This window comes from Oncorhynchus keta, chromosome 15 (genome assembly GCF_023373465.1).
Source record: "Oncorhynchus keta strain PuntledgeMale-10-30-2019 chromosome 15, Oket_V2, whole genome shotgun sequence".
NCBI classification, from domain to species: Eukaryota; Metazoa; Chordata; class Actinopteri; order Salmoniformes; family Salmonidae; genus Oncorhynchus; species Oncorhynchus keta.
Genome location: NC_068435.1, coordinates 35587196 through 35659284, shown reverse-complemented (window position 1 = coordinate 35659284; position 72089 = coordinate 35587196). Strand labels below are relative to the sequence as shown.

At 43.8% G+C, this 72089-nt stretch overlaps 3 protein-coding genes across 3 annotated transcripts; 1 reads left to right on the top strand and 2 right to left on the bottom strand.

Annotated features, from left to right (window-relative positions):
- Positions 1 to 16719: 16719 nt before the first annotated feature.
- Positions 16720 to 34310, bottom strand: LOC118394853 (angiopoietin-related protein 1-like). The gene is made up of 5 exons (XM_035788448.2): positions 34087 to 34310; positions 21688 to 22554; positions 18306 to 18499; positions 17481 to 17751; positions 16720 to 17367 (listed from the first exon to the last, which is right to left on the bottom strand). Exons 2-5 carry the CDS (start codon positions 22487 to 22489, stop codon positions 17180 to 17182), a joined length of 1455 nt encoding a protein of 484 aa, XP_035644341.1. The 5' UTR covers positions 22490 to 22554; positions 34087 to 34310; the 3' UTR covers positions 16720 to 17179.
- Positions 34311 to 40958: 6648 nt separating this feature from the next.
- Positions 40959 to 60063, top strand: LOC118394852 (transcriptional adapter 1-like). The gene is made up of 8 exons (XM_052463935.1): positions 40959 to 41043; positions 43559 to 43650; positions 51272 to 51337; positions 51429 to 51526; positions 51646 to 51858; positions 52066 to 52216; positions 58762 to 58906; positions 59120 to 60063. The coding sequence occupies exons 1-6, from the start codon at positions 40970 to 40972 to the stop codon at positions 52177 to 52179; spliced, it is 657 nt and encodes a 218-aa protein (XP_052319895.1). The 5' UTR covers positions 40959 to 40969; the 3' UTR covers positions 52180 to 52216; positions 58762 to 58906; positions 59120 to 60063.
- A 3582-nt stretch (positions 60064 to 63645) lies between these two features.
- LOC118394851 (transcription factor Jun-like) lies at positions 63646 to 65551 on the bottom strand. Its single transcript, XM_035788447.2, has one exon. The coding sequence runs from the start codon at positions 65129 to 65131 to the stop codon at positions 64181 to 64183; it is 951 nt and encodes a 316-aa protein (XP_035644340.1). The 5' UTR covers positions 65132 to 65551; the 3' UTR covers positions 63646 to 64180.
- Between the last annotated feature and the right edge of the window lie 6538 nt (positions 65552 to 72089).

The window sequence follows — 72089 nt, the reverse complement described above, 5'->3', positions numbered from 1 at the left end:
TATCCAACAGACACTGGGAGACAAATTCACCTTTCAGCAGGACAGTAACCTAAAACACAAGGCCAAGATACACATGAGTTGCTTACCAAGACGACATTGAATGTTCCTTAGTGGCTTAGTTACAGTTTTGACTTAAATTGAAAATTGCTGTCGAGCAATGATCAACCAACTTGAGCTTGAAGATTTATGTGTAAAGCTCTTAACGACTTACCCAGAAAGATTCACAGCTGTAATAGCTGTTTCTCAGCATGAGGCAATGTTTTGTAATATACAATAAGTCACCTCACTTTTAAGTCGTACTTCCCAGACCGAACGTCACAGTAGCCAGCAGCCCCAAAAACACCAGCCCACTCCTCCCCTCCTCGAAGGCCTTGGCTGCCCCTTCAGTCACCCTCTTCCTTCCAGAAACATCCAGAGACACCAGCAGTGGGAGAACCCCAGAACTCCCTCCAGAAGCAGCCTAACCACCTCATCCCCCTCCATTTCTTAGTCATCCTCTGCGGTGGACATTCCAGAGGCAAAGCAGTCATCAGAGAGATCCAGGTGCCTGAGGGCGTGGAGCTGGTTGAGGATGGAGATCACCCTGGCAAGGGAAATGTCCAGCTGCCTCAGCTCGTACAGGGATCAGTCAGGGATCTCAGGCTGACTCTGCACTCCGGGTTGGAGACCAGGCCTGATAGGATGTGGGCACCAATGAGGGACCCAAGAAGCATCCAGCTCCTGCAGCCGGTGAGGGCAGAGGACCAGGCAGAAGGCCTCTTCAAAGAGGGGGTTGGAGCGGATACACCCTCGGCGCAGACAGTTGTTCACAACTGCGGAAGTGGCAGACCATTCAGTCGTTGTAAGGTAAAGCTGAAATGTGGATGAGAACATCGATGACCAGGATGCAGACCTAGCTTTAAGCAGCAAGGCCTATTTCTAAAAATGACCTAAAAGCAACATATTGAATAGAAATGAGCTTTTTTAAACCCATAGAATGTTTGTTAACTATTACATTTATTTAATTCCATTTGTGTGTCTGTTGGATGTTCTCTGGTGCCCTCCCTCCCTCCCTCCTACTCACCCTGGGCATCCATCTTGTGCAGTATCTGATCAACCATTTCCTGTGGGAGCGGTGGGGCCCAGCTGAGCCTCCGGGACACATCTGGTTGCATGCTGCAGAAGGAGTCCAGGCTGAGACACACCTGGGCCAGACAAAGCTCCGACAGGGCCAGGAGACAGAACTCCTCAGCCTGCAGGCAGACACACAGCTGGCTTTGGTTCTGCAGTGCATGACATTGCAGCTGATGCAACCACATTTGACATGAATGTACACTTGGTATGTGTCATTTCATTACAGCAGGGACATGAGCATTTTATGCTCAGGCAGCCTGAATTTGCCACTCTATATTTTAAGTATTTGGAATAAACCTTTTCCTTTATTGATGATACAAAACTTGTACAACTGGTAAGCAATGTACATTAGCGGGCGGCATCGCGCGGTGACACACTGCTTCCCATTAATTTTCAATGTGAGGAGCGGGAGGCAGTGAAAAAGCATTTTCAGCATTTACCAACTTTATGCAAATCACAAGGGACGAACGCTGGGCGATAATATCGAGTGCTCCCCATGATGATGATGTTCTGAGACCCAACACTGGAGACTTTCTTCAGCAAAGATGGCTGACGAAAATACTAGGATTGAAGCAAATGTAAGTAATTATAACATCACAACGAATCATCCAAAAAATGTACAGTTGAGAGATGTTAGTTAATGTAAAGACAAATGATTATGCATAGTTATTTTGTCATAAAGTGTCATGGTTTTCATATGGTGAAGGAGAGTCGGACCAAACTGCAACGTGTCGATTGCGATTCATGTTTATTTAAAACAAACGTAAACAAGAATCAATACAAAAACTCAACGTAATGAAAACCGAAACAGCCTAAACTGGTGCAAACTAACACAGACTAAGGACGTCAAGACACTAAGGACAATCACCCACCATACAACCAAAGAATATGGCTGCCTAAATATGGTTCCCAATCAGAGACAACGATAAACACCTGCCTCTGATTGAGAACCACTTCAGACAGCCATAGACTCTCCTAGAACACCCCACTAAGCTACAATCCCACTAAACTACACACCACATACAAAAACTCATGTCACACCCTGGCCTGACCAAATACATGAAGAAAAACACAAAATACTTCGACCAGGGCGTGACATAAAGTTAATTTAGCAAGCTAGCTGACTAGCTTTATGGGCGTTTTGACATGAGTAGGACATTTTAATTAGTGTGTTTAATATTTTAGGGACTCCTGAGAACCCTCAAACCAGGCTGTCATCTTGTGAAACAGTGGATTTAACGAATCTAGCTAGCTAAAGCATTTACTGCAAATTTGAATGTACAATTTTGTAAGCTTGCCTTGCCAATATTTGCCATGCAATGCAGCTAACTAACTCTTCTTGCTTATTATATAGTGGAGGATAAAAAAATCATTGTATGCCTATGCATGTGTAGCTAGCTATCTGTGTATGTACTGTTTAAAACGTTTGGTATAAATATTATGTCACGTTCTGACCTTTATTTTCTGTGTTTTGTGTTTAGTTAGTATGGTCAGGGCGTGAGTTGGGTGGGCAGTCTATGTTTGTTTGTCTAGGTTTTGGGAATTTCTATGTTTCGGCCTAGTATGGTTCTCAATCAGAGGCAGGTGTCATTAGTTGTCTCTGATTGAGAATCATACTTAGGTGGCCTGGGTTTCACTGTGTGTTTGTGGGTGATTGTTTCCTGTCTCTGTGTATGCACCAGATAGGACTGTAATTTGAGTTTTCACGTTTTCTTGTTTTGTTAGTTTGTTCATGTGTACCTTAAAGCATTAAAGAAGTACCATGGAAAATTACCACGCCGCGTATTGGTCCTCTGATCCGTTTCGCCTCTCCTCTTCGGAGGAAGAGGAGGAAACTCGTTACAGAATCACCCACCACAATCGGACCAAGCGGCGTGGTAAAGGACAGCGACGACAGCAGCAGCAGCAACAACAACAGCGGCCAGCATCAGAGCTGAATCTGGACTACACAACTTGGGAGGAGATAGATAGGTGGGCGGTCGACCCAGGGAGAGTGCCGGAGCCCGCCTGGGATTCGATGGAGCAATGCAAGGAAGGTTACAGGAGAATGAGGTTGGCTGGGGAAAATCGCAGCCCCAAAGCAGAGCTGGAGGCAGCGAAAGCTGATCGGCGGCAATATGAGGAGCCAGCACGGCAGTGCGACAGGACGAGAGGCAGCCCCAAATTTTTTTTTTGGGGGGCACACGAGGTGTGGTACTAAGCCAGGTAGCAGACCTGAGCTCACTCCTCGTGCTTATTATGAGCAGCGCATTACTGGTCAGGCACCGTGTTATGCGGTTGAGCGCACGGTGTCGCCAGTGCGTGTCCATAGCCCGGTGCGCTATAGGGCAGCCCCGAGAGTGCCATGCGAGTGTGGGCATTGAGCCAGGGCGTATGGTGCCTGCTCAGCGGGTCTGGTCGCCGGTACGCAGTCTTGGTCCAGGTTATCCTGCGCCGGCTCTGCGTGCTGTGTCTTACCGGGCAACTGTGGGAGTGGAGCCTAGGGGAGAGGTGCGTGTAGTAAGCACTAGATCTCCCGTGCTTACCCACAGCCCGGTTCAACCTGTGCCTGCACTTTGAGGGTCCGGGCTCGAGTAGTTGTCCAGCCTGGGGAAGTGGTGCCAAGGTTGCGCACCAGAGCTCCAGTGCTCCCCACAGCCCGGTCTTTCAGGCTCCTCCTAACACCAAGCCTCCTGAAAGTCTCCCCAGCCTGGTAGTTCCTGTGGCAGCCCCACGCACCAGGCTGTCTCTCAGTCTCCTCCCTGCAGGTGCTCCCGCCTGTCCGGCGCCGCTGCCGGAGCATTCCGCCTGTCCGGCGCCGCTGCCGGAGCCTCCCGCCTGTCCGGCGCCGCTGCCGGAGCCTCCCGCCTGTCCGGAGCCTCCCGCCTGTCCGGCGCCGCTGCCGGAGCGTTCCGCCTGTCCGGCGCCGCTGCCGGAGCCTCCCGCCTGTCCGGCGCCGCTGCCGGAGCCTCCCGCCTGTCCGGCGCCGCTGCCGGGAGCCTCCCGCCTGTCCGGGAGCCTCCCGCCTGTCCGGGCGCCGCTGCCGGAGCCTCCCGCCTGTCCGGCACCGCTGCTGGAGCGTCCCGCCTGTCCGGCGCCGCTGCCTCCTGTAGCAGCTCCACGCACCAGGCTGTCTCTCTGTCTCCTCTCTGCAGGTGCTCCCGCCTGTCCGGCGCCGCTGCCGGAGCCTCCCGCCTGTCCGGGCGCCGCTGCCGGAGCCTCCCGCCTGTCCGGAGCCTCCCGCCTGTCCGGCGCCGCTGCCGGAGCCTCCCGCCTGTCCGGCGCCGCTGCCGGAGCTCTCGCCTGTCCGGCGCCGCTGCCGGAGCCTCCCGCCTGTCCGGCGCTGCTGCCGGAGCCTCCCGCCTGTCCGGCGCCGCTGCCGGAGCGTCCCGCCTGTCCGGCGCCGCTGCTGGAGCGTCCCGCCTGTCTGGCGCCGCTGCCGGAGCGTCCCGCCTGTCTGGCGCCGCTGCCGGAGCGTCCCGCCTGTCTGGCGCCGCTGCCGGAGCGTCCCTCCTGTCCGGCGCCGCTGCCGGAGCCTCCCGCCTGTCCGGGCGCCGCTGCCGGAGCGTCCCGCCTGTCCGGCGCCGCTGCCGGAGCCCCTCAGCCCAGAGGCGCCAGAGCCCCTCAGCCCAGAGGCGCCAGAGCCCCTCAGCCCAGAGGCGCCAGAGCCCCTCAGCCCAGAGGCGCCAGAGCCCCTGTCCCTCTGTCCAGAGCCCCTGTCCTCTGTCCAGAGCCCCTGTCCCTCTGTCCAGAGCCCCTGCCCCTCTGTCCCGAGCTGCCCCTCTGTCCAGTGGGGTCATTGAGAGGGGTTGCCATGGTGAGAAAGCCACGGAGGCGGAAAATAAGGCGGACAAAGACAAGGGTGAAGTGGGGTCCGCGTCCCGCGCCAGAACCGCCAGCGGACAGACGCCCACCCAGACCCTCCCCTATAGGTCAAGGTTTTGCGGCCGGAGTCCGCACCTTTGGGGGGGGGTACTGTCACGTTCTGACCTTTATTTTCTGTGTTTTGTGTTTAGTTAGTATGGTCAGGGCGTGAGTTGGGTGGGCAGTCTATGTTTGTTTGTCTAGGTTTTGGGAATTTCTATGTTTCGGCCTAGTATGGTTCTCAATCAGAGGCAGGTGTCATTAGTTGTCTCTGATTGAGAATCATACTTAGGTGGCCTGGGTTTCACTGTGTGTTTGTGGGTGATTGTTTCCTGTCTCTGTGTATGCACCAGATAGGACTGTAATTTGAGTTTTCACGTTTTCTTGTTTTGTTAGTCTGTTCATGTGTACCTTAAAGCATTAAAGAAGTACCATGGAAAATTACCACGCCGCGTATTGGTCCTCTGAGTTTCGCCTCTCCTCTTCGGAGGAAGAGGAGGAAACTCGTTACATATTAGTTCAGAGCAGTGGTTTTAAATATTTACACCAGTTAATCATGAATCCCAAGAAATTGCAGAAAATGACTGTTACATGTCGATATTATAATGTTAATATTAGCTAGCTAGCTTTGAACCTAGCTATGAACCTCAGCTATCATAGCCAGTAGTATTGACTTCAAGACACTCTAAATGGCATCAATGAAGCCTCTGGATTAAGTAGAATATAATATAAGTTTAAGTTGTGTGTATATTAGTTATTACCAAGCATGAGTTTCCCACATTGTAGCCTGTACATTGAATATATTCACTGTTTATGTACAGTACTCTACCTTGACAAATGTTAGACATTGTTTTTCAGTCATATCCAATTGCAGGAGTATCATACTCCAGTCTTTAAATGATACTGTGTCTGCATGCATGTATTACAATTATACACTTCATTGTTTACCAATCCTGGTCTTGGGACATCAGTAGATGAGAACACATTATTCAACTAGTTAGAGGCTGATTTGTAATTCAGGACCAGAATTCTGTTAACTGTACACACACTACACCTCCTTTGCATCATGTAAATACTCTAAAACGGGTTCATCTCACCATCTCATTTCCTCCATCTGAGGACACAGGATATGTGTATTATTTCAACAAATGAGACTTAATTTCAACCAGTAGAGAATGTGAAAAGCTTTATTGAAAGTGAATTATCCAAGTGTTATAAATATATAATACATGCATTATAAATATTATAGAGTTTTAAACATGTATTTTTCCATTTATAAACACACCCTATGTGTTCTAATAAAATCAACTACATGCATTGAGCTTGTCTGATGCTTTAAATTCATGGTTTGATGCCTCATGAGGGCGCCAGAGATCTAGAAAACCAGAAGAAAAAAAACCTAACCCAACAATTTTCCTCCCACTCCTGCTGGCTTTCGCAGATTCTGCCATTACTCTCCTGAAGTTGATGGTAACAGGCTACACGTGGAGTCGGCAACCTTTCTCATGTGGAATGCCAATTTAACTTACAATTTCTACCGATCTGTGTGCCAGTTATGGTTTTCATATGCAAATGTTTGTGAGACAATTTAATTTATAATAACGTCTTCAGATCTCAATCAGTGTCATGTGGTTAATCAAAATTCTATGCAAATCTAAATGAAAATTAAACAAACCCAAAAAGTTACTTCTATTGCCATTGCCAACTATGTAAATAGCCTTTAATAAAGCCAACAAATAAAAACATTGCATAAGTAAATATTATATAAATCACATTGGCTGCACATGGCCTGTCTGCAATGAACTTGAAACACTATCAACTTGGGTCAGACCCGAAGCTAGTGTAGCAACTCTCATATGGCTCATTGACAAAGGACACAGTGCTCTTCTCTTTCAAGGTTTATTCAGCAAGTACATACTGTACACAACACTGTGTAAACTTCAGAACCGCAAACCCACCAAGCAATCTCCATCAAAGTTGAATAATTCTTTTCTCTCTCTCTCTCTCTCTCTGTACCTCTCTCTGTACTCTCTTTGTACTTCCTCAGAAACTCACATATCTGCCTCTCATTGGCCTCACCGGTTACCTGGAACACAAACACAAGAACATTATCCCTCACTCACTCCTCTGAACAGATCTGATAGGACTGGATAGGTCATTGGTGTAAGCAATATGGCTGAAACCAGGTAGAGCTACTGCTTTACATCTTCACAGGTCCACCAAGGCAATCAATGACAGCAGAAAGCATGAGACAATGTTTTGTAATATACAATAAGTCACCCCACTTTTAAGTCGTCCTTCCCAGACCGAACGTCACAGTAGCCAGCAGCCCCAAAAACACCAGCCCACTCCTCCCCTCCTCGAAGGCCTTGGCCGCCCCTTCAGTCACCCTCTTCCTTCCAGAAACATCCAGAGACACCAGCAGTGGGAGAACCCCAGAACTCCCTCCAGAAGCAGCCTAACCGCCTCATCCCCCTCCATTTCTTAGTCATCCTCTGCGGTGGACATTCCAGAGGCAAAGCAGTCATCAGAGAGATCCAGGTGCCTGAGGGTGTGGAGCTGGTTGAGGATGGAGATCACCCTGGCAAGGGAAATGTCCAGCTGCCTCAGCTCGTACAGGGATCAGTCAGGGATCTCAGTTTAACCCGGCACCACAGCAGGGTACTCAGCTCAGTGACGAGGGTGCTGGAGTTGTCCAGGCCCTCTAGCTGTGGGAGAGTACAGAGGTCCTCCAGGAAGGGGTCTGTGAGGTCTGTGTACATACTGTACACAACACTGTGTAAACTTCAGAACTGCAAACCCACCAAGCAATCTCCATCAAAGTTGAATAATTATTTGGCTGGATCTGTAATCATTTTAGAAAAGTTAAAATGCATATTCATAATATACAGTACCAGTCAAAAGTTTGGACACACCTTCTCATTCAATGCTTTTTCTTTATTTTTACTTTTTTCTACATTGTAGAATAATGAAAGCATCAAAACTATGAAATAACACATATGGAATCATGTAGTAACCAAAAAGTGTTAAAGCAAAATATATAAAGCAAAAAGATACTGCTATTTGGTAAAAGACCAAGTCCATATTATGAAACTGGCTCTCAGGAATGGAAGACCCAGAGTTACCTCTGCTGCAGAGGATAAGTTCAATAGTTTCCAGCCTCAGAAATTGCAGCCCAAATAAAGGCTCCGCAGAGTTCAAGTAACAGACACATCACAACATCAACTGTTCAGAGGAGACTGTGAATGAGGCCTTCATGGTCAAATTGCTGCAAAGAAACCACTACTAAAGGACACCACTAACAAGGAGACTTACTTGGGCCAAGAAACACAAGCAATGGACATTAGACCAGTGGAAATCTGTACTTCAAAACATACTTGCAGATGAGAGATTGCATGATTAAACCTTGTCTTTTTAAATTCTAACCCAAAGTCAGTCATCATAGTCATCAGGGGGTGAAATACAACACTGACCTTGGATCATTAACTCTGGGACTACTACATCTCCATTTCAATGTAAAGCATCTCTTTAATAATACTTCCTGTTGAACCGACCAAGTGACCTCTCACCTCTGATCATGCTGCGCACTCCTTTTCAGGCAGTTCAGAAGCGGTTCACTGACACAGCTGATATAACCTAGAGGATTTAGGGGGAAGGGGGAGAGGGAAGAAGTGAGGGAGGGAGACTGTTATTGTGAAAATATGATAGTTAAAGAGACAGTGTTTAACAGGAATCTGTGTGTGGCCTCACGTAGTGTCCACACTGAGTGGCTGCAGAGTACTTTATACTGAAAAACATGCAGACACACGAGGACAAACAATATAGCGTAGTTATATAAATAATGTCTCACTAGTCTTACTATTCTCCATGGTCGGTCCTCTTGCCTATTCTTTGAAGGTGGAAGGAGCCACAGTTGTAAACCTGAGCCTGCTTACTGCACAACACAATCAGATTGATACACAAGTGTGTAGGTGTGAGTTGTAGGGTGTTTAATTGTTCATGACATTTTCCAATATGACTCTTAAAAGAGCCTGTTTTGTTTATGTTTATGTGCTGACATCACTCTTACCTGAACAGCAAGAAATTAAAGGGAGAGAAACTGGGAATTGAAAAACTGCAGTTGCCAAAGCTAAGTAAATGGAAGAATATTGCAATATGGGTGGCTTTTAAGAGCCTTTGATTGTGTATAGTGTACGGCACAAGGTGTTACCAGGGAAGAAGTAGGAGGTGAAGATCTCCTGCACCTTGCTGCGTTGTTTGCCCCCATCCATCATGCAGAGCAGCATACCTCTCCTCTGGCACATGGCAGAGAGCTGCAGGTCCCCTTCTGGTCCTTGTCAGCTGGGGATATGAACTTGCAACCTTTTGGTTACTAGTCCAACACTCTAACCACTAGGCTACCCTGCAAGGGATCTGTAGGAACATGGAAGACAATGTCATTATTAGACTTTTGCATCACCAGGTCATTGTGGATTATTGAAGTATAATATATCTTATAACAAATCATGAGAACATTGGATAGATAGATGCATGTGACAACAGCAGGATCACATCAAGGATGTCATCCCAAATGAATACATAAATGCCAGTTGAAGCTTGATGAGTTGATCATTTGAATCAGCTGTGCAGTGCTTGGGCAAAAACTAAAATGTGCCTCTTTAGGACCCCAGGACTAAGAACCACTGCACTTCATTGAGACCTTTTCATCTGCAGACAGGCTTTCACAGCTCTTTGTATCTGAGGATAGAAAACATCACAAGAAACACAAGAAACAGGCTTCATTATACTCATATTAGACAGCACTAAATATTATGTTACTATTATCTATGTCCTCTTCTTTCTAGGGACTGGAACTACACAAAAGTACCTGCCCTATCCGGAATAGCCTGCACTCTCCCTTCTTTGACAGCTGGAGCTGCTATCCTTTCATTCTCTTCCATGGCTGTTAGCTAGCTACAAATGCATTTGGAGTTTGTCTTTAATTTACAATGATACATGTATCAAGGTAGCTTATATGAAGTTAGGTGGCTGGGGATATTTAAATCACTTAGCTAGCTATCTATACAGTATGTGAAGTTGGCTAGCTAGCTATGTTAGCAGCTCATTTGCATTAGCTACAGTGCAGGCTAACACTAGCTAATAATACATATTTGTTTTTACATTATCAAAATATATTTACTTCATTGAATAGGTTCTCCAATCCAGGGGGTCTGCCGGTCACTGGGATGACAACCCAACTTGGAATGGGGGGGGGTAGTGGTTGGAATAGTAGAGTACAATTGTAGGTTTACTTAGTAGAAATGCAAATATTATGGTACAGCTACACTCCCGTTCAAAAGTTTGGATCACTCAGAAATGTCCTTGTTTTTTAAACAAAAGCATGTTTCTTTCCCATTAAAATAACATCCAATTGATCAGAAATAAAGTGAAGAAAAGTGTTAATGTTGTAAATGACTATTGTAGCTGGAAACAGCTGAAATGTATTTTTTTAATGGAATATCTACATAGGCGTACAGAGGTCCATTATCAGCAACCATCACTCCTGTGTTCCAATGGCACGTCGTGTTGGATTCACGTCGTGAATCCAAGTTCATAATTTTAAAAGGCTAATTGATCATTAGAAAACCCTTTTGCAATTATGTTAGCACAGCTGAAAACTGTTGTTCTGATTAAAGAAGCAATACAACTGGCCTTCTTCAGAGTAGTTGAGTATCTGGAGCATTAGCATTTGTGGGTTTGATTACAGGCTCAAAATGGCCAGAAACAAAGCACTTTCTTCTCAAACTCTACAGTCTATTCTTGTTCTGAGAAATGAAGGCTATTCCATGCGAGAAATTAACAAGAAACTGAAGATCTCGTACAACGCTGTGTACTACTCCCTTCATAGAACAGCGCAAACTGTCTCTAACCAGAATAGAAAGAGGAGTGGGAGGCCCCGGTGCACAACTGAGCAAGAGGACATGTATTAGTGTCTAGTTTGAGAAACAGACGCCTCACAAATCCTCAACTGGCAGTTTCCCTAAATAGTTCCCGCAAACCACCAGTCTCAACGTCAATAGTGAAGAGGTGACTCCGGGATGCTGGTCTTGGAGCAGTGGCTTCTTCCTTGCTGAGCGGCCTTTCAGGTTATGTCGATATAGGACTTGTTTACTGTGGATATAGATACTTTTGTACCTGTATCCTCCAGCACATGGAAGAAGCAGTGGCTTCTTCCATGTATAACTCTGTGTTGGTGTCTGTGTCACACTGCTTTGCTTTATCTTGGCCAGGTCGCAGTTGGGTACAAATCTGTTGTTCTGCCCCTGAACAGGCAGTTAACCCACTGTTCCTAGGCCGTCATTGAAAATAAGATTTTTTTTCTTAACTGACTTGCCTAGTTAAATAAAGGTTAAAAATAATAATATATATATTTTTTAAATAATTAGAACTTGTTCTCAACTAGCCTACCTGGTTAAATAAAGGTGAAATAAAAAATAAAAAAAATAAAAAAGGTCCTTTGCTGTTGTTCTAGGATTGAGTTGCACTTTTCGCACCAAAGTACATTAATCTCTAGGAGACAGAACGCGTCTCCTTCCTGAGCGGTATGACGGCTGCGAGGTCCCATGGTGTTTATACTTGCATACTATTGTTTGTACCGATGAATGTGGTACTTTCAGGTGTTTGGAAATTGCTCCCAGGGATGAACCAGACTTGTGGATGAACCAGAGTTGTACAATATTTTTTCTGAGGTCTTAGCTGATTTCTTTAGATTTTCCCATGATGTCAAGCAAAGATGCACTGAGTTTGAAGGTAGGTTTTGAAATACATCCACAGGTACACCTCCAATTGACTCAAATGACGTCAATTAGTCTATCAGAAGCTTTTAAAGCCATGACATCATTTTCGGGAATTTTCAAAGCTGTTTAAGGGCACAGTCAACTTAGTGTATGTAAACTTCTGACCCACTGGAATTGTGATACAGTGACTTATAAGTGAAATAATCTGTCTGTAAACAATTGTTGGAAAATGACTTGTGTCATGCACAAAGTAGATGTCCCAATTGACTTGCCAAAATGTGCATTCGATAATAGAATGCAGAATTATTTATTCATTGGGATCTAGTGCCATTTGCTCAGTAGCCTATCTGATTTAGGCCTATGTAATGTTTTTGAAGAAGTCAAGTAACTAGTTTTGCCACAAGGAGGGGCCACTGGCTTCAGGGAAAATATTATCGGTAGGCGACTGTTTATACATTCTTCATGACCATTACTTCAGCTGTTTGGACTTAACTAGGCCATAAAAACAGCTGAGCAATAAGCAGGAGGGCAGTATTGGCTCTATTACCAGGGGCCAGACAGACATACAGGCATCTTGCCCCAAATATGATTCTTATTATGTCACACAGTAAGGAGTCACATTAGGGGCAAGCAGACACATAGGCCACTACCAAGTGACAAAGCTGTCTGCCCAACTGAATCAAGATCAAACGTCTGTTTATACTATTGATGTTCTCCGGGTTTCATGGTTTGGGGAATAACATTTTGTAAAATATATATGAAAATGTGTTGTTTCATCTATCGTCATCTACAAATGCATGCCATGCTCTGGATGTTGAGGGAGCAAACATAATATATTTGTTTAAGTATAGGGACTGTGGAAAGCTCTTGCTGACAACTGATATGCCTTGAAGGACAGCTAATACACGTCTAATAGACTAAATACCTTCTAAACGGCAGCTTGGCTTGGCTTGAAAACTTGGCTTGAAGAGAAGAGTAAACGCTCTTTTCATGGCTCAAGGCTCTCTTTTATTTGTTGTCTTTGGATATGTTTTCTGTGCTTGGATTTGCTCTTGTGTGCTGTTAAAATAAATTTAATTGAGCCTTGGCAAAGGCTCCTGTGTTTCACGTCTCACTGAAATATCATACCACGTTTTAAAGTTATTTGAGTGAGAGGCAAACTCCTCCAGGCAGCTGCCTTTAAATGAAACTTCCCAGCTCTCACTGGATGACTATGAATCTAAAATCTGTATGTCTTAGTGGAGGAGTTGCTCAGTCCAGACTCCATACAGAAATGAGCTCTGTTAGCTAATTGGTTATATTTTTATACAGGGATATTTTCTGTCAATCGGTATGGTTTTGCATCCCAGCTCAATATCATTAGCTGTTTGTGGGTGTGCTGCCTGTGACAAGTTTGAGAACCACTGGGCCGGGATGGATCCTTAATGGATCTCTATGGAGATTCCCAACTGTCCCCGGGAACCTGTTGTTTGAAGGTTCCACAATTATTTCCCAAACATCTTCGAGCTTAGCACTGTCATGGTGTTCAAAGACTCTGATGGCGCTGATGGTTTCACAGAAGACCACCAGCCGTCTCCAGAGCCTGGCTGTCACCAGTCCCTGAGTGTGGTCTCCTCACAGGGCCAAGGATCTCACCTTTTCCCTTCAGGCTCCTGACAGCAGTGGCTCTCTGGCAGAGGGTGGCAGGTGTGTGGCTAACTGGCTATGTAAAGTTTGAGGGTTTATGGTGCAGACAGAGTGACGGGAAGACTCAGGGTGGATGTGTTTTACAAACGGTGGACGTGAGCACACACACACACACACACACACACACACACACACACACACACACACAAAGAAAGTGTACAGTACAGTGTAAAGCTGTGGAATCTGAACATGTTAACAGCTGCAGAAAGAGCTCAATGTGGTTGGTCCATCTCTCTCCGCCAGCCTCATTCATACACACACACACCTTTAGGAGAGGCCCCAGCGCCATCCAATGCAAATATTAGAGAGCCTGTAAAAAAATGCACAGTACCTCAGGCCTCCAGTGGAAATCTCTTTCTCTCTTCCCCACTGAACCATACCACTGCACAAGGCACACACAGAGACTCAAGCAATGAGAGACCCATGCAAATCAGTTGAGGGAGAGAAGGTCTCAGAATGTAGATCACGGTAATGCTCAATCTGCTGAAATACATATAGAACTGAACTGTTCTCACATAAAGAGATTAACCTTGGATGACCTCTCTTAGTCGTCCATTCCCTTGTTGTCTTAACCTCATGAGGCATTTATAAGACATGTTCTTCAAGAATCAATGGGTATATCATTCATTTTCAAAAATGGATGTAGAATATAAGGGGCGGGGTAATCTAGTGGTTAAGAGTGTTGGGCCAGTAACGCAAAAGTTGCTGGTTCGAATCCCTGAGCTGACAATTCTGTCAATGTGCCCTTGAGCCAGGCACTTACTCCTAATTGTTCCTGTAAGTGACTCTGGATAAGAGCGTCTAGTAAATGTAAAACATTGTCGTAATAGTTTGTGAGTAAGCATTGTTGTGGCAGAATTGGGGTGAGCTGTTTTAACTTCTCAAGGGTTATGTTCTGCTCTGTGTTGGACTGTGATATTATGCATTTCATAGACTCCTGTTATCTCTGCACCCTAACACAAGGCCATTGTGTTCTGGAACTGTTGCTTGTATAAAATAACTGTTGTGTAAACAATACGATTGTATTATCACCTCCCACTATATAAGGGACATTGAAGGGGTTAAACCAAGCCCTCATACCTTAAAGGGTTAATAAATGTTTTATGATAAACTGTAAGGTCTCTCTCTTTAGGAGACCTCTGTGTGTGTGTGTGTGTGTGTGTGTGTGTGTGTGTGTGTGTGTGTGTGTGTGTGTGTGTGTGTGTGTGTGTGTGTGTGTGTGTGTGTGTAAACACCTGTTTTGAGTGTTGTGCCCTCCAGACACTATCAGAAGGTGGTGCCTGGGCCCCGCCGTTGGCTATCTGAGGTTCTGAGAATACGACTGGTTTCCTGAGAACACAAGGCTGCCGCAGGCCTAATAAAAACAGCCACCTGTCAGAAGATGCTTAGACTCGTTCACCTTGTTATGACCCCATACTTGTGATGAAAGGTCAAGTTTCGGTCAAACCCACTTCTGAGCTTTTAATTGCTGACAAGATGTTTGCTACTGTCAGGGGGAGGTTAGATGTATTAAAATGTTGTTGCCAGGGAAACTCACACAAGTAGGACTGGGGAGGCTATATGAGTTACAGGATGTCTCAGACACTTTGCAGAACCTGGGGAGAGCTATCATATACTGTACTCTATACCAACTTCTGCCTACAATTGTATTACTAAAGGAGACGTTTAATACTTAAACAAAGAGTCTGTGTTTCCATTCTACTACCAATACACAGTTGAAGTTGGAAGTTTACATACACCTTAGCCAAATACATTCAAACTCCGTTTTTCACAATTTAATCCTAGTAAAAATGCCCTGTTTTAGGTCAATTAGGATCAACACTTTATTTTAAGAATGTGAAATGTCAGAATAATAGTAGAGAGAATAACTTATTTCAGCTTTTATTTATTTCATCACATTCCCAATGGGTCAGAAGTTTACATACACTCAATTAGTATTTGGTAGCATTGCCTTTACATTGTTTAACTTACACTTAGGTTGGAGAATTTAAGTTTATGTAAACTTCCGACTTCAACTGTATATAAGTTTGATAATTATATAGATCTGATCATCTGTTGAAGAAATTGACCAACAACATGTAACCAGTTATTCTACCTTTCAGGTCCTTCCCTGACTGAGATCAGAGAGGGATCTACCTTCCAGGTCCTTCCCTGACTGAGATCAGAGAGGGATCTACCTTCCAGCTCCTTCCCTGACTGAGATCAGAGAGGGATCTACCTTCCAGCTCCTTCCCTGACTGAGATGAGAGAGGGATCTACCTTCCAGCTCCTTCCCTGACTGAGATCAGAGAGGGATCTACCTTCCAGCTCCTTCCCTGACTGAGATCAGAGAGGGATCTACCTTCCAGCTCCTTCCCTGACTGAGATCAGAGAGGGATCTACCTTCCAGCTGCTTGCATTAAAAGATTCACTATTATACTTTCAATTGTTCTCTGCCTTAATCTTTGTATTCCACAACAGCATGTTTAATTGGCTCTGAGTTTTTGGACATCTGTAAACATTGTCCATAAAACAACACAAAGAGCCTGTTTGGTTCATTCTGACTGGTTTACATTCAAGTCTGGTGACTTAAACTTGAATATTACCCTTCATCTTGTGTCCATGTGTGACAAATATACAGCAAAGCTCATTATAATCATATGTTTTGTTGAAGTTTACGGATGTCTCTTTCCCATTGACTTTAATGTGTGATACAGTATGTCTTTTTGTAGTGTGCCGTGTGCTGCAGACCCATCAGTCAGAGGAACCCGCTGGTCTCTCCTTTGGGGTCAGTTTCCCTCCAGATCTAGCCAGTTCTACCGGTGATTACGGACCACAGGGAGTCATGACTTTTGCAATGACAAATATATATTTTTAAACATACAGCCCAAGCACTTTTGTACGGAAAGAATGTACATTTCTCTGTATTTAAAAGGAGAAAAAAAAAGGATCACTTTAAAATGTGGACAGAATCCATCCCAGTCCCCCCCTCTCTTCCCCTGTCTCTTTCCCTCTCCCCTCTCTCCATTCTTCCCTTCACTCTATTCTGTGGCTTTCAGCCATGTGTTTCTCGTTGTCTGTTCCGATACTTCATACTAACTCTCTGCTTCGTGTGCATTTTTTAAGTCTCTGAAAACCACACAAAACAAACCGTAATTCCTTTCCTTTTTTTCCCCTCTTGTTTTGCCTCTGGCTCGTATTGAGATTTAATCAACTGCAAAATGAGAAAAACATTCACACAGGCTACAGTACATAAGTCAGCTGTGAGAGCACAATAATTGGTGCATGATCCACAAATATGGACAGTGAATCGACAACCCAATGTTTTCTATAGGATCATTTACAGCTTCTCCCTGGTTTATTTCAAATACATGAAAAAACATCTCAAGGGCTGAAAATGGTAAAGCATCTCAAGATGAAGAAGTTGAAACAAAGTAGATTGAATGCTTACATAAGATGTTATTGTGACGTGTTAAGATATTTACACGCCTCTAAAATAGGCAAGCTTTTACCTCTAGCAACATACACAGATTTCAATTCCATACCATATGGTCAGTTGTTCTGCTCTCCATGGTAACTGAACGGTCTAGCACTCCTTGGCTCTAAGTCTAGTGCTGACAGTAAGGCCCAGACATTAGTAGTATACTTTAATACTTTACCATCCCACAATGAGGTCAGACAATGTTTGTACTCAATCTCTGTGAGTGAGTAGGTCTGAGATAGTCAATAGTGTACATGTGTTGGTTGAGGGATAGGATGGTCATGTCTCTCCCTCTGTAGTCTCAGTCTATAGGTCTAATCATCATGCGGACTCCCTTCATAGAGTAGAATCCTCCGCCGTAGTCTGCCCAGAAAATTCCGTCCTGGAACTTGCTGCGGTAGACACCGCCAGTGTACCAAACACCATTCAGATTGGCCTGGCCACAGGAGTTGTACCACCAGCCTCCCTTAAGGAAGTGGGCACAGTTACCTGCATAGAGATAATGTAAATAGCCCATTTGTTTGTCTCATATGCTTTCTTTAGGGCCTACTGTATATCTTATGCATTTAGCCAACAGTATATGAATTGATTGATTGACCCACCTGAGAAGGCATCCTTGTCTCTGTCCAGTGTGGTGAACTGCTTGCCGTTGTGGCTGCTGAGTGAGTCGCCAGCGTTTCCCTGGTAGGTGCCCAACCTCAGGCGGTAGCCCTCGTTCTCATGCTCCAGGTGGAAGCTGCTGTAATCAGCATACACCTTCTTCCCCACCCAGTCCTCCAGCTCCACTAGAAGTCTGTAGTCTCCCTGCTTCCCTAAATTGTAGATCCCCAGCAGCCCCAGCCAGTACTCCCCATCTATGTTGCCGAATCCATTCTAAGAAAGATAAATGAAACGTTAGTTGTTGGTTTTGTATAGTCTGAGTGGTTGAAAAAGAGGAACGCTAAAAAAAGTAATACTATAAATACATTTTTGTCAGAAAGTACCTTTGGAAGACAAATGCATCTAAAATAATTTTGGTCTGTTCAGGTGAACAGCGTTAATCTCTTTGGCCATGATAATATATAAGACAAACAACAATCAGAGAGTTCACTTCAGATTGAATTAGTGCACTGTAATTAAAGAAGATATACCTAGCAGAGCTGTGGTAGTTTGGAAAGTAAACATTGGAGATTGAGCGGTGGAATATACCTTCCTGCTGGGTCTTCTTACCTTTCATAATGGCCATCTCAAACTAAATCACTTCAGCAATAATACGCTGACACACACAAAATACATGATATTATAAGTGAAAACACAAGGGGTCCAGGCCTTGGAAAGGATCCTGACACACCAGACCAGACGAGTTCCTTTTGGATAGGTCACATAACGGCACTGTTGTTGTCTCTGGCTTATTCGTTTTCAGTGTCTTTTCTCTTTTTCATCATCACCTTATAGGCGTCCCAGTTCCTGAAGAAGTTGACAGAGCCATCCCTCCTGCTCTGGATGACGGTCCAGCCTCCGTTGTCCAGGCCCTGCTCACACCACACCTGCATGGGCCTCTCCGCTTCGTCAGGTTTCAGCAGGTACATACCGCTGGTGCCATGGCCAGCCTCCTGGGCCTGGAGACAGTCCCTGAAAGGACCTGGGGGAGCATGGAGGGTGGGATGGTGGGGGGGAGATGGAGGGAGAGATGGAGGCATGAAGGGAGAGATGGAGGGATGAAGGGGGAGATGGGGGGATGGGGAGAGAGATGAAGGGACAAAGGTAGAGACGGAGGGATTTATCAGTTACAAACTGTTAATCAAATCAAATTGTATTGGTCACATACACATATTTAGCAGATGTTATTGCGGGTGTAGGAAAATGCTTGTATTCTTATTTTATTATTGTCTTTTCGTTTTTTTGTGTACACAGCATTTTCTGGGCTAATAATGTAAGAAATAACACACAAAATAACAAAATATCACACACCAGATGTAGGCAGTTAAAGCAGTGATTTGTTTAGAACACATTGAATATTAGGATTTATCTGTATCTACCATTCATTTGTTATACATTTGTGATAGAGCAGATGTGAACAGTTAAACTATTGTGTTTGTTTAATGTGAGATGAATCTTTGCCTAGTTTATAGGTGAGGATCGCTATTGGTCTCAGCAAGCGGTGGTGAAGGAAGCCAGATGTGCAGATACTTTGTGGTCAGCGGAAACCATGTCATTCCAGCCTAGGTTCTGTCCATGCTTAGCATGAGAGGGAGCCATCCTGCAGAGGGTTCCCTTTTATACACAGCTGCCTTCAAATCCCACACGTTTTATTATTCTTGGGTCGGGACAATCTAAATGTGTCAGGAATTTCGGTAGATGAGTAAAATGTTTATTTTCTGTGTTTCTTTTTTCTCTTTTCCCTCTTCTGAACTTAGAATGCTACGACCTATTTTCTTTCCATCGAGGTCTGTGTTCTTTCTGGAGCAGCACCAAACCTCGTTCTAGCCGAATATGCAAATGTTACATAATAAAAAAAATCTGACTAAGAAGAAAATGAACACACATTGGTTTGAGGTTAATTTTGAAATAAGTCTATGCTTTATCCTTGCTACCAAACAAACAACAACTAACCACCCATCCACCCCCTCACCAACCATCTCACCCACCAACCTAAACTACATGACCAATAGTATGTGGACACCTTTTCGTCGAACATCTCATTACAAAATAATGGGCATTAATATGGAGTTGGTCCCCCTTTTGCTGCTACAACAGCCTCCACTCTTCTAGGAAGGCTTTCCACTAGGTGTTGCTGAGGGGACTTGCTTCCATTCAGCCACAAGAGCATTAGTGAGGTTGGGTACTGATGTTGGGCATTTAGGCCTGGCTGGCAGTCGGCATTCCAATTCATCCCAAAGGTGTTCGATGGGGTTGAGGTCAGGGCCCTGTGCAGGTCAATCAAGTTCTTCCACACCGATCTCAACAAACCATTTCTGGATGTACCTCGCTTTGTGCACGGGGGCATTGTCATGCTGAAACAGGGAAGGGCCTTCCCCAAGCTGTTTTCACAAAGTTGGAAGCCCAGAAGCGTCTAGAATGTCATTGTATGCTGTAGCGTTAAGATGTCCTTTCAATGGAATTAAGGTGCCTAGCCCAAACCATGAAAAACAGCCCCAGACCATTATTCCTCCTCCACCACACTTTACAGTTGGCACTATGCATTGGGGCAGTTAATGTTCTCCTGGCATCTGCCAAACCCAATTCGGTTTGTCAGACTGCCAGATGTTGAAGCGTGATTTATCATTCCGGAGAACGTGTTTCTACTGCTCCAGAGACCAATGGCAGCGAGCTTTACACCACTCCAGCTGACACTTGGAATTCCGCATGGTGATCTTAGGCTTGTGCGCAGCTGTTTGGCCATGGAAACCCATTTCATGAAGCTCCCGACAAACCGTTCTTGTGCTGACGTTGCTTCCGGAGGCAGTTTACAACTCGGCAATGAGTGTTGTAACCGAAGACCGCTTCAGCACTCAGCTTGTATGGCTACCACTTCACGGCTGAGCCATTGTTGTGCCTAGACTATTCCACTTCACAATTACATAATTTACAGTTGACCGGGGCAGCTGTAGCAGGGTAGAAATTTGACGAACTGACTTGTTGGAAAGGTGGGATCCTATGACATTGCCACGTTGAAAGTCACTGAGCTCTTCAGTTAAGCCATTCCACATGACAAAGTTTTGTCTATGGAGATTACATGGCTGTGTGCTCGATTTTATATATCTGTCAGCAATGTGTGTGGCTGAAATAGGCAAATCACAAATTTGAATGGGTGTCCACATACTTTTGTATATACAGTGCATTCGGAAAGTATTCAGACCCCTTGACTTTTTCCACATTTTGTTACGTTACAGCCTTATTCTAAAATTGATTAAATAGTTTTTCCCCTCATCAATCTACACACAGAATGACGAAGCAAAAACTGTTTTTTAGACATTTTTGCAAGTTTATTACAAATAAAAAACTGAAATATCACATTTACATAAGTATTCAGACCCTTTACTCAGTAGTTTGTTGAAGCACCTTTGGCAGGTATTACAGCCTTGAGTCTTCTTGGGTATGATGCTACAAGCTTGGCACAGAGACTTGTCCTGAAGTGACTCCTGCATTGCCTTGGCTGTGTGCTTAGGGGCGTTGCCCTGTTGGAAGGTGAACCATCGCCCCATTCTGAGGTCCTGAGCAGGTTTTCATTAAGGATCTCTATGTACTTTGCTCTGTTCATCTTTCCCTTGATCCTGACTAGTCTCCCAGTCTCTGCCGCTGAAAAACATTGCCACAGCACTATGCTGCCACCCCCATGCTTCACCGTAGGGGTGGTGCCAGGGAATCTTGTTTTTCATGGTCTGAGAATACTTTAGGTGCCTGGTTGGTAAACTCCAAGTTGGCTGTCATGTGCCTTTTACTGAGGAGTGGTTTCCATTTGTGGCTTTCCAAATCATGTCCAATCAATTGAATTGACCACAGGTAGGCTCCAATCAGCTTGTAGAAACATCTCAAGGATGATCAATGGAAACAGGATGCACCTGAGCTCAATTTCAAATCTCATAGCAAAGTGTCTGAATACCTATGTAAATAAGGTATTTCTGTTTTTTATTTTGTATACAGTTGCAAAAATGTCTAAAAACGTATTTTCACTTTGTATGGGGTTTTGTGTGTAGATTGATGAGGGGGAAAAAACAATTCAATCCATTTTAGAATAAGGCTGTAACGTAACAAAATGTGGACGAAGTCAAGGGGTCTGAATACTGACCCAATGCACTATATAGTGTATCTAATAATCAGTTGCCTCACCCTCTGCACTGAAGTTGCCCTGCGGAGCCTTCTGGAGCTCCAGGGTGCTTCCTGTGGGTGCTGGCCCTGCTTGGGAGCCCCTGTCTCTGGGAAATGCCCGGCCGTGGTCCCTCTGGATCTCGTTGGTAAATCTCGGGATGCTAACCGGTATGTTCTCTGGCACCACCTGCACCAGTGGTGGGCCCTGAGGAGACTGCTCATGCCGCCGGCCGTACACCTGCAGACAGCGCTCTTCCAGGGCACCAACCAGAACTGACTGGCTGTTGACCACGGCGGAGAGCGCAGCGTATCGGACCTCTAGGTCACGGTAGCGGGCGGCCAGGCGTAGGGACTCTGCTGTGGCGTTCAGAATGCGTCCCTCCAGCTGAGCCAGCTCCAGAGAGTTGTCTCTCTTCCTGATGATCTCGTGCAGAAGCTGCATGTAGAGCTGGGTCACCCTGGAGTTCATGTTCCTGCTCTCCTTCCTCAGCAACTTCATCTCGTTCACCATGTTCCCATCAATGTTCACCACCAGCTTCAGGGTATCCATCTCCCGTCTCTGTTTGGAAAGCAGGTCCCTCACCGCCGCTACGTCCAGGCGGGTCACGCGGTCCTTGTCCGTGTGTAGGCCCCGGCTGGTGCAGATTGGCCCTGTGATCTTCTGCTCAGGGACCAGGAAGGTATACGAGCACTTTTTGGGTGGTTCTCCTTTGTCCTCCAGGTACCTCCGTCTCCGGGTCAGGATGGGGGATCTGAGGCCCTCACTGCTGCCCCAGACGGACAGCCCAAGCAGGACAAACAGGCACCAAGCTCTGGGCCCCATAGCTAGTGGTTCCTTTTCTCTTCTTCTGCTCCTCTACAACAAGGCTGTCTGTGTCACTGGTGCACCTAAAACATAGGCAGGGGAGAGCGAGTCAATACGTGGTTGAATTCTTAGCAGTGGTGTGTGCACTGCAGAACAGACATGCAGAAATATGTTTTCACAACTCCAATTCTGACTTAAGTTCATTCACTCTTGGATATTCCTTCACGCTACTGCCCCTGACCAGGCTATATCATATCTCTGGGTGTGTTTGGTTAGCCCTGGTTCTCATATTCCTACATCTCCTCTGCTTTCTCAAGCTTCTCCAAAAGCTTCCAGATTGTGTATTTGGGTTTTAGAAAAGGGCTATATAGGAACTATGTATTATTATAATTAATTTGAGGGATACTGTTAAAAAATCTCTACTCTTTCATAATACAAGTCTGAAAATCAGGTAGGAAGTTTTTGTTTGGAATTAGATGAAGGCAAACATGAAGCCCCAATTCTAAATAAAAAAAGTTATCTCAAAGAAATGTGTGCATAAGTGTACCTATAATAAGATTATGCCTGTGCATCTCTTGGGCGCCAGCTGGAGGCCAATGATTGTTTCTGACTGACCCATTTTACTCGCATCCTATTTCTCCTGGCTGGCCTAAATATGGCACTGGCTGAATTTGGTATCGAATGATAGAGCTGGATGTGTGAGACTGGCTTATAAGTAATGTTTTCTGCGAATCTATTTAAAAAAATCAGAACTCAGGATAAGACCCAGATGCAGACAGCTAGAATCACAGATGTTTATTGACCCAAACCGGTTGCATGCAAAAGACAGGTCAAAGGCAGGCAGAGGTCCGTAATCCAGGACAGAGTCAATAAGGTGCAGAACAGCAGGCCGGCTCGGGGTCAGGGCAGGCAGGAGACAAAGGGCTGTGAGACATAGGTTTAATCCTAGACACATGAAAAGTTGGATGAATACGGAGGGTACGGGGCAACAGAAGACAAACAGCAGAGGGGCTAATAATCTTGGAGAAATTTGCGGTCCGCTTGTCGTCGATACCTGGTGGTGGTCTTGAGAAGAGCCGACCGGGCTCTCTTCCAGGTATGGCAACTGCAGCGGACAAAAATCTGGGCCGAGGGTATGGTGACCTCTTCCTCTTGCTCACGAAAGAGCAGGGGCTAACACCCCAGGGAACACTTTGCATCCTGTAGCTCCAACTCCAAAAAGTTCTGGGACACTGTGAAGTCCATGGAGAACAAGAGCACCTCCTCCCAGCTGCCCACTGCACTGAGGCTAGGTAACACGGTCACCACCGATAAATCCATGATTATCGAAAACTTCAATAAGCATTTCTCAACGGCTGGCCATGCCTTCCAACTGGCTACTCCAACCTCAGCCAACAGCTCCGCCCCCCCGCAGCTCCTCGCCCAATCCTCTCCAGGTTCTCCTTTACCCAAATCCAGATAGCAGATGTTCTGAAAGAGCTGCAAAATCTGGACCCGTACAAATCAGCTGGGCTTGACAATCTGGACCCTCTATTTCTGAAACTATCCGCCGCCATTGTCGCAACCCCTATTACCAGCCTGTTCAACCTCTCTTTCATATCGTCTGAGATCCCCAAGGATTGGAAAGCTGCCGCAGTCATCCCCCTCTTCAAAGGGGGAGACACCCTGGACCCAAACTGTTACAGACCTATATCCATCCTGCCCTGCCTATCTAAGGTCTTCGAAAGCCAAGTCAACAAACAGGTCACTGACCATCTTGAATCCCACCGTACCTTCTCCGCTGTGCAATCTGGTTTCCGAGCCGGTCACGGGTGCACCTCAGCCACACTCAAGGTACTAAACGATATCATAACCGCCATCGATAAAAGACAGTACTGTGCAGCCGTCTTCATCAACCTTGCCAAGGCTTTCGACTCTGTCAATCACCATATTCTTATCGGCAGACTCAGTAGCCTCGGTTTTTCGGATGACTGCCTTGCCTGGTTCACCAATTACTTTGCAGACAGAGTTCAGTGTGTCAAATCGGAGGGCATGCTGTCCGGTCCTCTGGCAGTCTCTGTGGGGGTGCCACAGGGTTCAATTCTCGGGCCGACTCTTTTCTCTGTATATATCAATGATGTTGCTCTTGCTGCGGGCGATTCCCTGATCCACCTCTACGCAGACGACACCATTCTACATACTTTCGGCCCGTCATTGGACACTGTGCTATCTAACCTCCAAACGAGCTTCAATGCCATACAACACTCCTTCCGTGGCCTCCAACTGCTCTTAAACACCAAATGCATGCTTTTCAACCGATCGCTGCCTGCACCCGCATGCCCGACTAGCATCACCACCCTGGATGGTTCCGACCTTGAATATGTGGACATCTATAAGTACCTAGGTGTCTGGCTAGACTGCAAACTCTCCTTCCAGACTCATATCAAACATCTCCAATCGAAAATCAAATCAAGAGTCGGCTTTCTATTCCGCAACAAAGCCTCCTTCACTCACGCCGCCAAGCTTACCCTAGTAAAACTGACTATCCTACCGATCCTCAACTTCGGCGATGTAATCTACAAAATGGCTTCCAACACTCTACTCAGCAAACTGGATGCAGTTTATCACAGTGCCATCCGTTTTGTCACTAAAGCACCTTATACCACCCACCACTGCGACTTGTATGCTCTAGTCGGCTGGCCCTCGCTACATATTCGTCGCCAGACCCACTGGCTCCAGGTCATCTACAAGTCCATGCTAGGTAAAGCTCCGCCTTATCTCAGTTCACTGGTCACGATGGCAACACCCATCCGTAGCACGCGCTCCAGCAGGTGTATCTCACTGATCATCCCTAAAGCCAACACCTCATTTGGCCGCCTTTCGTTCCAGTACTCTGCTGCCTGTGACTGGAACGAATTGCAAAAATCGCTGAAGTTGGAGACTTTTATCTCCCTCACCAACTTCAAACATCAGCTATCTGAGCAGCTAACCGATCGCTGCAGCTGCACATAGTCTATTGGTAAATAGCCCACCCATTTTCACCTACCTCATCCCCATACTGTTTTTATTTATTTACTTTTCTGCTCTTTTGCACACCAATATCTCTACCTGTACATGACCATCTGATCATTTATCACTCCAGTGTTAATCTGCAAAATTGTAATTATTCGCCTACCTCCTCATGCCTTTTGCACACATTGTATATAGACTCCCCTTTTTTTCTACTGTGTTATTGACTTGTTAATTGTTTACTCCATGTGTAACTCTGTGTTGTCTGTTCACACTGCTATGCTTTATCTTGACCAGGTCGCAGTTGCAAATGAGAACTTGTTCTCAACTAGCCTACCTGGTTAAATAAAGGTGAAATAAAATAAATAAAAAATAAAACTTGAAAGGTTGGCAGAACAGGGGAGGGTGTTGCAGGCTTATTCAACCCACACAAGTTGATGGCAGAGTTGTCTACAGGTCTCGCTCCGACTGGGCATTGGACTGCTAGTGGAACCCGGAGGACAGGCTGACCAAATAGCATGCAGAACGCCTTCCAGAACCCGGGACTAGAACTGAGGGCCCCGGTCGGAGACCATGTCCACCGGGAGTCCATGGATCCGGAAGATGTGCTGCACCATGACCTGGGATGTCTCTTTGGCAGAGGGTAGGTTGAGGGGAGGAATGAAGTGGGTGGCTTTGGAAAACTGGTCCACTACTGTCAGGATGGCAGGTATATGTTAGACCAGGGATGGTGAGGGACAGGCAGTGGTTGAAGAAGACCAGAGCTTGCCAAGGAGTCTTGTTCTGTGCACAGATCGTGCAGGCGGCAATGAACGCGGAGACTTCCGGGACCATGTTAGGCAGGCCCCCAAAAGCATTGTCCCACAAAAGTCAGGGTCCGCTGGGAGCCCAGGTGGCAGGCAAGCCTGGAGGAGTGGGCCCACTCCAAGACCAAGGAGTGGACAGTGTCAGGCACACGCAAACATCCTGTTATCTGCCCCCCCGGGGTTTGGCTGGGAACGATTCGCCTCACGGACCTGCTTCCCTATTCCCCAGCTGAGTTCCATCACCAGACACGAGGTGGGAAGGATGGTCTCAGGATCTGAAAGTGTAGCAGCGGGGCTATAGCAGCGTGACAGTGCATCCGGCTTGATGTTCTTGAATCCTGGTCGGTAGGAGAGGGAGAAGTTAAACCGGGTGAAAAGCAGGGCCCAGCTAACCTAACTGGAATCGAGATGCTTGGCGGTGCGGAGATATTTCAGGTTATTGTGATCCATCCACACAATGAACAGATGTACCGCCCCCTCCAACCAGTGTCTCCACTCCTCCAACACCATTTTCACCACGAGAAGCTCATGATTCCCCACATCGTAGCTCCTCTCCGTGGCATTGAGGCGATGGGAGAAGAAGGTGCATGGATGTAACTTGAGGTCCAGGGCAGAACGCTGGGACAGGACAGCCCCCACTCCAACATCCGAAGCATTGGCCTCCACCACGAACTGACGGGATGTGTCAGGATGAACCAACATGGGAGCAGTGGTGAAGTGGTGCTTGAGGTCCCAGAGCACCCGGTCAGCAGCTGGGGACCATGTGAATGGAACCTTGGGGGATGTGAGTGCAGACAGGGGGGAAGCCATGGTGCTGTAACTCTGGATAAAGTTGGCAAATCCCAGGAAACGTTGCAGCTTCACTCTGGATATAGGCTGGGGACAATCCACCACTGCTCCATCTGTACATTCCTTGCAGCGATGATGTAACCAAGGAAGGGGACGGTGGAGCGATGGAATTAGCATTTCTCCGCTTTCACAAAAAGCTGTCCTCAGATAATAGCATGGTTTGCTTTTGCCGTAAAGCCTTTTTGAAATCTAACACGTTGGCTGGATTAACAACAAGTATAGCTTTAATGTTGTGTATGGCATGTGTGATTTCATGAAAGTTTAATATTTACAGTAATTTAATTTGAATTTGGCGCTCTGCCATTTCACCGGATGTTGTCAAATCGATCCCGCTAAAGGGATTTAATCCCCAAGACGTTTTTAAACCCCTTTAGCGCATAGCGAAAAACAACAACACACATTCTAGCATAGTGTACCCTCTTAAACCTTGGGACCTGGATATGGTGTGGTAAAAAAAATGAAGGGAGACTGATACACCGTGAAGATAAGGTTTAAAAAAAAAGGTTTCCAGGTGCTTCTCTCTTCAATACAGCTATCTCTCCTCAACGACTAGTTTCATCTTATACATAGCCAACATACTAAAAACTACTTGTAAAAGGTATTAATAATAATCTTATCTCAAAGATACATTTTCATAATTTCATATCCCTAACAACAGCAAGTTACAATGTTCCCCCTGTTACACTCTCTGAGTTTATAAAAGACAGGTGAAACAGATCAGGGTGTGACCGTGTAAACATTTGTTGGTGTCCTCTTTTCCTCTGTTGCCACTACAGGCTAGCTTGACTGGAGCTAAAATTAGACAATTCTAGCTTTTTTGCTAACATACTTTCATAAATCCATTCAACTATCAAAACGTCATAAAAAAATAACAATTATATAATTATTCTCGCTTAACTTTGTTTTATATCCTATGCTTTATAACTCGCTCACCTTCCAGATAAGGTTTAAAATTATTTGTTTATCTAGTGCTTCTCTCTTCAGTGTTCAGTTGACTCTCTCTCATTCAACTGACTGATAAGGCAGGCTTAGCATTCGCAACTGTTTTTCAGTGAGATCTACTATTGGCTCCTTTACTTGTCGCTAGTAGTTGCTAGATGACGTTTGCAGTTGCCTTTCTCCAGCTCTGCTGCAGTCCGGAAGTAGTTTCTTCACCCCTCCCCCTTCACACCCCCCCTCCCCTTGTGCTTCTCTGTCTGTGTGTGTGTCGTTGCACAGACAGCTTCTTCCACTCTCGTTTGCATGAGAATTTAGTTGGAAAAGTTGGTACATTTCATCAAAACCACAGAATGCCTCTGTGTCAAAATTCCCCAAAGACAGCCTAAAAGTAGCTAAATTTGTCACCGGAGGGGCCTGAAAACTCACTAAATATAATCATGATAATGACAATGCAAATAAATCAATCAGTTATAAATGATTCAATCTGTAATCTCAATCAGTTTGATCTCAGGATTTATCAATTTAGCAAATAATAATTAAGTTTCATACTTCCAGGTTTGTCTTCATATCTACATGTAATTTTGTTACATTTTAACCATATTTCAGTGGCATAATTGTCCCGTGATGATCTGTAGGGCCTTGATCATTGTCCATTGATATAACACAATAGGTTTGAAGCATGCGCTCCAAGCTGCGCTCCGTGGTAATAACTATAAACGATAACTGATGTGCCGCAGGCTGGATATATGTCTGGTTCTTTACCTGGATCTCCACTGATCTAACACGACTGTTTGTAGTTCAGTATTCCTTCAACCTCTAACAGGACGGTCCGCAAGACGGTTTCAGTGGCAATTTGGTCACCCAGGACGGCTTGTAAGGCCGTCTTAACCAATTTGATCTCTCGCTCCCGTGTTCCTCCAAAATGAGCTCCTCGGGCGTTGAATTTGAAGGAGATTGGAGGCCAATTGGGCTCCGGAAAGGGCAGCGCTGAGTTCCAACCTAAGCATTGACAACTGCTACTTGGGTGCAACCCTGGACCTGGCTATGACAAAGGAGACATGGGTTTGGCCAGCATCATCCAACACTCCAAGATAGGAAACTGCTCCAGAAGCCCACTCTGAAACGTTACAGAACACATGAAGTTCCCGGCTTGATCCAAGTTGGTCAGCACAGGGTGCAAACATAACACCTTGGCATCTGGAGAACTCTGACAAATCTGTTTCCCAACAGATCCATCATTCCACGAGCTCTGCTGGGTGGATTGGGTCATCCCAATCCCTCTTGGTCTGCCACAGGTCCTGGACTAAGACTTTGGTGGTGCTTGTACCCAAGGGTATCTAGTATGCAGCTCCATCTTAGTCCTAGAGTGGGCTCTTGTGGGTTAGCGCCAGACTGCGAAAATCATCAAAATCATCAAGTTCACTACTATTTGACCTGGCTTGTGGCAGGAGGTGCAGGATACCTCTGCTGTGTTGCTATCCCACTGTCAGACCTCAAAAGCCCCTTTGGATAGGGGATTCTGGACTTTGTCGAGGAGTGCTTTCGTTTCAGCAGTGGATGGGAGGCTCTGTAAGCAGTTATCCACATAGAAGGCATTCTCCACTGAATCCCAGACTTCTGGGTCACTGTCTGGGTGCTCCCAGGCGTGCCTCTGCAGAGCATATATGGCCCAGCAAGGACTGCATGTAGTGCCAAATGGGAGTACTTGATGGCCGAGGAGTGCAAGGACACCTTGTACGGAAGGACCTAAGGTTGATCCTTTGACCAGCGCCTTGGAAAGAACAGTTGAAGACAAGTCAATACTTCCCACTGTCTTACTGGATAACATGGTGAGGGAGATACCAGGATTTGCTGAGTGGTTTTCCCTCTTCATGAGCTGTCACTTTTGTGACATATCCTGCCTTCACAAGGTCATGCATTTCCCAGTTATAAACTGCAAGCTCAGGGTTCTTCACCAGTCACCGCTCTGTCCCACGGAGTAGTGGGAGTACAGCCTGTGTTGTGTTTAACAGAGGACGATGGTATGGTTGGGCACCCATAGTAGTGGGGTTGCGTACCTCTGAACACCATCCATTTCAGTGGTGGTGTGCTTCTGCAGGAGGTCCCCCCCCCCCAACAAGATTTAGATGCAAGTGGCTGTTCCACTGGTTGTCATAAGGTGTATGCACCAATTTGTAAGTCGCTCTGGATAAGAGCGTCTGCTAAATGACTTAAATGTAAATGTAATATTTTGAGCGGGTGACCTCCTTTAGATTCCGGTTGGGGAAGGTGTCTATCTTTCAGAGCATCTACACATTCCGAAGGAGGTCAGTAGCTGCACAGGGAGATGGAGCTAGACTGCGTCTGGTTAATAGGACTTGCTGTGACTCTACAGCTTGGGTGGACAGAAGTAGATGGACAAGTGTGGGTAGTCTGACCCGATCAAGATGAGTGGCGCAACTCTGGCCATGTTGCAAAGAGGCAGTCCTCTGAGATGAGGATATTGCTTCTGTAGAACACTCATCTGGCAGGAAGGCCATCTGCCGTGAAGGCATTTGTGATATTGTAGGCCACGTCCCTATGTCCTGAAGGGGAAATGCAAAATGTCACAGCAGAGCCCTTCACTTGGATAATATTATGTCGCACCGTTCTGAGGTTAAGGTTCTCGGGGGTCCCCTTCAGGTTCAGCTGCCAGGCAGCAGCTGGGAGAATGATTGTTCGTTCAGACCCATCATCTAGAACATTGATTGTATCCATGCTCCTCCCTTCGCTTTGCAGAGTGACCTTTACCACCTTCAACATGACCCTTGGCTGGTCGAGGTACAGTAGAGCTCCTTTGTGGCTCCTACCATGAGCATACTCTGCTCCTTCGGTATTTGGGGAATTACTTCATGCAATACTGTGAGATGGATCTTCTTACAGCTGTTGCAGGGTTTCAGCAATGTGCAGCTCTCCGATTTATGGCTACGGGCACACTTGTAGCATCGCTCACCTGAAGTTATCCAGGCCTTCAATTTTGGTCGTGTGAGATTTTGTACCTTGGGTCATGAGCCCAGGAAGTTCCCCTTACTATTGCAATAGGGGCAATTGTGCTGGAATTTGAGAGCGATCTTCTTCCCGGGTTCCTCCCTTCCAGGTTCCTATTTAAGTACATGGTAGTGGAATTCAGCCTTTTATGACCCTCCTTGCGTTCAAACTCCTTCCTTAACCAGAGGCTGTGGCTGAGATTGAGGCCTGGTGAGCAATGCTCTTCGCCCTCATCTTCACCTGCAATCATGCTGCCATGGAGGCACGTTCAGGATGTTGTCAATTACACTCTGGACTAGCTGGCGTGGCTCACCATATCTCGCTTTCGGATCCTGGAGAGCAGCCGTGTATGATTTTGCGGAGTGCATTTTGGATTTGGTCAGCTTGTATTCACTGGGGAACCTCAAGTGATCCATCAGTACTTGTTATTTGTAACTTTCTGACAGATGACTGTGAATACCCAGTAGGCTCTCCAATGCCATTTCCAAGAGGATGAAATAACTCTCCTTTCCACTCTCAAAGTATGGGAGTTTGGGTCTTGGAATTCCATAGGCTGAGGCTATTAGCAGTTCCATGATGTTGGCTCCCTAATCTGGTTGCGTGAAGGATACAACCATGACTGCTGATGAGCTAACTGTGGCCTCGTTGGGCTTGTCCCCTACTGTCCCAGACCCTAAATTGGTGGCAGCCTGAAATGAGTGAGAGCTGATAGTTGTTGACTGGCCTGGTCCAAGCCCTGGATGAGAGGAACGATTTTACGTTGTTGTTAATTGGCAGAAAGGCGAAGAAGAGGTTCTTTGGCTAGATGGATGGGGAATGCTAACTTGTGTCGCTGGCATAGAGGGCGTTGGCGGAGCGGCCTGTCCCCCCGTGGTCCATGCTGGCTATTGACCTCAGAGCCTCCCGGGACTGTGTGCCATGCTGTACCAGAGGAGCAGATTGGCAAAGAGAGGCAGACAGGTCAGGTCCATGTGGAGTGGTAGTCAGGTCAATCCCCTGTTTGTTCCTCTCCAGGAAGGATGAGTACATATCCCACTTCCTCAAATGTATCCGTCTGAAAAGTATGATTGTCTAGGCTTGGATTGTCTAGGAATGGTTCTATGAACATGACAGTGAATTCCCCTTACTGGTGACTGGCCTGCCCAAGACGCCTTCATGTCTTAAAGTAATGATGGACTGCCATGTTTCTTTAATTATTTGATCTGTTATTGCCATAATATGGAATTGTTATTTTACCAACTAAGGCTATCTTCTGTATACCACCACTACCTTTTCACAACACGACTGATTGGCTCAAACACATAAAGAAGGAATTAAAATCCCACAAATTAACTTTTAAGAAGGCACACCTGTTAATTGAAATGCATTCCAGGTGAGCGTGTGGCTACTTGTCTCCAACAGATGCTGTTTGATTGGTTACTTCGAGCTTGTGGCCACGCCCAAGCATATCCCATAGTGAGACATCGAAACATCAAGTATTTGAAATAGAACCCTCATCCATCCAACACTTTTGACAGGTGCAAAATATGACCTACTTCACACCAATAGGCTACCCATAAAAACAAATCCTCTGGATTTAAACATACTGAGGAAGCAGGGACTCAATATGTCTTGGATGGAAAAAGTGGTGGGGGCACGCAATCATTTCTGCCTGCGGTCTTCTCGGAAATGTTCTGAGGTGCATTGAAGGGTCCCATCCCAACCATACCTAATGGGAGGGGTCCAGTAGCATTTACCTAAACCAAAACCAATGTGGTGGAAAAATTGTTCACTGTCAAAAGAGAGAAACATTGTATTACTGCCTGACGTCAAGCAGAGGGCAACATCAGATGTTCTTTATTTATGTATGTACTATTGATGAAGTGTTATTTATCATTACCAGTCCAACACTGGAAATCCATGAATTTCCTTTGTGTCAGGCTTTCAGGCAAATCAAATCGAAAGCACCCCAAAACATACTGACAAATGGAGAATAGGTTTGAGGAAAATTGGAGGAGGAGAGATTAAGAAAGGGATATATTAGAACTTTAAAGCCATAATAAGTCAGAGACTTGGGACGTGAACATGAACCATGCCCTCTCTCTCTCTCTCTCTCTCTCTCTCTCTCTCTCTTTCTCTCTTTTATCAAAACCCTTTTTCATCATCACTATCAATAATTAGGCTTCAGCGATTAACCCTTCTTAAAAGTTAGTCCCAAACCCCAATTTAGATAAGTGACAGTGTTTACAGAAAATGATCAATATAGCAGAATTATTAATCTAATAGTGTGTTATTACTGCTGTATAGTATGTCTCTGTTGCTAACACCCTAGGCCTGCTTCTCTTCATCAAGTCAGCCACATTCAGAGCATTACATTTTTCATTGACTTATAAAAAGCAAAAGAAAGTCTCCAAAGTTCATTTTCCCCCTCAGGTAGAGCCAGACCGATAGCTCATTTATATTGATGGGGCGGTTTGCATCCAGACAGGTCAAACTTGCGGTGACTGTCCTACAGTAGGCTGGCAGAGGACAGTCTAATGGGTGACTGTCCTCCAGTGCCAGTGTGTCACTGGATGTTCTGCTGTGACTGAAGTGTGTCTGTTCAGTCACAGGCAGACCCAGGGGGGATGTTTACTCAGTCTCTTCTCCTTACCCAAAGTTTGTCCAATAATGTCTCACATTTGTAAGTTAATAAACCATTGATAACAGTTAATAAACCTTTAACAACAGCGAATAAAGCGTTAATAAACAGCGGGAGTGTATTAAAATAGATGAACAACTAATTGTGGTTAATGGTTTAAGTTCTGGGAGGCTTCCATTAAAATACAAGCCCTTTGTAATGACATTTATTCGAAATAAATTAGTTGCATAATGGTAATAGAACCAATTTTCAGAACTATGATACTCTTGAGGATGACAGATACGATCTACAAACGTGTTGTTATCTCTCATCTAAACAATACCGTAACTGGAAATGGCTGTTTAACGTAGTTGAAGAAAAGACAAACAGGACAAGATAAGCTACAGGAAAGAGGAGTGTGTACACACCTGCAGCTGTGTGAAGACAGTCTATGCGTCCCAACGTCGTTTGTTTCTCCTGCTGGTCTTTGTTACAGGCTTGTCGGAGCCGATGTCTCAGTCTCCGTTGTGGCTCCTGTATAACTGCATGCTCTTGACTCTCATGCCTTCTGCCTAGTACTGGTCTCTCTGTCTCGCTCTCTCTCTGGCATTCAAACACACATGCATGCATACACACACTCGCAGTAGGATGGAGGCTGGTCCAAAAATATTGAGCTAGCCTGGGGTGATGGTAATTTTTCACTGTGGAGTGGGAGGTTGTCCTGCCAACTACCTTTGATGTCATAGTGCTTCTAAAGAATAACAAAACTCCTTCTAATATAAGGTTTCAACTGCTAATGGAAGGAAGGTATTTTTGGTATTTTGTTAGGATCCCCATTAGGTGTTGCGAAAGCACCAGCTACGCTTCCTGGGGTCAACACACAACCTGAAACATGACCTAATACAGAATGTCAATAGACATGAACAGCTCAAGGACAGAACTACATCAATTTAAAAATGGAACACGTAGCCTACATATCAATATATACGCACAAACTAAAAAAGGGAGAGGTGTTGTGCCGTGAGGTGTGAAGGAAGGAGGGAAGGAAGGAAGGAAAGGAGGAAGGAGAGAAGGAAGTAAAGAAGGCAGGAAAGAAAAAAGAAAAGATTGAAACCCACTATGCCTGGTTGCCTGGAATTGGTGTGTGTGGTGATGACACTTACACCCGCTCTGGATCACACATACATACTCACACTTGCTGTTGTTGCAGCTTTAGTGCTTGGTGTTTGTTTCACTCACTCACGCAAGCTCTCAATCAATTTCTAACTTTCAATCTCGTGGTTAAACTTTGAAACTTTCCCATATAACCCACTTATCAACAACTCACTCTCAATCACTTTCAACATTTCTCTCATACATACCTCTGTTTCTATTTCTAGAAGTCCTCTTAGAAGAACTTGTGATCTTGATTATCCAGTGTTTTGGCTCTTATTAAAGAGGTTTCTGTGAGGGATGGTTGTGAGTTTATGTGTGTTTGTCCCACAAGGCAGGGTGTGTATATTGTGGCCATCTCAGAGCTATTGGCAGCTGTGTTTATTTGATTATGGACACAATATGTGGTCTCAGCAAACAAAGAGGGCTTTAGGCAAAATGTTTTGGACATAAAAACCAAATGAGGAAATACTTGAGTGTGGGAGAAGGGTACTACTTGGAAAATACTGGGATAGGGGACTTTCTTAAACTTTCTTGACTGGTGTGTGTGTGTGTGTGTGTGTGTGTGTGTGTGTGTGTGTGTGTGTGTGTGTGTGTGTGTGTGTGTGTGTGTGTGTGTGTGTGTGTGTGTGTGTGTGTGTGTGTGTGTGTGTGTGTGTGTGTGTGTGTGTTTGCGTGCGTGCGTGCGTGCGTGCGTGCGTGCGTGCGTGCGTGCGTGCTTGGGTGTTTCATTGTCTCTCAAAGGTGCTTGTTTGTATGTGAAAATAGGTAACTCTTAACTTTGGAGAAAAAGTTCTTATGAGAGTGAATAAAAACACAAAGCATGTAGCATTCCTTGTCTGGAATTGATTTACATTTAAATGAATACGTTCTCTACCCCTCAACACTCTTTAAGTAACCTGTTGCACATCACACACACATACATTTATTTTATCATTTTATCATCATAGCCTTCAATAAAGACAAAGGTATTATAGCCAATAATTATTATTCTTGCCCTATTAATAATTATGTTGCTTTGTTGGATTTGGACACTGTAGGCCAGTGCTCCTAATGTACATTTTAATTTAATTTAGCTTTTTTATAGATTATTTTCCTCCAGTCTATACTAGTATGGATCAGCCACAAGAAAATTATTGATTGCCAAAGTTGTACATCATTAGAAGTGATTTTAATTTCCATGAAACATCAAACAAGAGCATTAGTGATCTTCGATGAGTGCAAGAATGGGTATTATCATGTCTTGTTTTCTCGAGATTTTCTTAATGTTTGTGGTGAAAAGATGGTCTCTCCCCAAGGCAACTTGTACATCTATACATGGATTGAAAAACTGTATATTTGATAGGCATACTGTATATTGAATCACAAAGTGTCATATTTAAACCAATAACAACCAATCAATAGAGAAAGAGGAAATTGCCCCAGACACTGGGAGAGTATGTGCTGCAAGACGACAACACAACAATAGTGATGGGAGAAAAAAATAAAATATTCTTTTTGACAATATATCGTATCGTATTGCATATATTCAATCACAAAATGTCATATTTAACCCAAGAACAACCAATCAATAGAGAATGAGGAAATTGTCCCACATTAAAATAAAGTCAGATTTACTGATCCTAGATCTGTGACTAATGACAACTTGTACCTGGGTCCAGACATTTTGCACATCACAGGAGCCAAGCTTCCTGCCATCCAGGACCTATACACTAGGCAGTGTCAGAGGAAGGCCCAAAAAATTGTCAAAGACTCCAGTCACCCAAGTCATAGACTGTTCTCTCTGCAAACGCACTACAAGCAGTACTGGAGCGCCAAGTCTAGGTCCAAAATAGGATCCTTAACAGCTTCTACCCCCATGCCATAAGACTGCTGGACAATTAACAATTAATCAAATGGCCAGCCGGACTACTTACATTGACCCTCCCTCCTTTGTTTTTACACTGCTGCTACTCGTATTTTATTATCTATGCATAGTCACTTTACCCTTACCTACATGTACAAATGACCTCAAATGACCTCAACTAACTAACCTGTACCCCACACATCCACCCTGTATAAAGCCTCGTTATTGTTATTTTATTGTGTTATTATTTTTCTATTTATTTTTTTACTTGAGATTATTTGGTAAATATTTTCTTAACTCTATTTCTTGAACTGCATTGTTGGTTAAGGGCTTGTAAGTAAGCATTTCACGGTAAGATCTTCAGCTGTTGTATTCTGAGCATGTGACAAATAACATTTAATTTCATTTGATTTGACCAACATCAAAGATTTCTATAACCCAGGATAGACCAGTCTGTCGTTTCCAATGGGAGCAAATTAATCATAGTGGGCAGAACAAGCAAGGAGGTGGGCAAAGCCAAGCACGAGCTAGCGAGGTCATATTTGCTGTGTTTTAGCATGTATTTACATATTTCCGTTAGGGAACACCTACTCTGTGAAGTGCGTGGGCAACAACTCAATTCACCCTTGCACTCCTCCTAAACAAAGCCATTTTTTTTCTTTGGCAAAGGGTTGAGTCTACCAAACTTAGTCCACTTTGTTTGTAACAAATTATAGTTTTGGGAACAGAAAACTGTATTGAGATCAAGTGTTTGATGATAAAATGTGTAGAATGTCTGCCAAAATCCATATCACTCCATCTTCTCCCACTGCCGGCCACTGGGCTTCCTCTCATCAGCATAGCTGGTGGTTAGTGGAAATGTCATCCGAATGCTTTCGATTATTAGATCCGGTGAAACATCTGGCTCATTGTTTTATTTGTGCCTATATGCTATGTTTATTGGGAGTTGTGTAAAGCTAAATCAGGACTGGGCACCTTTGATGGGGATGGGGGCCCACAAAAAAACAGAACTCATCATGTGGCTTGCAAGCAAAACATTTTAACAGCCCCCCTTGTACAGAGAAAATGTTGCCATTTTAAAATTAAGTTTGCTGCAATTCTACACGTTTTGCCACGGGCTAGAGAGAAGATTTAGCAATTTTATAACACATTTCATGCAATTCTGCTAATTTTGCCATGAGTGGAGAGAAAAATTAGCAGTTTTACAGCTATTTTCCTGCAGTACTACACATTTTGCCATAGGGTGGAGGCAAAAGTTTATAGTTTTTTATATGATAACTGATTATCAATGGGCCTCAGCCCATTCAGTAATTCGACCATGCTTACTACAAGTTTAGATAGCTGACTAAATCAAATTGTATTGTTCGCATACACATATTTAGCAGATGTTATTGCGGATGTAGCAAAATGCTTGAGTTCCTAGCTCCAACAGTGCAGTAATATCTTACAATACACAACAATACACATGAATCTGAAAGTAAAAGAATGGAATTAAGAAATATATAAATATTAGGACTAGCATTGTCGGAGTCCACAGTATAAATATATATACGGAACAAAAATATAAACACAACATGTAAAGTGTTGGTCCCATGTTTCATTAGCTGAAATAAAAGATCCCAGAAATGTTCCATACACACAAAAAGCTTATTCCTCTCAAAAGGTTGTGCACACATTTGTTTACGTCTCTGTTAGTGAGCATTTCTCAGTTTCCAAAATAATGCATCCACAGACAGGTGTGGAATATCAAGAAGCTGATTAAACATCATGATCATTACACAGGTGCACCTTGTGCTGGGGGCAATAAAAGGCCACTCTCAAATATGCAGTTTTGTCACATAACACAATGCCACAGATGTCTCAAGTTTTGAAGGAGAATGCAATTGGCATGCTGACTGCCGTAATCTCTACCAAAGCTGCTGCCAGAGAATGTAATGTTCATTTCTCTACCATAAGCTGCCTCCAACGTCGTTTTGGAGAATTTGGCAGTATGTCTAACCGGCCTCACATCTACAGACCACGTGTAACCACGCCAGCCCAGGACCTCATCATCCGGCTTCTGCGGGATTGTCTGAGACCAGGCACCCGGAGAACTGATAAAACTGAGGAGTATTTCTGTCTGTAATAAAGCCCTTTTGTGGGGAAAAACGAATTCTGATTGTCTGGGCCTAGCTCCCCAGTGGGTGGGCCTGGCTCCCAAGTGGGTGGGCCTATGTTCTCCCAGGTCCACCCATGGCTGCGTCCCTGCCCAGTCATGTGAAATCCATAGATTAGGGCCTAATGAATTTATTTCAGTTGAATGATTTTCTTATATGAACTGTAACTCAGTATAATTGTTGTAATTGATGCGTTTATATATTTGTTCTGTATAAATACGGTATATGTGATGGGATGTATAGACATTATGGGCACTCTGTGGATAGAATATGTAGTATATCTGTAAAATACATAGGATAGAATTGTATATGTACAGCAATAGTTGAAAAGGATGGTCTTGACTAGAATACAGTATTATACATCATGAGTAAAACAGTATGTAAAGTGCATTCGGAAAGTATTTAGACCCCTTGCCTTTTCCACGATTTGATACCTTACAGCCTTTTTCTAAAATGTATTAAATTGTTTTTTCCCCCTCATCAATCTACACACAATACCCCACAATGACGAAGCAAAAACAGGCTTGTACAGTGCCTTGCAAAAGTATTCACCCCCCTCGGCGTTGTTCCTATTTTGTTGCATGACAACCTGTAATTTAAATTTATTTTTATTTGGATTTCATGTAATGGAGATACGCAAAATAGTCCAAATTTGGTGAAGTGAAAACCCAACATCTCTCATCACCCCGAGAACAGCATCCCCACAGTGAAGCATGGTGGTGGCAGCATCATGCTGTGCGGATGTTTTTCATCAGCAGGGACTGGGAAACTGGTCAGAATTGAAGGAATGATGGATGGTGCTAAATAAATAAATTGATGGATGGTGCTAAATAACTTCTTGAGGGAAACCTGTTTCAATCTTCCAGAAATTTGAGACTGGGGACGGAGGTTCACCTTCCAGCAGGAAAATTACCCGATGCATACTGTTAAAGCAACACTTGGGTGGTTTAAGGGGAACATTGAAATGTCTTGGAATGGCCTAGTCAAAGCCCAGACCTCAATCCAATTGAGAATCTGTGGTATGACTTAAAGATTGCTGTACACCATCAAGAACCCATCCAACCTGAAGGAGCTGGAGCAGTTTTGCCTTGATGAATGGGCAAACATCCCAAGTGGCTAGATGTGCCTAGCTTATAGCGACATATCCTAAGAGACTTGCAGCTGTTATTGCTGCAAAAGGTGGCTCTACAAAGTATTGACTTTGGGGGGGGTGAATAGTTATGCACGCTCAGTTTTCTGTTTTTATTTTGTATTATTTCTTGTTTGTTTCACAATAAAACATATTTTGCATCTTCAAAGTGGTAGGCATGTTGTGTAAATCAAATGATATAAATCCCCCTAAAGTATATTTTAATCCCAGGTTGTAAGGCCACAAAATAGGAACAATGCCAAGTGGGGTGAATAGTTTCGCAAGGCACAGTAGAAATGTTTGCTCATTTATCAAAAAAATTGACAGAAAAATCACATTTATATAAGTATTGCCTGAACAAGGCAGTTAACCCACTGTTCCTAGGCCGTTATTGTAAATAACTTGCCTAGTTAAATAAAGGTTAAATAAAAAATAAAAAATAGCTGTGCAGCGACGCTCCCCATCCAACCTGACAGAGCTTGAGAGGATCTGCAGAGAAGAATGGGAGAACCTTCCCAAATACAGGTGTGCCAAGCTTGTAGCGTCATACCCATGAAGAGTTGAGGCTGTGATCGCTGCCAAAGGTGTTTCTTAATACATTTCATTTTAATAACTTTGATTACTAACACATTTGCTAAAATGTCTAAAAACCTGTTTTTGCTTTGTAGGGTATTGTGTGTCGATTGATGAGGGGAAAAAACTAAGGTAAGGTAACAAAATGTGGAAAAGGTCAAGGGGTCTGAATACTTTCCGAATGCACTGTTTATAATACACAGCACTGTCTCTTGAGGCATGTGTGCTCTCTGCTGGCAGGAAATGGTAATTGCAGAAGTGTGTGTGTGTGTGTGTGTGTGTGTGTGTGTGTGTGTGTGTGTGTGTGTGTGTGTGTGTGTGTTTTCCTATATTCCATGTTCATATAGGTGGCGCTATTACACCTTTTGCTGATGCACACATTTCCGATAACAGAAAAAAAGAAGATGCAGCCCAGGCGCGGAATGATTACGTGCAACACTTGTATAGACGTCGTTATGGCAGCCCATGCGACTGAGCTTGAAATTGCCAAGAAACATTTAACTGAAGCAATTGGTGATACTGTTAAACAGTAAGTAAGCAACCAACCATTGGTTGATTTGATGTTGTCCTTACACTTTTCTTTTTAACTTTCCTATTTCGAAAGTTGTTTTAATCGGGCACAAATGGATAGCTAAAACTAGCTCTCTGCTAACGGCTATGTATTATCTAGCTAGCTAAAGCCTGTAGCTTGTTTCCCAGTCGGTATTATGGGTGCGTTCGTAAATTCGCTCTGGCTATCTGCTCGATTTTTGAGCTTCTTGCCTGAGTGCTAGAGTGCAGAGTAACTGATGCATTTCCGAACGCGCAACACCCGTTTAATATGACCGGTGTCTGTACATTTCGGCAAAAATAAATATTAAAATTGTTGCCAGGGTGAGTGAAATGGTCAGAGTGAGGTGTTATCTTATTTGTGTCTGGAAGTAACTAGCAAACTAGCTTTATTTAGCCATTTAGCTTGGGTGCTTTTAAATAATTATTTTGTACATTTAACCTTTATTTAACCAGGCAAGTCAGTTAAGAATAAATTTTTATTTACAATGATGGCCAACCCCGAATGATGCTGGGCTAATTGTGCGCTGCCCTATCTCAACCACTGCCGGATGTGATACAGCCTGAATTCGAACCAGGGACTGAGGCACTGAGATGCAGTGCCTCAGACCACTGTGCCATTCGGGAGCTCAAAACGGCTTGACACTCCAGAGTGAATTTACCAACACACCCATTGGTATAACATCGCGACATCGCCCGCCTGTGGGTAAAACAACCTGTGGTTACCTAGGTTACCCCATTGGCTCTTTTTACAAATGCAATTTTCTTGTCTGCTTGTTTTAGCCAATTTACCGTTCAACACTACTTTTAAAAAGTATATGTGTAATGACTGTTATTCTTATTGAAAGCAAGTCTAAAGTCTGGTTATCGACATGTCTGTAGACAATTGTCATAGGTACATTATGAACATAATTTTTTTCGCCCAACGTCAAACTTGTATTGTCGTTATGGAAAAAGTAGTAATATCAAACGACGCCCCGGTGCTCCAAACAGCAATTTGTGGTCGATAGGAATTCCCTTTTATCACGTGAATATTGACTCCGGAGTACACGATTCGCGCATATAAACAAACAAACAAAAACGTTGGGCGTTCGGCAGGGTTTTTAGGCTGTTCCGAGCGCGCACACTTTTTCTTGAGGCAAGTCGAAGTTCGATATTCAAAGTCTACGCCCCTTCGTCAGTGATTGGTCATCAGTAGGGATTTTTCAATTAGGTGTTTGTCATTCGACGACAGATGACTAGTTTTCATGTACATTTTTCCACTTGAGAAATACTGCACCAAACATCTTAGGTAGATGTCAAATTGTGCGAGTAAAGGCGTCCGCATCCATCCGGAACAGTTAGTTTTGTGGCGTTTTTGTTCTACTGTTTACCCAACCATTATAAAATCGCAATCTGGGTCAGGTGGGTATAATTTGCAACATGATTATATAAATACGATTTTACAGTGTTAATCTTTCACAAGGCAATTCAGCGAAGCAGATCGTACTTTTGGTGATCATAAACGTTGACACAGTATATTACATGAGTTTTGTGATATGGAGATGTTCAGTGCACATTTGGCCTCACGGGTGTCCTCGTTATTTACACCATTTCCCTCGCTCAGAAAACAAAACATTTGCAAAAGTCCCAATTAGCAGGAGGGATGGGGTCAACTTCTTGTGGCACTCAGTGCTCAAGTTCAGAAAGTCTGTCGGTCAAAACCCATACAGAACTGTGAAGCGGAGACCCTGAGCTCTGAAGTCAGGTATAGCATGTTACTGTACAGCCACTGCGTTCCAATTTATGAGTTTGAGTGTCAAAATCGGCAATGTTCAACCTGTATACAGGTATGACGTATAAAGGTACAAGTGTAAAAGGTAGAAAAATAAAAATGAATCAGATTAAAATGGAATAATTCTGAACAGTCCCAAGACCAACCTTCAGCAGATAAGTTTCTAGCCACAAGCATAAACTAGCTAGCTGGGAACGACTCATCAGGACGACTGACTGAACTCAACGCTTGTTCCACAACGAACGTAATCAATTTGAACACCAGGCGTGTTCGAATACTCTCCCAAGTCGAAGTTCGGTCTACTCCCCCTTGTAGGAGTGGGAACTACGTGTTGTTGTTCAACGAGAGATGACTACTTTATTACTTCAGAAATGCTGCAACAAACATCTGTTAGATGTAATATGGCTCGACTAAGGCCTCTCCTGCAAAAACGTCAAAATGAATGACAATTTATGAATTAATCTTATATTCATTCTGACTATTTTGAGGAAGTGTATACTGGCTATGTTGCTACGTTGTCTTGAGGGACAAACCGTAATATTGCAATTTCTCAAGTGAAGGTATTTTAAGAGGGTATGCGAGGCACAGACGTTCACTTCGCCAAGCCAAGTTCTGCCAGGAGCAAATCGAACCTAGTATGCGCACGCTTTTACGTTAACTTTACTGAATGTTTAGCTAACGTTGTCATGAATGTTCATTTCCTCAATTGCATCTCTTATAGTTACTGGGCGAACTTGAAACTGTGGTTCAAACACAAGATAAGCAAGGAAGAGTTTGACATCGAGGCTCGTCGCTTTTTGGCACAAGACAACGGTTAGTGGAGAAATTATTCAACATTCTCTGACTGTTTATGTGGGTTGGACTAGAGGTCTTCATACAGAAATGTATGCACTGAGAAAATTTCAGATCTGCTTAGCGCAAACTTGAACATTTAGAAACTGCTGTGTGACTTCCAGCGAGTGTTTACTGTGAACGACGAGGCAGTAACCGCTTTAAGTTACAGTTTTAAGTGGTCAAGTGTAAAGAATTGCTATTTTCTTATGCAAGTGATCAGCCTACTGCTAAATACATGGCTACAACTCACAGTAAAGCCTGTGGGGTCCCCTACAGGATAGCTCCCACATTACACACTAACTGCCAAACCAGCGCACACACATAATCTCCCTTTTAACCGAACACTGTGTGCCCGAAGAGGATTATACGATGACGGACAGACAACTGAGCCAATGGCGGAAGACTACAGACTACACCCAGCCTGAACCAATCCAAAGATCCGATCTTCTAGAATCAACCTACTTTCTGTGCCGTATATTAGGGTTGTGCTGATTGTTAACGGCCTCTTTTCCTGCTGTTCTATGCGAGCCGTATTTACGTGTACCAGATATCTTCACTCTGAATAAACTGTCGCTTGTCGTACAATTTTACCACCTTGTCTGAATCGATCCTTGACCGGCTCGCCCTTCTACATATCCTATTATCAACACAAGTAGGCTACTGTGGCTATTTGATCATCATGTAGGCCTAACATTTTAATGGAATGGAAATAGCTGTTCTGTCATTCAGCCTACGGTAGCAGCCGATGGTTGGTGTTCAATGTAGGCATTACATTCCATGAGACTTTAGAAAAAAAACATGCAGGGCTTGACATTAACTTGTGTATCCACTTGTTCTTCTTGTTCTTCAGATAAGGATGAAAATGTTATTGTGTTTGTTGCAACAAACCACTTGAAAATAAAATGCATCATTATTCCCATACCATTATTACAGGAAAGACAAATTATGCTACCCTCTGCCTGTTGGCTACTTGGCTTATTCAAGCCTGTTGCAAAATACAACACTTCACTTTCAAAAAAGGCCACAAATGCACATGTTTTGTGCTTTTGTAGGAATCAATCACTCCCCCATTGCTGACTACAAATGATCTATAACTGGGCTAATAAGTCACTAACTTTTAATTTTTAAAATTTTTATTTCACCTTTATTTAACCAGGTAGGCTAGTTGAGAACAAGTTCTCATTTGCAACTGCGACCTGGCCAAGATAAAGCATAGCAGTGTGAACAGACAACACAGACATGGAGTAAACAATTAACAAGTCAATAACACAGTAGAAAAAAGGGAGTCTATATACAATGTGTGCAAAAGGCATGAGGAGGTAGGTGAATAATTACAATATTGCAGATTAACACTGGAGTGATAAATGATCAGATGATCATGTACAGGTAGAGATATTGGTGTGCAAAAGAGCAGAAAAGTAAATAAATAAAAACTGCGGGGATGAGGTAGGTGAAAATGGGTGGGCTATTTACCAATAGATTATGTACAGCTGCAGCGATCGGTTAGCTGCTCAGATAGCTGATGTTTGAAGTTGGTGAGGGAGATAAAAGTCTCCAACTTCAGCGATTTTGCAATTCGTTCCAGTCACAGGCAGCAGAGTACTGGAACGAAAGGCGGCCGAATGAGGTGTTGGCTTTAGGGATGATCAGTGAGATACACCTGCTGGAGCGCGTGCTACAGATGGGTGTTGCCATCGTGACCAGTGAACTGAGATAAGGCGGAGCTTTACCTAGCATGGCCTTGTAGATGACCTGGAGCCAGTGGGTCTGGCGACGAATATGTAGCGAGGGCCAGCCGACTAGAGCATACAAGTCGCAGTGGTGGGTAGTATAAGGTGCTTTAGTGACCAAACGGATGGCACTGTGATAAACTGCATCCAGTTTGCTGAGTAGAGTGTTGGAAGCCATTTTGTAGATGACATCGCCGAAGTCGAGGATCGGTAGGATAGTCAGTTTTACTAGGGTAAGCTTGGCAGCGTGAGTGAAGGAGGTTTGTTGCGGAATAGAAAGCCGACTCTTGATTTGATTTTCGATTGGAGATGTTTGATATGGGTCTGGAAGGAGAGTTTGCAGTTTAGCCAGACACCTAGGTACTTATAGGTGTCCACATATTCAAGGTCGGAACCATCCAGTGTGGTGATGCTAGTCGGGCATGCGGGTGCAGGCAGCGATCGGTTGAAAAGCATGCATTTGGTTTTACTAGCGTTTATGAGCAGTTGGAGGCCACGGAAGGAGTGTTGTATGGCATTGAAGCTCGTTTGGAGGTTAGATAGCACAGTGTCCAATGACGGGCCGAAAGTATATAGAATGGTGTCGTCTGCGTAGAGGTGGATCAGGGAATCGCCCTCAGCAAGACCAACATCATTGATATATACAGAGAAAAGAGTCGGCCCGAGAATTGAACCCTGTGGTACCCCCATAGACTGCCAGAGGACCGGACAGCATGCCCTCCGATTTGACACACTGAACTCTGTCTGCAAAGTAATTGGTGAACCAGGCAAGGCAGTCATCCGAAAAACCGAGGCTACTGAGTCTGCCGATAAGAATCTGGTGATTGACAGAGTCGAAAGCCTTGGCAAGGTCGATGAAGACGGCTGCACAGTACTGTCTTTTATCGATGGCGGTTATGATGTCGTTTAGTACCTTGAGTGTGGCTGAGGTGTACCCGTGACCGGCTCAGAAACCAGATTGCATAGCGGAGAAGGTACGGTGGGATTCGAGATGGTCAGTGACCTGTTTGTTGACTTGGCTTTCGAAGACCTTAGATAGGCAGGGCAGAATGGATATAGGTCTGTATAACAGTTTGGGTCCAGGATGTCTCCCCCTTTGAAGAGGGGGATGACTGCAGCAGCTTTCAATCCTTGGGGATCTCAGACGATATGAAAGAGAGGTTGAACAGGCTGGTAATAGGGGTTGCGACAATGGGGGCGGATAGTTTCAGAAATAGAGGGTCCAGATTGTCAAGCCCAGCTGATTTATACGGGTACAGGTTTTGCAGCCCTTTCAGAACATCTGTTATCTGGATTTGGGTAAAGGAGAACCTGGAGAGGCTTGGGCGAGGAGCTGCGGGGGGGCGGAGCTGTTGGCTGAGGTAGGAGTAGCCAGGCGGAAGGCCTGGCCAGCCGTGAAATGCTTGTTCGATAATCATGGATTTGTCGGTGGTGACCGTGTTCCCAGCCTCAGTGCAGTGGGCAGCTGGGAGGAGGTGCTCTTGTTCTCCATGGACTTCACAGTGTCCCAGAACTTTTTTGGAGTTGGAGCTACAGGATGCAAACTTCTGCCTGAAGAAGCTGGCCTTAGCTTTCCTGACTGACTGCGTGCATTGGTTCCTGACTTCCCTGAACAGTTGCATATCGCGGGGACTGTTCGATGCTATTGCAGTCCGCCACAGGATGTTTTTGTGCTGGTCGAGGGCAGTCAGGTCTGGAGTGAACCAAGGGCTGTATCTGTTCTTAGTTCTGCATTTTTGAACGGAGCATGCTTATCTAAAATGGTGAGGAAGTTATTCTTAAAGAATGACCAGGCATCCTCAACTGACGGGATGAGGTCAATGTCCTTCCAGGATACCCGGGCCAACTAGCAAAGGATATGAACAAATGTGCGCATGTGGCTACATGCAGCTCTCACTTTGGTCTCATGCTGTAAACACAGTCCAGTTAAAAGGGAATGGCACAGATCAATATATGGTAATAGTTTAATTGCATATAAGTCTACTGCAGCTCTGATTGGTTATGTCTAACTCGGGTCTCAGGCCTATCAATGTAATATAACCCTACTCTGATGCGTTCTGCCTTAAACAAAATCTCTTGCATACTTTTTTGTTTCGGTACGTTGCATTGAAAGTGGCTAACATTGCATTGATTCGATCGCAATTCCTATAGTAAAGGGAAATGTTCATAGTGTTAGTGAACATTTGAGTGAAGTTCAATGTCGTGCTTCTCTATGCGGGCTGTTATTTCTTCTGGGGGCATTCCCGGGAGCTGCGAGCCTGCAGGTTAGAGGTAACATTGCCTGAGACCCGAACTGGGACCTAAGTGGGTCTGGATCCAGAATTATAAATAGTGTCTCGGGTCTGGGTCAGATTTGATATGATTGTCTCGGGTATGTGTAATTAAGACTTTTCTTGAAGGGGCTACGCACACCGAGCGATGCTTTTCTGGAGTGTGTAGCTTGTTGGTTCCTTCCTCCCTGTGTTCCTCACAGTACTGCCCTGCCCCACCTGCTAGACTGTCTCTTCTCGCACTTTATCACCTCCGGTTAATAAAGTAACTCTGCTCCCTCACTCGGATAGGACCAAGTCTGGATCTGACTAGGTCTATACAGGTTGTCCTCGGGTCTGTTTGGAACGGGTCTATATATACAGTTGGAAGTCAGAAGTTTACATACACTTAGGTTGGAGTCATTAAAACTTGTTTTTCAAACTCTCCACAAATTTGCTTTTAAATTGTTTAACTTCTCTAGGGTAGGGGGCAGCATTGGGAATTTTGGATGAAAAGCGTGCCCAAATTAAACTGCCTGCTACTCAGCCATAAAAGCTAGAATCTGCATATAATTAGTAGATTTGGATAAAAAACGGTATGAAGTTTCTAAAACTGTTTGAATGATGTCAGTGAGTATAACAGAACTCATATGGCAGGCAAAAACCTGAGAAAAAATCCAACCAGGAAGTGGGAAATCTGAGGTTTGTAGGTTTTCAACTCTTGCCCTATCGAATACAGTGTCTATGGGGTCATATTGCACTTCCTAAGGCTTCCACTAGATGTCAACAGTCTTTAGAACCTTGTTTGATGCTTCTACTGTGATGTGGGGGCGAATGAGAGGGGAATGAGTCAGAGGTCTGCCAGCAGCCACGAGCTCAGTCTCGCACGTTCACGTGAGAGCGAGCTCTGTTCCATTGCTTTTCTACAGACAAAGGAATTCTCAGGTTGGAACATTATTGAACATTTATGTTAACATCCTAAATATTGATTTCATACATCGTTTGGCGTGTTTCTACGGACTGTAACAGAACTTTTTGACTTTTTGTCTGCTGGTAGTGACCGTGCGTCGTGAGTTTGGATTGTGTAATGAACGCGCTAACAAAAGGAGGTATTTGGACATAAATGATGGAACAAAACAAACATTTATTGTGCAACTGGGATTCCTGGCAGTGCATTCTGATGAAGATCATCAAAGGTAAGTGAATATTTATAATGCTATTTCTGAATTCTGTTGACTCCAACATGGCGGATATCTGTTGGGCTTGATTTGTCGTCTGAGCACCATACTCGGATTATTGCATGGTGTGCTTTTTCCCAAAAAAGAATTGAAATCTGACACAGCGGTTGCATTAAGGAGAAGTGGATCTAAAATTCCATGTATAACACTTGTATCTTTTATCAATGTCTATTATGAGAATTTCTGTAAATTGATGTGGCTCTCTGCAAAATCACCGGATGTTTTGGAACTATTGAACATAATGTGCCAATGTAAATTCAGATTTTTGGATATAAATATGAACTTTACCGAACAAAACATACATGTATTGTGTAACATGAAGTCCTATGAGTGTTATCTGATGAAGATAATCACATTTTAGTGATTTAATTTTATCTATATTTCTGCTTTTTGTGACTTCTCTCTTTGGCTGGAAAAATTGCTGTTTTTCTGTGACTTAGTGGTGACCTAACAATTGTTTGTGGTGCTTTCACTGTAAAGCCTTTTTGAAATCAGACACTGTGGCTGGATTAACGAGAATTGTATCTTTAAAATGGTGTAAAATACTTGTAATCTTGAGGAATTTTAATTATGAGATTGTTGTTTTGAATTTGGCGCCCTGCACTTTCACTGGCTGTTGGCAGGGTGGGACGCTACTGTTCCTCTCCTTAATGTAACGGCTGCGATAGATTTCAGAAAAAAACACGGAAAAAGCATATCTTGCAATAATCTGAGTGAAGCTCTCAGAGCCCAAACAAGCCATAAAGATATCCTCCATGTTGTGGAGTCAACATTAGTCAGAAATAGCATTATAAATATTCACTTACCTTTGATCTTCATCAGAATGCACTCCCAGGAATCCCAGTTACACAATAAATGTTTGATTTGTTCGATAAAGTATATCATTTTTGTCCAAACACCTCCTTTTGTTAGCGTGCTTGGTAAACAAATCCAAACTCGCAACGCGCGTGCAAGTCCAGCGGAAAGGTCAGACGAAAAGTCCAAAAAGTTCCGTTATAGTCTGTAGAAACATGTCAAACGAAGTATAGAATCAATCTTTAGGATGTTTTTTTATCATAAATCTTCAATAATGTTCCAACCGGAAAATTCCTTTGTCTGTAGAAAAGCAATGGAACGCGAGGTAACTCTCACATGAACTTGAGTCACGAGCCCATGGCACTCTGCCAGACACCTGGCTCAATTCCCCTCTCATTCAGCCCCCTTCACAGTAGAAGCCTGAAACGAGGTTCTAAAGACTGTTGACATCTAGTGGAAGCCTTATGAAGTGCAAAAATGACCACACAGACACTGTATATTGGAATGGCACTGAGTTGAAAAACTACAAACCTCAGATTTACCACTTCCTGGTTGGATTTTTTTCTCAGGTTTTTGCCTGCCATATGAGTTCTGTTATACTCAGACATCATTCAAACAGTTTTAGAAACTTCAGAGTGTTTTTAAAAAATCCAATTATACTACTTATATGCATATTCTAGCTTTTATGGCTGAGAAGCAGGCAGTTTACTCTGGGCACCTTATTCATCCAAGCTACTCAATACTGCCCCCAGTCACCAAGAAGTTAATGACTCCAACCTAAGTGTAAGTAAACTTCCATCTTAAACTGCATATATTGGGTCAGAGTTGGAAAGGCCAAGGTGCATTTTGGGAAAGGCCTGTTTTGAAGCCCCCGCCTTCATCTAGGCACTCCCCACTGTTGTAAAAAAATATTTTGGAAGCTTTAAAAATGCATTTATTAATGTCTAAATGTATTTTTGCCTTATTATATTACTTAATATAGACGCACCTTAATGCATACTTTTATATCAGAAGGACCATAATGCATACTTTTATATTAAAATAAAATGTAAAAAAATATATAAAAACTTTAAGTATACTTTTTGGAAAGTTCTAATATTACTGCCCCCAAAACCTATAATGACATGTCATTTTGTCCATTTGAATCGAAATACATTTGGAGGACTGCTTCTTCTGGGGAGTGACAATATGGGTGACCTGGGGCTTCAAAACGTCTCACTGACCAATACATAGCATCAGCAAACAAGGGTTTTAAACCAACTCTGGTCCATGTCAGCGACTTGCATCTTTCCATTCATGCCCCATCAACAATTTTTTTAGTGACTGGCTTCAATATACTTTCATTACTCACCAAAGTTAAGATGTTACTAGAGTTCTGATTGAACTTTTCACTGAATTCTTCAGTTGTCCGTTCTCCAAAATATGAAATGAGAGCACTTTGTTTACAGCCGCTAGCCATGCACATGCGTCCTATTTGCACTACGAGCTGACACAAGCGTATGGACCAGAGCTTGTCTGCTCAGTGCAAAAAAAAAAAAAAGAAAATAATTTCAATCAAACTCTACTAATTTTTCTTTCTCTCTCTCAGTTCATGTCCACAATGACTTTCTCCTGGCCATTCTCACACGTTGTCAGATAATCGTCGCCACACCAGGTAGGGTTTCCATCGAGTATATTACTATTGATGGATACCACACATCTGTATGTTGACCACAAACCTGACTGCAACCCATTCCCTTTTCCAGAGGGTGCTGGATCTTTGCAGTGGGCAGGTAGCTCAGCCTCCAAGCCTGGCAAGCCTGCCAAAGGAAAAAATAAGTTCTCCTTCAGACAGAAATTTGATGTGAGTTGTTGTCCTTCAATAATGCATAATGGGAGGTGGCAGTAATACATGGTTTATAAACTTCAGACCTCTCCAAATGGGAAGTATAATTCCGTGCGTGTGACCCGTTGCGTGTCCAGCATCGCTTCCAGCCCCAGAACCCTCTGAGTGCGGCCCAGGCCTTCAGCCCGCGGGAGGTTGGGAGTGAGGAAGAGGAGCTGAGACTTAGTGCCCACACCCTGTTGCTGCCCACCCGGGACCAGCTGGAGGCCCGCATGATGGTCACCGCTTTTGAGCTGGGCCTGGACAACGTCACGGAGGACGCCGTCAGCACCATGGTCCACGCAGTGGAGGTATGTGTCGAGTGTGTGTTTTTATGGGATACTAGTACAAGATATGAGAATGGTTGTAAGACTTCATGTTTCTCATGTAGCACAGGTTACTTTTTGCTTTGAGACAGGCTTTGTACCCCTTCCAACAGCAAGTTGTATCAGTCCACTCAGGATCCCCCCTCCCCATACACACACTTCACTCAAATGTCGTTCCCTCCACTACCACAGAACCACCTGAAGGACATGCTGACTGCTGTGGTGTCCAGGAGGAAGGCCTACAGACTGCGTGATGGACACTTCCCCTACGCCTTCGGCAGTGATGTCACCCCCAGCCCCACTTGAAGAACAGCCTGGCAGCCTACCACATTGTCACAGATTGGTAATGAGGTTAATTGTCTTTCTGCAGCGTTCAGCTGCCTTAAATCAACTAGAAAAATGTTCAACAAAGTATCAAATCAAGTGTTATTTATCACATGCGCCAAATACAAACAGTGTAGGTAGACTTTACAGTAAAATGCTTACGTACAAGCCCTTACATTTTTATTCCACCTTTATTTATCTAGGCAAGTCAGTTAAGAACAAATCCTTATTTACAATAATGGCCTACCGGGAACAGTGGGTTAACTGCCTTCATGGGCAGAACGACAGATTTTTAACTTTTCAGTTCGGGGATTTGATACAGCAACCTTTTGGTTACTGGCCCAATGCTCTAACCACTAGGCTACCTGCCGCCCTGCTTAACCAACAATGCTTTAAGAAGTTTTTAAGATTTTATTTTTAGGTAAAACATTGAAAATAAAAAGTAACCAATAATTAAATAGCAGCAGTAAAATAATAATAGCGAGGCGATATACATGGGGTACCGGTACAGAGTCAATGTGCAGGGGCACCGGTTAGTGGAGGTAATATTTAAGGTTATTTACATGTAGGTTAAAGAGTTAAAGTGACTATTCATAGATAATAAACAGAGCGTAGCAGCAGTGTAAAAGAAGGGCCTGTGTAGCCCTTGATTCTTTTTCCAGCAGTCTTATGGCTTGGGGGTAGAAGCTTTTAAGAAGCCTTTTGGACCTAGACTTGGTGCTCCGGTACAGCTTGCCGTGCGGTAGCAGAGAGAACAGTCAATGACTAGGGTGGCTGGAGTCTTTGACCATTTTTAGGGCCTTTCTCTGACACCGCCTGGTATAGAGGTACTGGATGGCAGGAAGCATGGCCACAGTGATGTACTGGGCCATACGCACTACCCTCTGTAGTGCCTTGCGGTCGAAGGCCGAGCAGTTGCCATACCAGGCAGTGATGCAACCAGTCAGGATGATGCAGCTGTGGGACCTTTTGAGGATCTGAGGACCCATGCCAAATCTTTTCAGTCTCCCGAGGGTTAATAGGCTTTGCCGTGCCCTCTTCACGACTGTCTTAACCTCTTGAAACTAGGGGCGCTATTTTCATTTTTGGAAAAATAATGTTCCCCAAAGTAAACGGGCTATTTTGTCAGGACAAGATGCTAGAATATGCATATAATTGACAGCTTAGGATAGAAAACACTCTAAAGTTTCCAAAACTGTCAAAATATTGTCTGTGAGTATAACAGAACTGATATTGCAGGTGAAAGCCTGAGAAAAATCCAATCCGGAAAGGACTCTTAATTATAAAGCTCTGCGTTCCTATGCATCCCTATTGAGCAGTTAATGAGATATCAACCAGATTCCTTTTTCTATGGCTTCCCTAATGTGTCTCGTGTCACAATACATAGTTTCAGGTTTTTATTTTGAAGCCTGAATGACAACATTGCGTCAGTGGTCACCTGGAGGCTCTCTGAGTGTTTTGTGCGTAAAAGACAAATGCGGCCATTGTTTCTCTCTTTCCTACTAAGAAGCCATCTGTCCCGGTTGATATATTATCGAATAGATATTTGAAAAACACCTTGAGGTTGATTATAAAAACATGTGCCATGTTTCTGTCGATATTATGGATCTAATTTGGAATATGTTTCGGCATTGTCATGACCGCAGTTTCCGGTGGATTTCTCAACCAAACGTGAAGTACAAACGGAGGTGTTTCGGCTATAAAAATCATCTTTATGGGACAAAATGAACATTTGCTGTCTACCTGGGAGTCTCTTGAGTGAAAACATCCAAAGCTCATCAAAGGTAAACAATTTAATTTGATTGCTTTTCTGATTTTCGTGACCAAGCTGCCTGCTGCTAGCTAGGCATAATGCTATGCTATGCTATCAATAAACTTACACGAATGCTTGTCTTGCTTTGGCTGTAAAGCATAATTTCAAAATCTGAGATGACAGGGTGATTAACAAAAGGCTAAGCTGTGTTTCAATATATTTCACTTGTGATTTCATGAATATGAATATTTTCTAGTAATATTTTTTTGTCTGTTGTGTTATGCTAATGTCAATTGATGACAATTATCCAGGAGAGGGAGTTCCAAGAGGTTATTAATGTGTTTGGACCATGATAGTTTGTTTGTGATGTGGACACCAAGGAACTTGAAGCTCTCAACCTGCTCCACTGGGGGCGTGCTCGGACATCCTTTAACTATAGTCAACAATCATCTTCTTTGTCTTGATCATGTTGAGGGAGAAGTTGTTGTCCTGGCACCACACTGCCAGGTCTCTGACCTTCTCCCTATAGGCTGTCTCATAATTGTTTGTGATCAGGCCTACTGTTGTTGTCATCTGCAAACTTGCTGATGCTGTTGAAGTCATGCCTGGCCATGCAGTCATGAGTGAATGTGGAGTACAGGAGGGGACTGAGCACGCACCCCTGAGGGGCCCCGTGTTGAGGATCAGTGTGGCGGGTGTGTTGTTACCTACACTTACAACCTGGGGGCGGCCCGTCAGGAATTCCAGGATCCAGTTGCAGAGGGAGGTTTTAGTCCCAGGGTCCTTAGCTTAGTGATAAGCTTTGAGGGCACTATGGTGTCGAACGCTGAGCTGTAGTCAATGAATAGCATTTTCACAGGTGTTTTTGTCCAGGTGGGAAAGGGCAGTGTAGAGAGCAATAGAGGTTGCGTCATCTGTGGATCTGTTCGGGCGGTATGCAAATTGGAGTGGGTCTAGAGTTTCTGGGATGCTGGTGTTGTGAGCCATGACCAGCCTTTCAAAGCACTTCATGGCTACAGATGTGAGTGCTACGGGTCAGTAGTCATTTAAGCAGGTTACCTTAGTGTTCTTGGGCACAGGGACTATGGTGGTCTGCTTGAAACATGTTGGTATTACAGACTCAGTCATGGACAGGTTGAAGATGTCAGTTAAGACACTTGCTAAGTTGTCAGCGCATGCTCGGATTACACGTCCAGGAAATCCGTCTGGCCTTGTGAATGTTGACATGTTTAAAGGTCTTACTCACATCGACTATGGAGAGCGTGATCAAACAGTTGTCCGGAACAGCTGATGTGTTACTTTCCTTGACACAAGCATAGAAGTAATTTAGCTCATCTGATTTGTCATAGACGCTTGCTAAAAAACTTTAATGTGCAAGCCTTCATGAACTGGCCTCTGTAAAAATGGTATAGAATCAGCTTGATCCTCTCTGTCTAAGACGCTTGGACCTTCCTTTTTGATACTTTCAATGGTATTGTTAACAAACACGCCCCATAGAGAAAATGAGAATTAAAAACAGGTTCAGCCCCTGGTTTGACCGTGATCTGTCAGAGTTACTCCACCTCAAGAATTGCATTTGGCGACAGGCTCGGCACATGCTTACTGAAGTTGACTGGCTATCATTCAGGCAAATGACAATTAAGTGAACTCAGGCTATCCAGAAGGCCAAATGTAGTTACTTTAAGGAGCAGTTCTACTCTCTGTGGGTCTAACCCCAAGAAGTTCTGGAGAATAAACCCTCCTCACAGCTGCCCATGTCCCTTAATGTGTCCCTTGATGGTTGTTGCTGACAAGAAGCACATGGCTGAGCTCTTTATTCACCACTTCATTAAGTCAGGATTCCTATTTGTCTCAGCCATGCCTCCTTGTCCGTCCAACATTTCCTCATCTCCCACCCCTTCTAATGCGACTATCCCCGACGCTTCTCCCTCTTTTTTTCCCCTGTCTTGCTACAAAGTTTCACCCTGCAGGCAGTCACTGAGTCTGAGGTGCTAAAGGAGCTCCTTAAACTTGACCCCAAAAAACATATGGTTTAGACCCTTTCTTCTTTAAGGTTGCTGCCCCTATCATCGCCAAGCCTATCTCCAACTTTTTTAACCTGTCTCTCCTTTCTGGGGAGGTTCCCATTGCTTGGAAGGCAGCCACAGTTTGTCCTTTATTTAAAGGGGGAGATCAAGCTGATCCTAACTGTTATAGGCCCATTTCTATTTTGCCCTGTTTATCAAAAGTGTTGAAAAACTTGTCAATAATCAACTGACTGGCTTTCTTGATGTCTATAGTATTCTCTCTGGTATGCAATCTGGTTTCTTTTCAGGTTATGGATGTGTCACTGCAACCTTAAAGGTCCTCAATGATGTCACCATTGCCCTTGATTCTAAGCAATGTTGTGCTATTTTTATTGACATGGCCAAAGATTTTGATACGGTAGACCATTCCATTCTTGTGGGCCGGCTAAGGAGTATTGGTGTCTATGGCCTGGTTTGCTAACTACCTCTCTGAGTGCAGTGTATAAAGTCAGAAAATCTGATGTCTCAGCCACTGCCTGTCACCAAGGGAGTACCCCAAAGCTCAATCCTAGACCCCACGCTCTTCTCAATTTACATCATCAACAACAACAGCTCAGGCAGTAGGAAGCGCTCTCATCCATTTATATGCAGATGATACAGTCTTATACTCAGCTGGCCACTCCCCAGATGTTGTGTTAAATGCTCTACAACAAAGCTTTCTTAGTGTATCCAACAAGATTTCTCTGCCCTTAACCTTCTGAACAGCTACAATACAAAGGTCATGTGATTTGGTAAAAAGAATGCTGCTCTTCCCCCAGGTGTTATTACTACCTCTGAGGGTTTAGAGCTTGAAGTAGTCACCTCATACAAGTACTTGGGAGTATGGCTAGACTGTGCACTGTCTTTGTCTCAGCACATATCAAAGCTGCAGGCTAAAGTTAAATCTAGACTTGGTTTCCTTTATCATAATCGCTCCTCTTTCACCCCAGCTGCCAAACTAACCCTGATTCAGATGACCATCCTACCCATGCTAGATTAAGGAGACATCATTTATAGATCGGCAGGTAAGGGTGCTCTTGAGCGGCTAGATGTTCTTTACCATTCGGCCATCAGATTTGCCACCAATGCAGATTTATAGGACACATCACTGCACTCTGTACTACTCTGTATTCTGTTCATCTCTGTATACCCATCGCAAGACCTGCTGTTTGATGCTTATTTATAAAACCCTCTTAGGCCTCACTCCCCCCTGTCTGAGATATCTACTGCAGCCCTCATCCTCCACATTCAACTCCCGTTCTACCAGTCACATTCTGTTAAAGGTCCCCAAAGCACACACATCCCTGGATCGCTCCTCTTTTCAGTTTGCTGGAGCTAGTGAATGGAACGAGCTCCAACAAACACTCAAACTGGACAGTTTTATCTCAATCACTTCATTCAATGACTCAATCATGTACACTCTTACTGACAGTTGTGGCTGCTTTGTGTGCTGTATTTTTGTCTCCACCTTCTTGACCTTTGTGCTGTTGACTGCCCAATAATGTTTGTACCATGTTTTGTGCTGCTATCATGTGGTGTTGCTACCATGCTGTGTTGTCTTAGGTCTCTCTTTATGTGGTGTTGTCTCTCTTGTTGTGATGCGTGTTTTGTCCTATATTTATGTTGTATTTATTTTAATCCCAGGCCCCCGTCCCCACAGGAGGCCTTTTGGTAGGCCGTCATTGTAAATAAGAATTTGTTCCTTACTGACTTGCCTAGTTAAATAAAGGTTTAAATAAATAAAAATAGGCTCACTGGGCAGCTTGGGGCTGTGGTTCCCTTTGTAGTCTAATAGTTTGCAAGCACTGCCACATCCGACGAGCATCGGAGCCGGTGTAGTACGATTCAATCTTAGTCCTGTATTGATGCTGTACCTGTTTTGATGGTTCATTGGAGGGCATAGTAGGATTTCTTATATTCTTCCCGCTCCTTGAAAGCAGCAGCTCTTCCCTTTAGCTCAGTGTGGATGTTTCCTGTAATCCATGGCTTCTGGTTGGGGTATGTATGTACGTGTGCTCCTCAATGCCATCGGAAGAATCCCGGACCATATTCCAGTCTGTGCTAGCAAAACAGTCCTGTAGTTTAGCATCTGCTTCATCTGACCACTTTCTTATTGACCAAGTCACTGGTACTTCCTGCTTTAGTTTTTGCTTGTAAGAAGGAATCAGGACGATATAATTATGGTCAGATTTGCCAAATGGAGGGTGAGGGAGAGCTTTGAATGCGTCTCTGTGTGTGGAGTAAAGGTGGTCAAGAGTTTATATTTTTTTATTACAGCTTTTTCCCCCCTCTGGTTGCATATCTACTTGTATCAATGAATTGCATAGAAAACAAAATGCAATTATTAGGCTATTACCGTTTTAATGAGTAACTATATGGTAAGCGGTGGACAGTAGAATAAAGTTTAACTGCTCTGTTCAAATGTAACATCAAGGGTCAACTTAGAGTCATTTTATAGACTTCAGTTTTACCTTAAATGGTTGTTAGTTCAAACAACATACTATACTTTAGGTACATGAAGCACCAGTAGTAGCAGTAAGGTGAGGTAGGAGAGCTGCCCATACAGCACACTGCAAAAAGGATCACTTGGAGACTGGATAGAGGTCCATTTAAAATACTTATTTTTATTTTATTTACAAAGGCAGGGTCCTTTTCAGTTTTAGGGCCAGGCAGAATTTCCCCTTACTAATAAATTACTTTTAGGCTCTTGTCATGCTCGTCTGTTCTGACTCCCTCTCCTCATCCGTACTCTTGCCCACCTCACAGTGCATCTCGTCTGGCCGGCCCGCCCCCTCAGCTATTACAAGACGATGCTGAGTAGCAGGCTGCTCTCCTATTGGCCTGTTCTGGCGACAGTCTCCTTGCGCCCCTCCCTCCGATCAGCATGTTTGATCTCCTGGAAGCGTTACAGGTGAGAGAATCACAGCTTCAATCTGCCTTATGTCACATGATATACCTATAACAAAAAACATTCTGACATTTGAATTGATTGGCTTTTTCAACCGCATTCCACAAACATTTTTCTCTCTAATCAAAAGGAAAGCTGAAAAGGTATTTGTGTCATTGTATGTGAAAGAAAAATCAACTCAAACGACTATATTGTTCATGATTTTCCTTGACGTAGGTCCACCGAGGTGTGATGCCCTCTCACACCATGTATGCCCTGAACATGGAACGGATTCTGTCCCGGCTGTGGCATCCCAGTCACGAGGACCTGGAGCAGGACCATGTGCACCGCCAATGCCTCGCAGGGAAGGATGGTCTGCTCGTCAGCTGAGACACACACACACACACACACACACACACACACAGACAGTCTCTGGTGGATAGACAGGCAGATTGTGGTGGGGGTATGGCTGAGACAAATGGAGAGTTTAACACAGTGTTGAGGCATCCATATGGCCCCTAAACCCTGCCTTGAATCATGATATCGAAGACTGGATTTCCACTCCACAAGGTCTACTCCGTAGAGGCTCTGCAACCGCTTCACCACGCACCACAACTTTACACTAGTGTCAATAATGTTTTCGAACGCTTGGTAGAGTGCAAACCCAGCCTAAGATGCACACAGTAGATCTGTGTTGAAGGCTCACAGAGCTGTGCTGTAATGAAAAGGAAGGAATGAAGGCCCAGTGTGGTGTGGTCACAGACAGCTTGTTATGGCACGAACATGTCTACACAGGTGCGCACACAGTGATATCTCTCCCATAGCCTCTCTGACCCTCCTTTAAATGCACCGTTAGTGATGTTAATACGTTTGAGGAGGTGTGCATTTCTGACCTTCTGGTGGGTTTATTTTGTCAGTTAATTTGTTTGATAGAATAGTGTTACATTTGTTGTATTTCCCAAGCCTCTGTGTACAAATGTTGCAGCCCTATTATTGCGATATTAACATGCTCTTGTAGAGTTATGCCTGAGTAGTACACTTGGGTCCTTGTTCACTGTACTTTGTCAGAGCAATGCATGCATTAGTATGCATACAAATATGTATATATGTCTGTGTGTGTGTATATATATATATATATATATATGTGTGGTTTAGTTATTATTATAATTTTTTTTACACCAGCGATCTTGTTTAATATCAAAGTCCACTTGACCAATAGTATTTACTCTAGTATCTTATGGTGCCACTGTTGCCAATGACATCTATAGTGCCACCAACTGGTCTGGTGCAGCCATCTAAGGTTGCAGTGACTTTATGTTCACACAGCTTGTAAGGACATATATGTCAGGTTTACTTACCAAGTTTCATGGCCCATGTCCATCGGTTCAGTTCTTTATAGCCCTGGTGTGATATGGTGCCATCTAGTGGTGCAGTGTGGCCGACTTTGAATGCAGCAACTAATCATTGTCAAATTCATTAGGCTAATTCATTGACTCCAGATTTGGTATATAGACTCAATCTGACTTCATGAGTTCATGAGAATATGTTTTAAGTATTATTAGCATATGTGCTAACATGCATCTATAGGTTCATCTTAAGGACGTCCATGATGGCGATGATGCGTTTCAAGTTGATAGGCCACTTTGGAGTGGCTTTACTGTGGTTTAAATGGACACGTCAAATCTGATTTTTGATTTGTAACTGCCATCTTTTTACCAATCCCTTTAGCTTTTCTCAAGCTAAGTAAAGATGTAGCATGGGCCAACATTCCACATTTTGTGTCATGGTTCATGAGAAGATTTCTTTGAAGTTATTATTATATTTTTGTTTTTCACATTTTAGCATATGTGCTTGGTATAGTATGGCCATCTTTGAATGCATTAATGTTATTTTCTCAAACTGTTTAGGGACTGTTTTGATGATTCAAAATACCAAATTCTGAGTGTATCAGACTTTCAGTCCAGGTGAAGATTATTTTATGATTACTTTAAACTTTTAACAATTCACTTTGACTAACTTTTTTAAAGATATCAAAGCAAAACTTAACATGGTTCATCATGGTAATGTATTTGATGACCCTACAAAGTTGATAGGCCATTGTGGGTTTACAAAGGTTTTAAATGGACATGTAAAATCTGATTTCCTGATTTATCAATAACTCAGCCATCTCGTCACCAATCCCTTAGTTTTTCTCAAACTAAGTTAAGAGATGGTATAATTTGGATTTATGGTTCATGAGAAGTTTTTCAAAGATTTTTCAAAATGTCCAAGATGGAGGAAAATCTATCCTGAGGGACCGCATGGGTTCTTGAGGCAAATTTGTTCAGCATAGCTTTGCTGTGAATCCCTTATAATAATAGTAAGCAGTATGGCAGCATCATAAGTGGTGTGCAAGTGTCCATGTAGGCGTGATAGTCCTGTTTACATGTATATTGGCCTAAAACATGACTGGTAGCAGGGTTATAGATAACTACTTATGGTAATATACTAATGGTATTATATATCCCAATTTGTAAGTCGCTCTGGATAAGAGCGTCTGCTAAATGACTTAAATGTAAATGTAAATATACGGTGCATTCTGAAAGTATTCAGACCCCTCAACTTTTTCCAAATTTTGATACGTTACAGCCTTATTCTAAAATTGTTTTTTGTTTTTTAGAAAATCCGACGTCTACACACATTACCCCATAATGACAAAGTGAAAACAGGTTTTTAGATTATTTTTGTGCAAATGTATTAAAAATAAATTTTAAAAAACATACCTTTTTTATTTAAAGTATTCAGACCCTAGCTATGAGACTTGACATTGAGCTCAGGGGCATCCTGTTTCCATTGATCATCCTTGATGTTTCTACAACTTGATTGGAGTCCACTGGTGGTAAATTCAATTGATTGGACATGATTTGGAAAGGCACACACCTGTCTATATAAGGTCTCACAGTTGACAGTGCATGCCAGAGCAAAACCAAGCCATGAAGTCAAAGGAATTGTCTGTAGAGCTCAGAGACCTCATTGTGTTGAGGCTCAGATCTGGGGAAGAGTACCAAGAAAAAGATCCACAAGAACACAGTGGCCTTCATCACTTTTAAATGGAAGAAATTTGGAACCACCAAAACTCTTCCTAGAGCTGACCACCCAGCCAAACTGAGAAATCAGAGAAGGGTCTTGGTCAGGGAGGTGATGAAGAACCCGATGGTCACTCTGACAGAGCTCCAGAGTTTCTCTGTGGGGATGGTTATCCTTCTGGAATGTTCTCCCATCTCTGCAGTACTTCACCAATCAGGTCATCATGTTAGAGTGGAAATGCGGAAGCCACTCCTCAGTAAAAGGCACATGACAGCCCGCTTGGAATTTGCCAAAAGGCACCTACTGGACTCTGACCATGAGAAATAAGATTGTCTGGTCTGATGAAACCAAGATTGAACTCTTTAGCCTAAATGCCAAGCGTCATATCTGGAGGAAACCTAGCGCCACCCCTACGGTGAAACATTGTGGTGGCAGAATCATGCTGTGGGGATGTTTTTCAGCGGCAGGGACTGGGAGACTAGTCAGGGAAAGATGAAGTGAGCTAAGTACAGAGAGATCCTTGATAAAAACCTGTTCCAGAGCGCTCAGACTGGGGCGAAGGTTCACCTTCCAACAGGACAACAACCCTAAGCACACAGCCAAGACAACACAGGGGTGCCTTTGGAACAAGTCTCTGAATGTCCTTGAGTGGCACAGGCAGAGCCTGGACTTGAACCTGATCGTACATCTCTGGCTTTGCAGCGACGCTCCCTATCCAACCCGAGATAGCTTGAGAGGATCTGCAAAGAAGACTGGGAGAAACTCCCCAAATACAGGTGTGCCAAGCTTGTAGTGTCATACCCAAGAAGACTCGAGGCTGTAATCGCTGCCAAAGGTGCTTCAACAAAGTACTGAGTAAAGGGTCTGAATACTTATGTAAATGTGATTTGTTTTTATTTTTAATATAAATTTACAAAAAATGTATACAAACCTGTTTGTGCGTTGTCATTATGAGGTTGTGTGTAAATTGATTAAAGGGAAAAAAAACAAATTCTAAAATTGATAAGGTTGTAACATAACAAAATGTGGGGGAAAACACTTTTCAAATGCACTGTACATGTAAACAGGAGTAATAGTGACCAGTAGCAGTATGAATAGATACTTGGGAATGTCAATCAATAACCAATGGATAGCAGCGTAGTGGTAATCATTTAAGCAGCAGTGAAAGGGGGCAGTAGTTGACACTATTGAACACATATACACATCTATTGAACATATCTATTGAACACATTACACTATCTACACAACACTATTGAATAATGTTTTTTTTCTCAGTCATAGGAACTCGTTATCAAAGATATTTTAATGTATTATATAGCACCTCAGCTCCTTAAAACACCAGTCGTAAGACTATTAGTACCAACCAGCATTTACAACAGGAGACAGACAGTATTTTAGGCACACCCTGACCCACCGTCATAGAAAACGTAACTGCTCCCAGAGCTCTCTTGCCATATTTGGCTTGCTTGCTGCTCATTTCCGAAACGGTGTCCAATCGTTGTCGAGGAGCACGGTCCCCTACCAAGCGATTATACTACACTGGAGTGATTCAATGGTCAGTCTGTCCCCATTTTACTGTTAATTAACAAACATTAAATGTATTCACTGTTCATCCAAGAACGAACTATTCAACGTTTTTTCTGCGCCAATAAAAGCTATTTAAACCCCGATTCTTTATAATTATAACAAAGACAATATTCTCAATTCATGACTTTTTATTCCACATTGTATTTGTCGTATATTTGTATTTTCTGAAGTGCTCAAAAGACAGGCATAAAAATAGTATTATGATAAAGTATTCATTCAGGTCTAACATTTGTTTGAACCTTTTCACAAAATGGTATTAATGTAAATGTTAAGAAAGTAAGGCAGTTTTGTGTCAGTCCTAGTACACAAACACCTCTGGGTCAATCCTCGCACAAGGTGTGTCAAAAAAAGCAATGTCTCGTAACGTTATAGTGTTACATTGTACAACTTGTCGCTGGTGAGAAAACTCAGTGCTAGACTTGGTCTATATACATACTAGACAATGTCAGAACTCGTAATCGATCAACAGGCATTGCCACTGTTTGTTGGCCGTAGCCACCACTAGCCTATTTATTCCACGAATACGTTTATTTTTCTTGTCGCCATTCTGTCAGCGCGCAAAGACGAAGAACACGCCCCTATATGAGCTGCGTTTGGTCCCATAATGAAAAGTCTCTCACTCAAACCGCAATGTCTTATGGCTGTTCAGAACGCCTGGAGCTGCTGCGTCAATATGAGTTGGCACCCGCTGTTAACATGGTCCATGACCTTCTGTTTGAGCAGTGCCAGTTCGTCCCGGAGCACGTTGGCAGAAGAGACCAACTCTGTGTGTTGCGTCTTCAGGTTTTTGACCCTGTCCTCCAGCCTCGAGATCCTCTCCAGCTTCCTTTTCCGGCATTTAGACGCGGCCACCCTGTTCCTCATGCGCTTTCTCTCGGCCTTTATCCTCTCCTGGCTCTCCATGTCGATAGGAGACATCGGAGGGGTATCGCCGCTCATCTCGGGCACCGTCTGGGGCTCCTCTTTGAATGGCTGTAGCCGTGGGTGCTGGGCTGGCAGCTGGGTCTCGATGTGGGTTTGGGACGGGACGGACGAGTAACTGGCGGAAGAGTGTCTGTCGCCAGTAGGTGCCGACGCAGAGCTGACAGCCCGATTGAAAAGGCCCAAGTTTGTGTATTCCGGTGGCTCGGGGCGCACGGTGCAGCTGTAGGGTATAGGACTGTCCAATACAGTAGATGCGGATGCCATGTCGTTGGAAGCATTCGTCTGAGAGTCACAACTGCCATTAGGCATATGCTGTTGATAATGAAGCTCCGCGAGCGCCCTCACGAAACCCTCAGCAAAACCCTCTTGCTCGTCGGTGATGTTCTTGGGACAGAGGAACTGAGTTGGGGTCGGAGTCGTTAAACCATTGCAGGACTGGATGATGAGCCTTTCCAATTCCGGAGAGGCCAGTTTTAATAATCCCACATCAGGGGACGTCAGTATATCGATAGCTTTCGCCCGCAGATGAGGTTTAAACATTTTAGGGTCGTTGAGGTTCAGTGTCATACTCTGCTTCATACTATTCGGGTTAAACCCATGATATCCACCCACTGCGCCTTGCTGACCATTTACCGATTCGTCATAGAATGTAGCTTCCATCTTGGTGGGCATCAATTGACTGGTCTTTATCTCGAAGATAGTTGTTGGGAAAAAATAAAAGCATCAACTGTTGAAATTGCAATAAACAATTTGGAGTGATAAACTGCAATCCGATGTCCCCAATCTTTTAACAATTTTAGGACAAGTTGACTAATGTTCGAAACTCAAGTCGGAGGACAACTTTTGATGTCCTACGTGGAAACTTTTCTTGAGACTTGATAAAAGAAGAATAGTATCAAACAAAAATATTCACTTCCTCAATCGATATACGTCTTTTCAATTAAGAATTGTTTTATTCGATTTGCCAACTGAAATAAGGCCTTCCTTTTCTAAGCAGATGCTGTATCTCACTCGATACAATGTACTTTCTAGCACTTCCAACGTGGAGACGAACTTTATCCACTTCTATGCTGCTGCTATACTGAAAATAACAATGATGTAATTTCTAAGGCTTCCTATTGGTTTGAGATGATGTGATGGGCGTTACTTTTTGTAATGACATGCACGTTGCGTGGACAACCAGCCATGTTCCCGCCTCCCGCAATGGTTGATGGGATTAGGTAATGCAGTAAAAGGAGCGGTGTCCTCTGGGATTACGTATTGTTTTTGAAAATATTGTTACCCGCTCTATTTCGCAACCCAATCTTAAACAGGTTGACTAGATTTATTTTTGAATAACAACTTTCACAATATTTGCTTTCCTTCTTTTGCTCTTTGACTTTGTAGATGGAAGCGTGGCAATTTGGCACCACAGTCACCACACAGTCACCCTTGATAAAGATTCGCAAAACAACGATATCAAATAAATAATTCAAATACTGAGATATATTTCATGCAAAAAATGGGAAATTATATACTAACACAATTACTCAGAGAAAGATGTTTTTTTTTAAACAAGTAATACGTTTTTTTCACAAAAAAAAAATTACAAAATTATTGGCAGCCCTGTTTTCAATACTCCAGCACCTTTGCGAGGATAACGGCACATCCTTTTTCTAAAATGTTTATGAGATTGGAGAACACATTGTGAGGGATCTTGTACCTCATACCTACTGTAAAATATAATGTTCAGATTTTTTTAAATTTCACCTTTATTTAACCAGGTAGGCCAGTTGAGAACAAGTTCTCATTTACAACTGCGACCTGGCCAAGATAAAGCAAAGCAGTGTGACACATACAACAACACAGAGTTACACCTGGAATAAACAAACGTACAGTCATTAAGACAATATAATAAGTTTATATACAGTGTGTGCAAATGGCGTAAGGAGGTAAGGCAATAAATTGGCCATAGTAGTAAAGTAAGTACACTTTAGCAAATTAACACTGGAGTAATAGATGTTATGGGGCTATTTTGCTTCCACTGATACTGGGGACCTCGTTAAGTCAACACCATCATGTACCAGGACATTTTAGCCCAAAACCTGGTTGCCTCAGCAACCAGTATATCTGACCCTGAAACTTGGCCACAAGTTGATCTTCCAGCAGGACAATAACCCCAAGCACACATCCAAATCCATAAAGAAATTGTCAATTGACTATAAAATCAACATTTTATTTGTCTCCGGACTTGAACCCATTGAAAATATGTGGTTTGAATTGAAGAGGGCAGTCGAAGATATCAAGGATCTGGGGAAATTCTGTATGGAGGAAAGTTCTATGATTCCTCCCAATGAGTTCTCCAATCTCATAAAACATTTGAGAAAAAGGCTCTGTCGTTATCCTCCCAAGGAGAGGGTGCTGGAATATTGAAAGCCAGGGTGACAATAAGTATTAGGCTACTTGTTATCTTTCTACAAGCAATTGTGCTATTATAAAATTATATATTTTTCTTAATATGCTGAGCATACGATATAGCTCAGTATTTTAATTATTTATTTGATAGTCTTTTTTGCTCATCTTTATCAAGGGTGTCAATCATTTTGGAGGTAACTACTTCTGGTGTGTGAGAGAGAGAGGCGGGGGGTCGAGGGAGGGGGGTGGCTCCCCCTGTTTTTTTTGTTTTGCTTTTCAGGTGATCCATTCTGCATTGGTTATATAGGGGAAGGAAAATGTTCAAATGAATATCAAATAGAACATTGTGCCTCACATTTTAAGGGTTGCTTCAAGTACAGGTATAGCAAGTAGGCATCTGCCAAAATAAAGGAAACACCAGCACAAAGTGTCTTAATTGGGTGTTGGGCCACCACGAGACAGAACAGCGTCCATGCACCTTGGCATAGATTCTACAAGTGTCTGGAACTCTATCGGAAGGTTGCAACACTATTCTTCCACAAGAAATACCATCATTTTGTGTTTTGTTGATGGTGGTGGAAAACTCCCATAAGTATTCAATTGGGTTGAGCTCTGGTGACTGAAATGGCCAGGGCATGTGGTTTGCATAATTTTCACGCTCATCAAACCATTCATTGACCATTCTTGCCCTGTGGATGGGGGCATTCTCATCCCATGCGGACAAAGAAATAATGGCCTGCCCAGCAGTTTTATACATGACCCTAAGCATGATAGGATGTTCATTGTTTAATTAACTCAGGAACCACACCTGTGTGGAAGAACCTGTCTTCAATATACAGTACTTTGCATCCCTCAAGTGCTTCCATTATTTTGGCTGTTACCTGTATGTAGCAACAATGTGTTTCTACACTGTAATTACATAGGTACTACCATGCAAATACATATCCTAGGTATTAGCATTACTGAATGTAAACTCTCTAACTACGTTTTTCATTATTTCCCTGAATAGATGGAAATATGTCTTATGATCTGTCTGTAATATGCCATGTGTGGAGAAACTCTTTCCAGTCCCAGTAGAGCTCAATGGGCCTCAGTGTTACTCCTCAGTCTCAAGCAAACTCATGCACTGATAGCACTGGTATTGTCTCTGTGTTCTGTCCTTGCTGTGAGATCAACCCTGAAATGACACACTTGTCTTCAGGTTGCCTTGACAGCAGAACAACAACCACCATTTGGAGATATTGACACCTTCAGTGTGAATTCCAGATTGGAATATTTTGGAAAGTCTGTTCCTCCTGTCACGATAATGATACTAACAACAAATGGATTCAACAACAAAGTTCCAATACCACAGTCATGCACACAGTCACAGGGACAGATCAAACACACAATAAGCACAAAAAGAAAAACACACACCTGCATTCTCTGTATGGAGCTAGCAAGACTCGAGACTGGTCTCTCAGCAGTCTCTTTGCTGAAGATAAAATAGGTTTACACATATCCCCCAGCACGCTGCTGTGTTTATTACTGTAACTGGGAATTTTTCCCATCAGACCACAGCTGACCTGGCCATACTTCCTGTTCCTCTGTCCCTGCTTCCTGTTCAGTGGCCTGATGGGTAACCTCTAGATAACACCACCGTCTTCCCCCTGGCTCAGCCAGCTGCTTCCACTGCATGGAGGTCTGTATTGCCCGATGTCCACCAGATGCATATGCGTTTTGTTTTGCTGGATGTCTAGTCCACATTGTCCGTGCTTGACGCACATGTGCTTCGCTTTTCAACTACAGTAGCTAAAAGCTAAGCTTGTTAGAGTCTGTGTCTGTGCATCTGTTTGTACCACCACACAGTAAAGCAACCCACGAGTGGAAAATATTGAATGCATGCGGTACAAAGAATGCACCGCAGCCTATTGCGGCACACCCAACGTAGCGTTGCGGACTGCTTCATTGACAATGAATGACTTCCGCAGGAAAGTAAAGAGTTTGATGCATGTGGACATGAGGCGTAATCAAGAGTTTAGACCCAGACCCAGCTGCCATAAGCTTCCCTTTGTTGGAAAGTGATGGATCCTTAGCCCATGAAAACACACTCTTCCTGTCTGTGCTCTGCTCTATCCAAAATGTGGAAAGTGCCCTTTGCATTTGTTGTTCATGAATAGAGGAAAGTTAGATTGCCCGCTCACTCACTCACTTACGTGTATGTCTACAGTGTTTGTTAACGACCATCTGTTTCTTCCTGTCCTGCTGCTATGTTTTCCTCCATCCTCTCCTTCCTCTGTTCTCTCTCCCCTCTATTTATGTATGGCCCTAACACAGCCTGCTGACTGTGCACTGCTTCTCTGTTTGCCCTTGGCTGTAAGTCTTTATACTTTCTAAGAAAATAACACAATAATAAGATACTGTATTCGCCCTTGTAGTCTTGGCAGGGTCAATAGGATTGTCTTCCAATTCTGACTGAATGTTTAAAAAATAAAATCTGTGTTAGACTCTAATGACCTTGACTTATCTATGTTAATATCACCTATTTCTCAGAAGTGTATGCCTTTTTTTCAATTGGAGGTCAATCCCATTTGAAGGTCTAATCTTGGCAGAGCATTTTTTATACATATAGATTAGTTTCCCGACATCCTCACTTTAAAAATAAGGCAACAGTAAACATGTCGCCCCCATACAAAGTATGCAATGCCCCCCTTGGGCCAAACAGTGTACTGTTGTAAATGAGGATTCTCTATGGCAAGATGCGTCATTCACCCATGTTTTGTCAAAATCAGGCCAGTGGTGTCTGAGAGAGTGTGTAGGTTAGCTAGACTCGTATCCCTGAGCATGTATGCCAAATTTCAGCACTCTGAGTCAAACAGATTAAGACATATTGAGTCTTAACAGTGTTTGCAACATGTGTACCAAATTGTGTTACAATACGAATATCCTTTACAGATTTATGTACATTTATGAGCCAGACCACGCCCACGTGAGTGTTTATTGGTCAACAGCGGCCATGTTATTTTAGGTACTAGTCTGGAAAATATTGTGTTGAGAGACTTTTGTGCATAGATCACACATGTCAAGTTTTGTGCAGATCAGTCATTTGGTGCCAGAAGAGTAGCGTTTTAACAAACATTTTAAAAATCCATCATGGCAGACCTTATTGGTCCCTGAGGCAAATTTGTTCCTTGTGAGGCGAGGGAGCTATGTACCGAATTTCAAAACGGTGCATTTGACCTAAAGTCTTTAGATTCGGTAGATTTAGTGGGCTAATGTAATTTCAGATTTGTGTGTGTTGGATAATGAGCTGCCAGTGTCGCAGACTCACTGTTTACGAAGCTGACCAAACCAAAGAGTAACCTCTCTGGGCTGGGGTGTAATTAAAACAAGATTTTCTATTGGACAAATTCAGTCAAGTCCCTCCCCGTTTAGTTTCTTTTACTTCCGTTTAAGAAATATTTCGCAACAGAATCCTCTACATATGTTTATATTATGTCCATCCACTGACATCTGGTCTAAGGGCTGCAGCACAGTTAGGGTAGGTGTTAGGATAGTCTGATTTAATCACACTAATACAGAATTCATTGGTATACAGCCTGAGATATTTGTGTGCAAAATCCTTGAAATACACTGCTCAAAAAAATAAAGGGAACACTTAAACAACACAATGTAACTCCAAGTCCATCACACTTCTGTGAAATCAAACTGTCCACTTAGGAAGCAACACTGATTGACAATAAATTTCACATCCTGTTGTGCAAATGGAATAGACAACAGGTGGAAATTATAGGCAATTAGCAAGACACCCCCAATAAAGGAGTGGTTCTGCAGGTGGTGACCACAGACCACTTCTCAGTTCCTATGCTTCCTGGCTGATGTTTTGGTCACTTTTGAATGCTGGCAGTGCTTTCACTCTAGTGGTAGCATGAGACGGAGTCTACAACCCACACAAGTGGCTCAGGTAGTGCAGCTCATCCAGGATGGCACATCAATGCAAGCTGTGGCAAGAAGGTTTGCTGTGTCTGTCAGTGTAGTGTCCAGAGCATGGAGGTGCTACCAGGAGACAGGTCAGTACATCAGGAGACGTGGAGGAGGCCAAAGGAGGGCAACAACCCAGCAGCAGGACCGCTACCTTCGCCTTTGTGCAAGGAGGAGCAGAAGGAGCACTGCCAGAGCCCTGCAAAATGACCTCCAGCAGGCCACAAATGTGCATGTGTCTGCTCAAACGGTCAGAAACAGACTCCATGAGGGTGGTATGAGGGCCCGACATCCACAGGTGGGGGTTGTGCTTACAGCCCAACACCGTGCAGGACGTTTGGCATTTGCCAGAGAACACCAAGATTGGCAAATTCGCCACTGGCGCCCTGTGCTCTTCACAGATGAAAGCAGGTTCACACTGAGCACATGTGACAGACGTGACAGAGTCGGGATACGCCGTGGAGAACGTTCTGCTGCCTGCAACATCCTCCAGCATGACCGGTTTGGCGGTGGGTCAGTCATGGTGTGGGGTGGCATTTCTTTGGGGTGCCGCACAGCCCTCTATGTGCTCGCCAGAGGTAGCCTGACTGCCATTAGGTACCGAGATGAGATCCTCAGACCCCTTGTGAGACCATATGCTGGTGCGGTTGGCCCTGGGTTCCTCCTAATGCAAGACAATGCTAGACCTCATGTGGCTGGAGTGTGTCAGCAGTTCCTACAAGAGGAAGGCAGTGATGCTATGGACTGGCCCGCCTGTTCCCCAGACCTGAATCCAATTGAGCACATCTGGGACATCATGTCTCGCTCCATCCACCAACGCCACGTTGCACCACAGACTGTCCAGGAGTTGGCGGATGCTTTAGTCTAGGTCTGGGAGGAGATCCCTCAGGAGACCATCCGCCACCTCATCAGGAGCATGCCCAGGCGTTGTAGGGAGGTCATACAGGCACGTGGAGGCCACACACACTACTGAGCCCAATTTAGACTTGTTTTAAGGACTTGACATCAAAGTTGGATCAGCCTGTAGTGTGGTTTTCCACTTTAATTTTGAGTGTGACTCCAAATCCAGACCTCCATGGGTTGATAAATTTGATTTCCATTGATCATTTTTGTGTGATTTGGTTGTCAGCACATTCAACTATGTAAAGAAAAAATGATTTAATAAGAATATTTCATTCATTCAGATCTAGGATGTATTATTTTAGTGTTTCCTTTATTTTTTTTGAGCAGTGTATATACAGTACAATATAATTACATTTGAACTTTCTCTACCGGT

Bases quoted from the DNA above. Each gene is read 5' to 3' on its own strand.
- LOC118394853 (XM_035788448.2), bottom strand. From the start codon at position 22,489: ATGGGGCCCAGAGCTTGGTGCCTGTTTGTCCTGCTTGGGCTGTCCGTC. The intron at 18,500-21,687 runs GTGAGGCAACTG...ATGCTCCCCCAG, and splicing joins GGGCAACTTCAGTGCAGAGG to GTCCTTTCAGGGACTGTCTC. The intron at 17,368-17,480 runs GTGGGTCAATCA...ATCTCTATGCAG, and splicing joins AGACAAGGATGCCTTCTCAG to GTAACTGTGCCCACTTCCTT.
- LOC118394852 (XM_052463935.1), top strand. From the start codon at position 40,970: ATGGCAGCCCATGCGACTGAGCTTGAAATTGCCAAGAAACATTTAACT. The intron at 51,338-51,428 runs GTAGGGTTTCCA...TCCCTTTTCCAG, and splicing joins GATAATCGTCGCCACACCAG to AGGGTGCTGGATCTTTGCAG. The intron at 51,527-51,645 runs GTGAGTTGTTGT...TTGCGTGTCCAG, and splicing joins CCTTCAGACAGAAATTTGAT to CATCGCTTCCAGCCCCAGAA.
- LOC118394851 (XM_035788447.2), bottom strand. From the start codon at position 65,131: ATGCCCACCAAGATGGAAGCTACATTCTATGACGAATCGGTAAATGGT.